Here is a 61,484-nt window from a genome sequence, read left to right as displayed (position 1 = left end):
TTCATGGTGCACACACAGTTCATTCAACTTTTTAAAGAACATTTCTTGAAATTATGTGAGGTCTCAGCTTGGATTAACAGGTCTTTGAATTCAAAGGTAAAGTAAGTGACCATGTGATAGACAGGGACAGAGACAGCTAGATGTCATGGAGTAATCTAATCATAGGTAATGTCTCAATCTCATTCTCATAATGAGTTTATTCATTGATTAGCACCAACTGTATCAATGGTCGGATGGGTGTAAGGAGAAACTTCCTTGTGACTTAGGCCGTGTTTATGCTTCCACTTTTCAGGCCAGAATCAGCGTTTCCAAACGTGATAGTCCAAAACATGGTTGCATCCATGCTTACTTTCATTTAAACGCTGTTTCAAAACGCTGATCGTAAACTCACAAAAAGGTGCGTTTGTAAACGTCGTTTGACCAGAATCAGGCTTTCTGGGGAAGTATAAACAGAACCACGATTGTAAACGTGTTTAAATTATGTCATTTGGTACATGCTTCCGGTGAGATGAAAATCCGCTGGCAAATACAGTCGTAATGCTCCATGTTATCTTTACGTAATACCAACAATCAGAAAAAAAACTTTCAAAAAAGGCGCGCCCAATTTGATCTCGCTTTACGATGCGAAGCCAGCTGGAGATCATAATTTGCTCTGAAAAGTTAAGCATAAACAGCACTCCCAGAACCACGTTTACGATCGACGTTTTGAATTGACATTTGAAATCGCTGATACTGTCCTCGCAATGGAAGCATAAACACACCCTTTGAAACATATAGCTCAACATCACACTGAGGTGAGCAAGCATGAGCAGTTTCTAAACTCACAGCAATACCAGTCCAGAATGATTACCCTGAAGTTCCGAGACAAGTGTCCTACAGTGGCTCCTGCATGTATGGATATTTTAAGAGCAAAATATTCAGAATTCTAAAAAGTGATATATCACGACTTTGGCTTATCAAGGTCATCTTTAAGTTTTAAGGTGATCTTTTGGCAATGAACATATAGATGGATTGTTTATTTTTTCTAAATATATATCAGTCATTTTCGATAGAGATGCCCTTGGCCCAAGTCCCCACCCCATAAGGCCATGCTGAAACAGAATTTATGGAGAATATTTTCTATCGCAAAACCGATTCCCTGTTGTCTCCTCCCTGATGTTTTTAAATTCTTAAAGCAATTCACTATCCTGAAAACAGCATTGATTACTTAAATAAAATTGCTTGTCAAGTTCCTTCCTGACATAGCAACAACTCAATCCCTTCTTACAAATGAATACAGGTACCGCAACTGACTCATACACTACCTTTCATTAGCTGCATTACATGATCAAGGAGTGCTTTGGCCTCACTATTTTTCAGAACTAAAAGGGAAAATGATACTATTATTACTAAAGAGTTAACTGTCATGGTCAAGCCTACTTCTCCTTTGACCAGATGACAATGTCCAGTAATTAGCACCGAGTGTCAAACTGATTAAGGGGTAAGGGGAAACTTCCCCATCACATTGACAGTTATAAAAGTGAGGTCATATTCAGTAAGTCTGATTAATGCTCTAAGAAAATCATAAACTGCTATGAACTTATATTGATTTGCCCCTCTATTCTGTCTGTAATTTCTGCAAAGACCCTTAGAAGTTGGAATCATAGAAGTTCCTGGCCTGGAAATTTAGACGATCACCACATACCCCTGGAATGGAAAGCATGGAATCCTAACAATATGAGGAGAAAGGGATTTTAACAGGTCAATTAAAGTTTTGATTCTGATTTAAAATAGGGATGAATTTTAGTTAAGATGAAATTCATTTGTTCAAATTAATTAGTTTCATTTATTCATCATCAAGCTAAAAAGGAACATATTGTTATAAATATACAAAACATTTAATAATTTCTTTTTAGATATCGAATAACATGACTTCAGACTTTATATATAGGCATTGTTATTTGTATGAGCACATTTTCCTAATCCAATCACTTTACTACTCTCTTGTAACATATCAATAAGATTATGGGATTTAATGAGACTTGAAGAAGAATGAGAGGATCATGAAATGTCAATTACACTTTTATGTCCCTTAAGTTGTTTAAAACTTAACTGCGGGCGCGTCATGGTCTAGTGGTTCTGACTCTCGCCTTTCAAACATAGGGTGGTGGGTTCGAATCCTAACCATGGCATGTTTTCCTTCAGCAAGAAATTTATCTGCACTATGCTGCACTCGACCCAGGTGAGGTGAATGGGTACCCGGCAGGATTAATTCCTTGCATGCACTGAGCGCCGGTGATGGTAGCTCGAGCTAAAGCCGGGGTAATAATAGCAGCGCTTTGTATCCTCAGGCAATAGGCGCTTCATAAATATAGCTATTATTATTATCAAAAAACCTGCTGCTCTTATTGACTATTACTTAGTATTTCCAAATATATCAACTTGGGTGGTAGATTACCCCCAGGATAGTGGTACAGGTAGGACCCCTATGGTACAGGTATAGGTATTGGTATACAGGTGCATGGGGTGACTAAACCTTGGTCCTTCTGGTCTCACAGACATCGGTGTTGCCTGTGACTCATAGAAACATTGTCACTCAGGAACCTGTTCTTGGTTCCTCCTCTAAATATTAAAAATAGAAACATCTAGGCACTTTGGAAACATTCTCTAAGACAAGAAAGTCAAATATATTACAATCACAGAAGAATTGAGAGTACAACAAATGGTCAACAAGGATGTGATGAAATGTGAGTAATCATATCAAATTCAATTGAGAACAAATGGGATTCATAAATCAATTTGGCAAGTCATTGTTTGGTGATGATTGTTTTCTTGATTGGTATAGAAAGCATAGGATGCTCCAAGTAAGTAAATAGGACTAATGACCATCAGGACCACAAATAAGTCACTCTGGGTTTTTTTTAATAATTTTACATGTCATCAAAACATATAAGAAGGGGTAGACCCACAATTTCATAAGGGGCAATTGAAAATTGGGAAAAAAAAATCTTTTCAATGTTCAAAAGGGGGCCTAGTCACTTCCACAAGGGGAGTGTTACCAGGGGGTATAATGGGGGAGGGGGGACAAATGGCTTACATTACAGATTAAAAGTACAATGATCAAAGGGATAACCTCTCCTATATCCAAAGATAAATGGTAATCTGTTCAGTGATAAAGGGGCATAAACTAATTACGAAAATAAATTGCAGTGAAACCCTCACTACAAACATAAATTCTATCTTTAATCATTAAGGTATAATAGTTCCCAACAAAGAAAACCATGTCATGAAACACAAGTTTTGAACAATGACTCTTGTGGGAACATAAGGGGATTGTTTGGCTAAGAAAGTTCTTATCATTATGTAAGGTAGGTACATAAATGAATCTCTGTCTGAACAGCAATCAGCCAATCTAGGTAATGGTTATTATCTTGTGTTTTATACTAGGAAGACTAATTGGTTGTGGAATATAATATCTACTAGGACTAAAACTTCAAAAGGAAATGAAAGAAAGAGCAGGCATTTGTTGAGAGTTCAAAAGACAAAGATGTCCTTCAAATACTTCAAATAAATCTTAATCATAAGAAATTCATCTACATAGTTTCCAGTCATTTAACTATCCCTTTTCATGTCTGATTGTTACATCATTCATACCTGAGACAAGTTACAATACAAAAGCAGTTGAAGGAAAACTGATTTCTTTTTAAAGTAGGAAAGCAGAAAGAGTGGGGTTGCTGAAATGGTGAAACCATTGAAATATATGAGGGCAATGTAATTGATCGTGTTGACATTTGGTTTATTCCTGGAGGTGATTGGGTCTTATTTTTCTTCACAAGCAAAAGGATAGACTATCAAAATGATAATGATTCAAATTCAAAACAGATGTAAGAATAGACAGGAATACTGTCTGCTCTGGGTATTCAATTCTAAATTTCTGACTTTCGTTAATAGGAAAGGTTGGAAGTTGAGACCATCAAGGTACATGGAGCTCAGTGGAGAACTGATAGGTACAGAGACTGAAGGCTTTTGTCTAATACTAGTATAAGACATTCCTAAACCTGAATAAATGAATATTTTGTTTTTCTTCAAGACACGATAAATGTCTGTCTTTTCTGACTATACATGTAGGTACCATAGGAAAGAAGAAATCATCAGAGAATGTCGTCTACTTGATGATTCGAAGCTAGAATGTTTATCAGCGGAACTTTTGTGACTAAATTAACCTGAGATGAGTCAAAGTGAGAGCCCTATGGGAAGGACTATGGCCCGGATGATGGTTGAGTAAAGAAGTTTAATCTTCAGATTAGATCTATCAACAGTCTTGAGACAGTCCAATCAGTACACTCACATAGTACAATAAAGGAGAGAAAGTAGTCACCGAAAATAAAAGCCTGGATAAGTTATTTTTGGACTGGGAGGGGGTTCACTTTGCATTATTCTAGTTCACATTTAAACATTAAACATTGAGGTTAGAAAGGGTCAATATCAGTTTCCTAAACAAAAAAAATGGTGATTATCCCTCCAAAAGTCGAAAACCAGCATAAATTATCATTTTGTTTTCTTTGTTGTTTTATTTCCTAGTGTTGGGGTGACGGGGGGGGGGGGGGGGGGTTGACTGAAAGGAATCCACAGTTTTAAACATACATTACTCTATAAAATTTAAGGGCAATTTCCGTTCCAAAATGTTGAGTGTTAGTAGTTTTCTGTACACATAGCAACTGCTCATCTAATCCATTAAAGGATCAGATGATAAAGGATTCCATGGTTGGTTTTCATAAGTTCAAGTGAGTTTATTCAAAGCTTGGTCAGTGTTTTACAGAATAACTCTTGAGGTCAGCTGCAGGATAAACTTGTCACTTGACCATGGTTTTAATTACAACTGATGAGTGATTCCAATATTGCCATGCAGAGTTCATAGGCCCACATTTTCAAATACTCACAATGCATAGCCATACTGAGGTCCTTTTTTTAACCTCCATGGTATAACTTGTAAAGTTTGTTTTTCTTTCTAAAATTGCTACACTTTGAAAACAAACTAGTTTATTTTACTAGATTGATAGAAACAAGCAGATAGTGATATAGGTCTTGCCATATGTTTAGCCAGAAATGACTGTGTTCTAGTCAAATTTGAAAACATAACTGAAATATCAGCTGACCCTTTCATTTTCAATATGATCAAGAAATCTTATGAAAGAAACTATGATGCAAACTCTGTACACAGATTGTAATGATTTTTAGATGGTGTAATATAAGTTCGAAATTTTCATTTCAATCAAAAATAATATGAAAAATCATGACTTTTTTTACAGTTGTTGAGAAGAAAGACCTTGAGTCACAAGAGATACTAAGAATCTGATCAACTTGTCAACGTGATTGTTTTAGCAACTCCCAACTCATTGTTTCTCAAGCGGGGGAGGGGTTACATATAAAAGGGATTTGGAAAATGTCCGCCCAAAATGTCATTCAAAAACAGATTGCTGACAGCTAGGCCTAATGACTTGGCAGTTATTAAGCATTGTCTAAATTGTTTCAATAGTTAGTTCACAATGGATTAGCAAAGAAAAGATGAGCAAATGCATAGGATTTTTTATTGTACATAGCTTTCTTTCTGTAAGACATTTACATGCATATCTGTTAGTTAACCAGTAGAAGATATTGCTTATCCATTCACACAGCATGAAGTACATTTAATCCTTCTTTTGGTTCTTGAAAAACTCCACAATTATGGGAAAGAAACACATGATCCTATCAGATCAGGGCTCTGTAACACAAGGCTTAGCAATTGATCATAAAACAAATTTCGACTATTAATTGAATAAATCACAACGTACAGTCATGTATATCAACTGCACTATCAGTCGCTATTAAGTTTTGTGATAAGGACCCATGCCTGCCTAAATAAATGATCCATCAAATGGAAGGAATCCCTACAAGTGATAACATTATCCCATGCAGTCTTTCTTTTTTCTGTCTCTTCTCATCACAATCTTTGTCCTTGCAACTGCATCTTTTCTATCTTACCCCCAATAAGCAAAAGGGATGTTGGTATAATTCCTCTTCATAATTTCTCTTTGTTAAACATGTAGATCCTATCACAATAAGCTCGCACAGTTATCCATTCTTCTGCATGGCTTGAGAGAAAATTAAAAAGGTGAAAATGTATAGGATTGTAAAAATAGAGGTTCTAAACGGTTTTAGCTCAACTTTAAATGCAACGTTACAACCTGTTACTATGGCCAATGTACTCTAATGTTGAATGACACTTGGTTTCATACCATCATATACATTAGGCTACTTTACTCTTTATTAAAAAAACAGAACATTAAAATTGTACAAAGTAAAAATGCATAGATCTGAAAAGGGTCTGTATCTCTTAGAAGTAACCTAAAAAGTCTCTGACCCAGATAATATCAAATGTTTGACTATGTTTTATAATTCATATGTTTATGAAAAATATCTACACTGATATAATACCCTTTTCATAAACCTATCCTCCAATTAGCCGCCTAAGAGTAATGCGGATAATTCAATAAAAATTGCGTTCATAAACTCCGAAAATAAGCCGCATTATTTTTATGAGCGCCCGTCCTGATAAAGGCGGATAATCGCCATGACAACTGGACATGCCCCCTCCGATGCGGTTGTGTTGGAAAAGGGTGACCTTGTGACCGCACCATGGCAATTATCCGCATTATTTGGAAATGCGTTCATAAACTCAAAATCTTATCCCGATGCCGCTATTATGCGGATAACAGCAGCATCAGAGTAATGCGGATAACTCTTGTCCTCCTCCAATTTTACGACCAAATTATGCTGCTATTAGCCGCCTAATTCATTTTAATTGGGTTTATGAAAGGGGTATAAGATCCCAAAAGTGTAATAACTGCATCCAAAAGGGCACTGACTGAAATATTTACATCATGTTGGATATCAATTTCGGCCAAATGAAATTATGCACAGCTAGCATTTTCATTCATACTGATTCTGAAATTCTCCATCACATAAGAATTCATGAGGTTTAAATATACGAGTCTCTTGCCAAGATTTCCTAAATCAGAGCCTTCTCAAATATCTCAGAAAGTTGGACCAGCCCTGTCACGGTTCTCGGGTGATCTAATCAAAGTCTTAAGAAACTTTTTCCTTTCTCAATTTCCTTTTTGAGGTACCATCATTACCCTTCCATAATTTCATTGAGATAGATACTCTAGAATTTATCAAATAAACCTTTCCTATAGGAAAGATATTGACATTGAACTGCCTTCAACATTAATTCAATTACATGACCCTATCATTTGATGCTGATTTTGAGAATTCATGTTATCAAGAATGAGCTATATCAATATTATCTGCAATTTATTTTTCTAAGCATGTACGCAACCAAAGACCCACAAACACAAACATTTATTTCAAATTGAGCATTTCATCATCAAAACTACTGAAAGACAAATATATGAAAATAAAATTTGAGAAGAGAAAAATTATTCTTCTTTTCTCTTCCTCCTCCTTTTTCTCCTTCTTCTTTTCTTCTTCTCCTCTTTCTCCTTCTTAATCTCCTCCTTTTGTTCTCACTCCCTCTCTCCATTCATTATGTTTGAAATGTATCATAACAGTTAGGTTTATGAAACACAAATGTCTAGCATAACACAATAACACATTTATCTATGATTGTTTGATCCATCCTATGTACTTCAATTTTCAAGGATTAAGAGAAATCCCAGCAGGAAATTACAGATTATGGATAAAAACGATTGTAACTAATAGAAACAGAACATTATTTCGTATCTAGCACAGAAATGCCAGACGGATCAACATGTTCATCTAAATCCCTGAAGTCAAAGTTAGTCTCAAAATCCAGACAAAAACTGTTTTCATGATTATTTAATGCTTCCAATAAATTCAAAGGTAAAATTTAAATATTCCACAACAAATACTCAAGACTCTTACAATATAGTGTCTCCAGCAAATGAGTTTGGGAAGTCGAGCTGCAAGCTGCCCAGGAAGTGGAGAGAGTGCATACATTGTATACAGTAGTGTAATAATAAGCCAAAAAATGTTGATGTTATACAACATGGCATATGGGTCAAAATTTCAAAAAATCTTCAAGAGAGAAAGCATTTTGACAGTTTTCTAATTAAAAGAGATCCCAATTTATGATAGCTTCAGTAAACTATTATATTCCACCCCTTTTCCTTCCTATTTTTCTTCTTTTTTTCTTGGTCACATAATTATTTGGTGTTAAATGCCCCCCCCCCATCTCCATATACAGGCCAATAATTGTGTGTTTCACATAAAATTTGAGATCTCTTACACCACACAATTTCAGAAAACAAATCAACAGATTCAAGATTTCTCTCACATAGATAGTTTGTTCCACTTCTTGAGAGTTATCATACAACTATTTGGTTGTTCTGAGCCTCACTCCTGATGCACAAACAGGAAAGGTCTACTAGAAAGTCACATAAACAGTATGAAGAACACACCTTGAACAAGCCAAAGCCTCTGACAAATACCATATCCAGGACCATTTATTATTCCAGCATATATTTATGAAAATAAAGTGAGTGATAAGGTGTATCTCTTAAGAGTTGTCAGGGCATGAAGGTCAGTCGCTGGAATAAAGGGATGCATTGTCCAGTTGAAGCTGTGTTCACATCGGTCAGCTAGAACTAAACATGGCACTGTTCGGTCTAATGGAATGCCACAAGTATTTATTATTTAGTATGAAAAAACAATCTCTGGGATGTGTAATGTCACATAATTATACCTTGAAGAACATCAGGTCCTCACCCCCCCCCCCCCCCCCCCCCGAAAAAAAATGTCTTTCTTTCCACTCATCCAATCTAATCAAAGAGCTATAGCTCTACATATATTTGTAAATTTTTCCTTGCAGTATATATTAAGTTGTAAATATTTCATAATCTGATGATTTTTTCCCAAAAATGGATTTTCATATACTTTGTAATGTATTCTAATTCTCTCTCAGTCAATCTCAGAACCAAGAGAATAATGAATCATGGATATTTACATGAATAATCATTTCAAGTAGGCCCTTTAATTGGCCCTATAAATCTATGTCTTTAGTATTACTTTGGTCAAGCCCATGGTCATACACAAAAAACTCAATGATATCCATAAATGCAGCAGAGCATATAATAGTAGCTCACTTTAACTTGTATAGCTGTAATCTAAGATACTGTGAGCAGAATTCATGCTGTGTTTGTGTGGTTCGATTTACAGAACACAGAATAATAACGTAAGACTTTAATTGGCCTGCTACAACAATTCTAAACCCTGGGAAAAAAATTGGCATTTAAAAATCTCAGAGCCATGGCTATCAAGAAGTGAGAAAAGGAACATGGAGCTACCATAAGGAGAACTTACACTATCTATACATGCACAATTTTGAGAGGAGGGAGAGAAATATATGGAGAAATACAATTTTAAAGGGGGAAATAAAAACTATAAGAAATAGTAATGACACCACCACCACCCTCCCTCCCTCCTCTCCCCCTCCCAGCCCCCCCCCCCCCTCGCAAAGCATGGACCTACTACAACACATCCTCACACATCAGCTTGGCAGAGTTCAAATTAATTTAGATTTTCTGATTGCTGGTAAGTGTAATTGTTTAGTTTTTTTTTAACAAAGTAACAAACTATCTATCCCTGTCCACCCCTGTCAGGATAAATTCAATGTCATTATTTTTCTGCCTTTAATGTCCAAGGAGGCCTAATAGACTTCTTATTTAAGAAAACTATCCAAAATGAAGTATACTTTGAGCTCCATGTTTACTTTCTTTCCTACTAACACTACAATATCTCATAAAATAAGGCTACAAAAATATTGGGGTTTAATTAAGAATAAAGAAATAATGCCCACTAAATGATGATGTAAATTTTGTAATGCATGTTTACAATCTTGTGTTCTCTGTAATGCCTTTTTAGCTATCATCACTTATTCACTTGCATACCAATTTCTTCTCCACAAGACAGATATTATGTACACAGTGAGTCAATGTATATATGAAGAATTTGGCAAAATACCTAGACAGATGTGAAACCTGCTTTTCAACTGTAAGCCCTGAGGTAAATATCCAATTTAGTAACAAACAGTATGTTCATAAATTTGTTCCTTTTATAAAACATGCCCCACAGCAAGACCTATTTCATACAATTGCAATCAAATTAATATGGGCTTCGAGCAAATGGTGAAGAATTTTCAATTTGAGGTTAGAGTCGTTTTTCAAAGAAAACAGATTCAATTCATAGAAATTGCACAAGCATGCCATGAAGTTACTCTCATGATTATTTTTGTAAATGAGTAGGGCTAAACTCTTCATGAAGTTCATGAACAAAATAAGATGAAGAACCATGTTACGGTACATAGCAAAATAATCAATGATCAGCATGGAAATTTAAAGAGATGTGTTGAGATGAGTAATAGAAAGATATATGCCTAATGAAGAGACGGAAAAGTAAATATTATAGATGGATAGATGGATGGAAAGATAGATGGATAGATAGATAGATAGATGTAGATAGATAGATAGACAAACTGACAGACAGTCAGTCAGACAGACAGACATAAAGATAGATAGATAGATAGATGGTGCCTAGATATACAGAGAAAGATATTTCATTTGTCAAGCTTATGACTCAAAATTGATAAAACAAAGATTCTGTGAAAATAAATGAAATACATTTTTGCCTAAGGCATTTTTTATAATTGATCTTTTATTTATTTTTTAGAGAGAAAGAGAGAGAGAGAGAGAAAGAGGCAGGCGGGCAGACAGTCTGAATTTAGATACATGGATGACAAATGAATTATCTGGCCAAGTAAAACCTGGGCCCCTGTAAAACAAAGCTTACCAATGATCTCAGAACATTTTTCTAGGATTGATTGCATTGACTACAATGTACGATCAATCGTGAAAATCAAGCGTACGATCAATCGCTAACCTTTGTGTTACAGGACCCTGGTCAGGCTTTGAAGACTTCATAATAATGTTACATAATGTATACACAACCAGACTAATGAATAATCAGCTGCCTTTCAATTAGCCTGAATGTGATTAGAGTACACTCTTGTCTTGATGAAAGTCAATATACAGAGTAATCAGTGAACACACTATTACAGGCTACTGTGTAAACAACAGAAAGCCAAAGCAAAGGCAAGAGCGTGTGACTGAATACTTATGGACATTCAAACGTGATGTAGCATAAAGAGAATGAGATGTTTCTATTCTTTTTTCTTGAGTATTATAGCCCTATACAAGAAAACAATTATTCTAGACAATGGTAATGGTGATGGTGGTGATGGTGATGATGGTGGTGATAATGATGATGATGGTTGTGGTGATGATGAAGAAGATGATGATGATGGTGGTGGTGATAATGATGATGATAATGGTGATGATGGTGGTGATAATGATTGTGGTGGTAATTATGATGATGTTGACGATGATGACAGGTGAGCAGGTGATGATGATGATGAAAAGGTGATGATGATGGTGGTGGTGGTAGTGATGATAATGAGGATTGTGGTGATGATGATGATATGATGATGATGGTGGTGGTGATGTGATGATGATATGATGATGATGATGATATGAACATGATGATAATGAACATGATGATGATGATCATGATGGTGATGATGATGATGGTGGTGATGATGTAATAAGATAATCGTAACAAAAATTAGAAAGAAATTGTGGCATTGTCTAAAAAATCAAATTAATTATCAAGATTTATCTTGGATCTACACATTCATCTCTGAAATAAATGAACTGTCTTGGTGATGCAATTGAACTTATACTCTATGGAAGATTAATAAAGGAAGTTCTTATGATTTTTGTGATTAATGTTAATTCATTTGATGTTATCCCATATCTATCCCCCCCCCCCCCCCCCCCTCTTAGTTTTATAACCCAAACCTCCCCCATCTTTCATAAAACCAGTTGTTCCATATCCCTCATAAAACCATAAAGAAAGTTCACTCTCATGTATTGGAACGTGGCGAATGCACATGATTCTGTCAAAACAATAGGTCCATTGTATCGAATGGAGAACAAGCCTCGGCAAGAATCCACCAAGGAGCTTCTCAGCTCCTTGATTTTACGAAGAATGCATGCACAAGATTTGAGGAAACAAATCTATAATATACTTACCCGTATTAGAGAAATTCTGTGCTGTGATTACAATTTGCAAAGAAGAAAACACGATGTATATTAATGATACCATGAAATATCCTCTTCTTGTCTTACAAAATATTCCCATAGCTGAATAATCCATATCGAAGTCTCGAAAGAACGAAGCTTCCTAGCAGAATCGTTGAGCGGAGAGCTACTCAATTTCTTGTAATCTCTCCACACAGTCGAGTCGAGTCTTGTAAATGAAGACGACGGTGCCGATTTCCCTCTCACATGTTCTATGTTGTTATGGTGACGTCACTATCGATTCGTTTATGAATATTCATGATGTGGGCGGGTTTAATCTCTCTTGGAATGTACGAGGGATTACCCCTCCAATATGTTTCTTGTATTGTGGCTGATTACTCTCTCTTCTACTTCTTTTTTTTTGTTCATTCTAAGCATGAGTCAGTCGAATGCTCTAATAACTGAGCATGGATATAACAGGGAAGTTATTTCCAAAACGCAACCCTTTTTATCTTATGCACAGTGCATGAAAATTCAGTGAAAAACTGTAATAAGCACAGACAATAGTGGGAATTCGTGCAAGACGTCTTCAATTAAAACATTTGGAAGGAATAAAAGCGAAAATAAAAGAAGGAAACGGAGGAGAAGGAGGGATGGTTATTGATTGGGTTATTTCTATACCTGCATACGAGTTTAAAAGGTAATGCCAAATATCATACGAGTGAAAAGGGACTTCCCTGGAATAAGTCAACAAATTGGCATATCTTTGAACAACGAACGAAATTAACAAAGTTTTTTTTACGATTTCAGGTCTGAATACACAAAAAGAAAGGTACACAGGCTGCCAGGCATATTAAATTCGTAAATATGTTAAAATCATAATAAAGGAATAAACAAAATATATATTTTAAGGGCTGGATATTTTGTTTTAAACATAAAGATTAGCCTCACAGATGTACGTAAGGAGACCACCGTCCACCCCCTTTTTTAGAAGTGAAAAAAGGGGAAGAGGATCAAGAGAGGGGGGAAATGGCAGGAAGACTAGATAAAGGAAAGGCAGTATTGAAAGGAGGAAATATCTGCTGTAATTCAATTGATGACGTCACAGTCAGGTCGCCCCCCCCCTTCCTTATCAAAATATCTTCGCACCAACCCTTTAAAAGGCTGGTCCAGGCTGAAAATATTTATATCTCAATAAATAGAGTAAAATTCACAGGGCAAAATACTGAAAATTTGATCCAAATTGGATTACGGAGTTATTAAATTTTAAAGATTTGCATTATTCCGGTGAAACCTTTCTAGGCACGACTTCATGAATATTCATCAAGTGGGCTTAACTCCGTTCATAAAATATCATTGCTAAATTTTAAACTTCAATAACTTCGTTATTTGTCATCCGATTTTGATGAAATGTTTAGCATTTTGCTTAGTAAATTTTACTCTATTTATTTATATATAAATATTTTCAGCCCGGACTATCCCTTTAAAGATAATTTTCAGGGGCCGCGGAAATGGGGGGGTGGGCTGGAGGGCATCAGCCCATTTTTTTCACAAACCGTGTACAAATACGTAAGAACTACCAGTTGATTGTGATTTCTTTTTGTTCTGCATGGTCAGCTCCCCCCCCCCCCCCACTTTCAAAACAGTTACGCGGCCCTGTTAATTCTTAATAAATTCTGGGTTATTAGGCCGCTTGCGAGCAGCTTTCTTGTTGTACCTGTCAATATCAATTTCACAAACTGGAGGGTTCTATACGATTGCTCCAGCCTATACATTTTGTTTTTCATACAGCAGAAGGTCTTCAAGCTCGTCAGGGGGGGGGGGCAGGGATACGTCCCTTGCATGGGTTGTGACTCGTCAAGGGGGGACAGACTGCCCCCCTGCCCCGTAGGTACGCTAGTATATACGCTTAATGTCATATCAAGATGACTTATGAAAATGCGAGCGCTCTTCGTACGTCAAGGAAAAGATAAATCCACTGTTGGATGGGGAAAAAAAGAAACTTGTGAGAGTTGAGCATAGAGATATGTACTAATAACGCTTTGGAGTTGAGGTACTCACTGATCGTTAGTGTGATAGCGCCACCTCTCGACTTGTAACGTTGTAGTCATAGGAGTCGTGGAAGTTGTCAGTTGCCCATATTTTTGTTGAAGGGTAGTTCTGTCAATACAGTGAGTGGTAGCTCCCTTTTACCAACCCATCATTATCAAAATCATAATTCCAAATTTTATTATCCATTAATCATTATATTCCTTCAGACAAATCACATGTAAAAAAGAAAATAGCGAATGAATTTGAATAGCCATTTGAACTCTTCACTTGCATTTCTTACTAACTTTATTACAGAATTGGGTGTTGCTATATTTTTTTTTAAATAACGCATCGTGTCTCTCCAGCCAACTTAACTTTGTTCTAAAGGTCTGCTATCGCAATTCTAAATTAATGGTGTAATAAACATAATTTTATTATTGGGAGCGTGAGAGAGAGCAATTAACGTGTAACGGCATTCGGGGAATCTCAAAGATCAATGGCAACGCTGTTGTGATCATGGGTGCACTAGCGCCACCTATATCTGTCAGCAAGTGCAACTGATCAAAACGATTCTGATGTAGAATGGTTCTCCTCTCACCGATGGCGGAGGGCAGGTGCCTCCTTCCTCTGTATAAAGAAAGAAGATAAAATGATGATCATTTTGATTATTGTCTTACCAAATGACGTGACTTCCTCATTACACCAACAATCGGATTGTTCTTTCTGTTTATTGTAACAAGTGTATTAATATCTAATATCTGTTATTTTGATCGTATTCAACACCGTGTTTACCTTTGATCCTTCTAAGAGATGTAAAGAAATAAATATACATGCACAGCATTCAGTGACACCATCTTGACAAAGTTATCATTTTCGTTTTAGAATAATAGAACAAACTCACACATACTGTGACATAGGGTCTTCAGTTTCGCTTGCAATTTAATAATGACATTTTTATTGTGATTTATACGATTAAAACGAGGAATAAATATACATGCACATCATTCAGTGACACCATCTTGACAAAGTTGTTATCATGAATAATAGAGCAAACCCACATACTGTGACATAGGGTCTCCAGTTTCGCTTGCAATTTAATATTAACATTTTATTGTGATTTATACGATGAACACTTAAGAAGATAAGCTTGCCAAGAAAAAAACGAAGGTCTTAACAGCCTAATCGAGGTCATTTTGTTCCGGGGAAAAAATGACAACCAAAAAATTGAGGTCATTTTGTGGCAAGAAAAAATTGACAAACAAGCGAAAAAAAGGGGGCCTCACCAACGTATGTATGGTACAGTCCCCTATAATATTGTTTGTACCTCTGAAAAGAGGGGGGACGGACCGGATGTGCCCCTACGGCCTACCTGAATCCGCCAGTGAATATTAACAGCCTAAAATTGTTAAAAGCATGTCCTGTTTGAGTAAAGGATAAAATTGTTCTGCTTTTTAAGTTGAATGGCAACTCTATTTTCATTTACTTCTTAATTTTCTCATACGGCGCCCCTCCCCTCATGATTTGAACCACACGCTACCCGGAAGCTGACATCAAAATAAAATTCCAAACTGAGTTTCCTCGTTAAAATATGTTTTGGTTCGTGCGGTTTGTATTTTATATCAAAATGTTCTTCCTAGTTTCATAAGGATATCACATTGCTCTATAAATTGGTAAACATTAAGAATCGATTTAGCAAATCTTCTGACGTGATTATTGGTCCTATACTCATCATCATGGTCATCACCGAGATCAATGAACACGACAATGTGTCGACTACTACCCCATATAATCCATACAGGGGTCTGCGGATCGACCACCAACCGACGTCATTGGTGGCCATCGTCGAGGGTCTGACGATGATCATCATCTTTCTCGGGTCGTTGATCGTCAACCTCATCGCTTTGGTGGCCATCCTCCGTGATAAGAAACTGAGGAGGAATGTTCACAACTGGCTAATCATCAACCTGATCATCAACGATCTCGGTATCACGATCACCAGTATGTCTTTCTCCATCATATCCGTCTTCGATCACGGGTATTTTCTGGTTCATAGTGATATCATGTGTTTAGTGAGTATACCTTAATCTTTGTTTATAACTATGATACAGGTAGGCTTTAAGACCCGTTTGGCATAATCTGTCCAATTCAAGACTAAAAAAAATATACATTTATTTTCATCCATTTTCACAAAATATATTTTTAAACCTAAATTATGCAGAATCATTTGTCATAAAAGAATAAAGATGTATAATAGATTTGTAAACGAAAGAAGGCATAATTCCGTAAAAGCTTAAGCTTGCGGCAGGATATGCGACTGTGACCATGGACCTATTAAAGGATACAAACGCAAAAAACTACATGAACACTAAAAGCAACAAAAAGATACTCAATTCAATACTCGAAATATATTGCGGAACTAAATTTGTACTGTAGATCGCCTACATCAGGTTCATTATGGAAAACAAACGATGTCATTTAAGTCTTTATGTAAGGAGATAGTGGATATAATATTGCAGAACAGTGAATGATGTAGAAAATTATGAGATTCAGATAATGACCTTTTGGGTCAGAATTATGTTTCTTAAGCGTCAAAAACACTTATTTTTAGGTTCATGATTATTACCCGACATTGGTCTGTGAAAACTTTGTCTCTGCAGATAAACGGGGCTGGTGGAACTGGTTTCTCGTTCGGTAACTTCGCCACTATCCTGGCCATATCTTTAGATCGTTTTCTGTCCGTAGTCTTGCCGAACCGCTTCCCTCCATCGAAGACCCGCATCATCATCTATATCGTTTTCTGCTGGATGGTTCCCATCGCCAATATCATCCCACCTTCCTTCGAGTTAATTTCTGACTTCAAATACCATCCTTTCACCCATCATTGTTCCCCAATCTGGCAAGCCTGTCTCTATTACATCATCTGCATCATCATCCTGTTCGGCATCACCGTTCCCGTCATGGTCTTCTGCTACATCGGTGTCTTCTGGACCTTGAGGCGTCAGCAGCAGGTCCTTCGATCTTACGCCAAGGGCCGCGCCGACGACGACTCCCTCGATGACGTCGGGGAAGCCGATGACAGCTTGCAGGTGACCAATCCAACAACCAATACAGGTTTGTCTTTGGACGACCTGCCAAGCCGCGAAGGCAAGGTTTCTGAGACCGTGGAAGAATCCTCAACCTCCAACCTTGATGGTCATGGTGTCTGCAAGTTTGATGAAGTCAAGTCGAATCAAGAGAAGATTGACAAGAAGATGATTAAGCAGAGGAGCAAGCGAAGATCCTTGCAGAAGAAACTCACCACTGACAAAAGAATTGCTATGACAGGTACGTCACATCTGCAGTGCATGCCACACCTATATTTCCATACATTCTCTATAATTCCCATTTTTTGTACATGCGTCAGTGTAAACCTGGATAATAATCATTAATATTTCTCAAATCGATCATCAAAGTAACAATCATTCTTTAGATCAGATATTTAGAATTGTTTTACCTTATCCAAAACCTTATTATTCTGTATATTTCTGTTTAAATCTGCATTGTACCTGACCAATCGCGTTTTTACATCTTCCGGCTTCAAAAATAGAGTAAATTTTACTCTATTTAAGGATAAAGATTTTCAGCCTGGAGCATCCCTTTAACTATATGACTTACTCGTTGCCGGTACTGATGTAAGTTGTAAATGTGGAGACGCTTTTTCGAAGAATTAAATGAAAATTATTTTTTTTGTGTCTTCTTCTTCCTCGTTCCATCCAGGCACCCTTTTGGTAATGACTACCGTGGTCTGTTGGGCGCCTTACTGTATCGTCCATTCTTGTTTTATTCCTATCCACGTCACCCATTCATTGGGTGTGTTCACAATGTGGCTCGCTTACACCAACTCCCTCCTCGATCCAATCATTTACTCATTCATGAATAGACGAGTTCGTGCTCGATACCATGCCATGATGTCTAACTTCAGAATGACTGTATGTAAGAAAAATTGAATCGTGTTCACATGGAACCGTCGATGGTTAAAATTGTTTAGTGTTAAATGTAATTTCGCACAAAATTAAAGAGAGTAACAATTTCTTGGCTGCAATGTAAAAATCACCATTCTACCTAATCTTTTAATCATAATTTCAAACTTTTAGGTCAGACAGGAATCACTTTAGTCTTACAGACCCAGTGGTCTAATATCAAGATATTCCGATAGGAAACTCATGTCTCAATAGCGTATGACCCCATCATTATTGATTCATCATCCAGTAGACATAGTTTTTTAATTAGCTATACCATAATCACATTCAAACACTGAACATTTTTAAGTAGGGTACTAAATGAATAATAAAAAAGAAGATTACCCGTGCGTATGAACCTGGAATAGGACATTAACCAGTTGGTTTTAATTATCCGCAACTTGTACATGTATATACAGTTTATATAACAATTTGTATTATGTAAGTTATATGATTGAAACATTAACCATGAAATTGATATTTTTTGTACATTTATGTCATTTTTGGACCTCTGTATTTAATATCTTTACACGGCCTCCGTCATGCAGTAGGCCGTTGTATAACTGCTTACGGGGTTATCATAATGCGATTTAAGAATGACAAGTATGAGTGTAAGCCTTTGAGGAGAAGAAGTCTTTATTTTGCAGAAAGGGGGGAAATCCATATCCTGTAAAAAAACCGGAACAATAATGACATTTACAAGTACAATGAACGATGATAGAGACTGAAATGGATTCCGGTCAGGAAAAATTTGTGATTGAAGTATCAGTATTGGTTTTCAAATATCATATAGCTGAAATTATATCTTTATAGAAATAATTATCCCGTATAAGACTAAATACTTACAATAGAAGTGGTCTACAAACGGTTTATCAGTTGATGCTAATCAATTCGACTATAATTGTTCGGATAATTACTACCATCATGACCATAGCTACTGCAGACGTAAATACAAAAAGTGAAATAAAGTAGTGAAAAGGGGAGGGTGAAAAGGGGAGGAGAGAATGAGTTAAGAGTATGAAAAGTTACTCTATGATATACCTCTATATGTCACCTTTAGATAGGTTGCCCCCAACAAAATACCCACGCACAGCACCTGGTCAAATTAGAATGACAGAAATCTTCCATTAAGTTGCTTCCACTTCTCATTTCATGGTTTATTTATTTCCAGTAAAACAATCATACACATACTGTATATATATATATATATATATATATATATATATATATATATATATATATATATATATATATATAATATATATATATATATATATATGTATATACAAAGATATAAAAATTGCACATGTAGCATAAAACAATTATATAATAATGATAAAACTAATGGTACATTAAGAAAAATCAAGTATACAAAATGGAATTATGATGAAAATATGCACTTCACGAGATATTTCATAAAATACGGTATTGCACTGTGTTTAAAAGGGGAAGTCCTGCATTTGTATTGCATATGCTTTTGTTTATTGCGTAAAGTCATACCAACAACGTTCCTTTCCGTTAACCAGCTTTTACAATGTGGATATTTGCTCACAGATACTGCAAATTCACGTCTATCAATCTCTAAATAAATCTTTATAAACAGGATAAATAAGGACTCTTCTTAATATCGTTTATGATGCTTTTCAAAACAAACTGTAGGCCTATCATTTTCATCGTCGATGATTTTCGATATACTATTGTTGTCATGTGGTCATCCCCTCCCCATTGATGTTAATAATAAAGGACAAAGAGAGAAATCACCATCACATTGTTGAACTGTATACGGATCACATCTTCATCCCCCCCCCCTTCTCCCCGGATCTGCCACTGCTAAAAACCAACCAATGCCTTGATATTTTTCAAAGAGGAGAGAAACAAACACAAAAGAAAAGAGAAGAACAAAATTTGAGATATTCTTTTTTGAAATCCCCCCTATCCATATTCTTATCATTTTGTACACTAAAAGATAAGTCTCTTTTATTGATGTGAGCATGGTGAGTCTGGTTTCCTTTGTCATTTCATTTTGGGGCCTCCATCAATTCCAAGCTCTAAGCTTAAGATGGCGGTCTCCTACATTTCAAAATGTATCATGTCATCATATATTATCTGCTCAATTTAGCTCAAACATGTTTCAATGCATGACAAAGTAAATTTTCAAGTATGATTATATCTTATGTGTAATAATATTATGTATGTATAAGTTAATCATTGTGTTGTTTGTCTGTAATGTTGAAAAAATTATTACTTTTGTTATTGGAATGTGGAAATCAACTGCAAATGCCCAGAATATCACGTGACATGTACGTTCTATTAGTTCAAGGACCAGGCGCGTACGCAGGATTTTTGAAAGGGGGGGGGTTTCGAGCTGATTTTTTTTAATCTCCCGCCCAGTCTCTAAAAAATGAGAAGCGGGGGGGGGGGGAATCCGCCCTCTTTTTGTCCTTACAATTTCTTGCGTCATACATTATTATGTAGGGGTACCGTGCGTCTACCAGACCGACCTCTGGGGAGACAAGCAAAAAAAAAAAAAAAAAAAAGGAAACGAAAAGGGGGGGTGGTTTGAACCCCCTAAACCCCCCTTGCGTACGCGCCTGTCAAGGACAACAAACCATCCATCTAGCTAATATTATTTGAAAACTATCTTGATAAAACATCATACCTTACAACCTTATAAATCATTGTTAGCTTTAAATGTTTATTATTATTATTATTATATGATTTAGTTTAGGGTATTGAATGCAATTTTCTTTTGTTTTGACAATCTAATGAATATGTGTGGTTACATTATAGGCCTAAATTACATATGATTTTTCCCAACTCTTAATCCCATATCCTTTCGTTAAGAGTTTAGTTTCGCTTACGATTCTTGCAATTAATAATGTACACTGTTAGAACATTTCTACTTAAAAAAAATTCCTGCAGCAGAGTCTCGAGAACATCTGTAATCTTACTGTACTGTGTAATCTTACATGCATTTTTGTAAAATAACAGAAAATAGATATTTGGTGTACGTAACCTTACAAATTTATTGTAATAAAACTGTTTTCCCCCTTTTTAAAACAGACCGGTTATGTAAAAATTCTATAAAAATGCATAAAATCTTTCCTGTTTTAACAATTTACAGAATGATTTGGTAACTTCTTTTTGTAAAATCTTTTTTTTTTCTTCTGTAAAATCTGGGTTTTTTTTTATTATCTATGCACGTGTGTAATTGAATAATTTTTAAGTGTCTCCATTAGGAGAGGGGTCATATAATAAGGACGTGGGGAAAGAAAGGTATATGAGAACCTGTTAAAGTTAATCGACTGTCTTAATGAATGTAAAGATATATGTTCATTTATGATAACTTTAAAGGGCAAGTAAACCCCAGAGAAAATTTGATGTTAGTCAATGGAGATAACTCCAACAAGAATAACACTGAAAATTTCATCAAAATCGGATGTAAGATAAGAAAGTTATGACATTTAAAAGTTTCACATATTTTTTTACAAAACAGTTATGCACAACATTACTCGGTGATATGCGAATGAGAGAACTGATGATGTCACTCACTCACTATTTCTTTTGTTTGAATTATACAATATTTCCGTTTTTACAGATTTGACGGTAAGGTTCCTTTTGGTTGAACCACAAAATGTCCAAACAATGCATGGTACTTCTACATCAAAGGCGTCGATCCTGGGGGGCAGGGGGGGGGGCGATCGCCCCACCAATGAAAATATGGGGGGCAAACATATTATTTTGCCCCCCCCCCCAATAATGCCGGATGTGCATAAAAAACAAGATTGTAATGTTCAGCAAGCGAGATCGAGATACACAACTCGTTCTTTATTTAAAATCGTGCTTAAAATGTCCACTTTTCAGATTGGAATATAAAAATTTTCAGCTCGCGCTCGCATCATTTCTGTAGCAAAAACCCATACTTTTCATGATTAAATAGGTGAATGTAAATGTCCCGTTTTCATGTCTAAGCCTCAAAAGAACTCCTGCTTTGATTTGCAATCATCTTTTCTTGGATATATATCTTGTTCTTTATCAAAAACGTCCATTAAACTGTCGTTTTTTTCAGATCGAAATATCAAAAATTTCAGCTTGCGCGATACAAATCTTAATCATTGGTACCGAAAATGCTTAGAATATCAAGTTTTCAGGTCAGAATATAAAGAAATTTCAGCTCACTCTCAGCACTCGTACTATCTGTGTAGTGAGATATGTATCCTCATGAGTTACTACAAACAGTCCTAAACATGCACGCTTTTTTACAATCGAGCATCTTTGGAACGTTAATGACTTTGCCCCCCCCCCCCCATCTGAAAAATGGATCGACGCCCCTGTTCCACATGTTCAAGGATCAATAAAACCTTGTTTCTCATGACAATAAGGAGAAAATAGAAAATTTCATATTTCATATCATAAAATACAAAAGAAATAGTATGCGGGTGATGTCACCATTCCCCTCATTTGCATACCGACCAGGATGTGCATATAATTGTTTTGTGAAATTAAGCGAAACTTAAAAATGTCATAGCTTTCTTATTTTACATCTGATTTTGATGAAATTCTCAGTGTTATGGTTGTTTGATTTTCTCCTTTTATGAAAATCAACTTTTTGTTGGAGTGGACTTGTCCTTTATTAACATTATTGGTCGTTATGGCATGCGCCTGTAGTCCAAGCCACATTGAAGACAAGATGTAGAGCCCTGGTCACGTCTTTCGGATGGTGACGTAAAATGTCGGTCCTAGACGCAAATACCGGGTAATCATATCTGATTGATACACGTCTGCTCAAAATTAGACGCACTCACATGCATGTGCACCGCTACACCCACACGCACACCCACACTCATTCACAATAGGGAATTCAAAATTTGATCAATTCGATCAACGGCCCCCCCCCCAACAAAAAAAAAAGAACTGGGCTCGAGCCATACACCCGATACACCATTCGTGTCCCTCTTGCCATCGGGAAGTTAATTTTTAAAGTAATGCTTCCTAATTTGCTTCATTTAATGCTCAATAACTCATTTTTCCATGTGAAATAAATATTTGTTTGGTTGTCATTGTGTGATGTGTTTGGGGTTAATGTAAAATTATTTTCTTGATTCGAATCACATTCATTTATAACCTGGTAAACATCACCTAGTCTCATCGATTTCGGCTTCATTTCAAACATCAGTGTCGACACTGCGATCGACCACGGTATGATGTCCAGCACGAATTCCTCTACAACCCCATACAGCGGTCTGCAGATCGACCACCAACCGACATCAGTGGTGGCCATCGTCGAGGGATTGACGATGATCATCATCTTTCTCGGGTCGTTGATAGTTAATCTCGTCGCCTTGGTGATCATCCTCCGTGATAAGACACTGAGGAGAAATGTTCATAATTGGCTAATCATCAACCTGATCATCAACGATCTCGGGATTACGATCACCAGTATGTCATTCTCTATTATATCTGTCTTTGACAACGGTTATTTTCTGATTCACAGTGAAGTCATGTGTTTGGTGAGTGTATTTTTATTTGATTATCCCCCCCCCCAAAGAAAAAATATAAAGTAAGTCGAGCCGAAGATAAGCCTAAAGTAAATTGACATGCTTGCATGTGCCCAAGGCCATACGCAGAATATTTTTACTGGGGGGGACGCGTAAACTTTTTCGAAAAAAAAATCGAAAGCGAGGGAGCGCTTTTTGCATTTGGTAATGTGAAATTGAATTTCATGCATACCTTGGGTGAATTTTGTGAAAACTTTCAGTAAAAAATGTAAGTTCTCAAAATTTCGAGGGGGGGACAACTGCCATGCATGTACAAATGAAGAATCAGTGAAACTTAATACAATCACAAAATTTAGGAACAAGTACAACGACTGTGAATAATTGACCTATAAATTGAATTGTTATAGTTCTTGACAGATTAAACAACAATTAGAAGGTCAGAAATTGTATTTCACAAATCGTTTGAGAATTGCAAGGCATAGATTTCAATGGGGATTTAATGTTCTTATCATTTTGTACACTAAAAGATAATTCTCTTTTATTGATGTGAGCATGGTGAGTCTGGTTTCCTTTGTCATTTCATTTTGAGGCCTCCATCAATTCCAAGCTCTAAGCTTAAGATGGCGGTCTCCTACATTTCAAAATGTATCATGTCATCATATATTATCTGCTCAATTTAGCTCAAACGTGTTTCAATGCATAACAAAGTAAATTTTCAAGTATGATTATATCTTATGTGTAATAATATTATGTATGTATAAGTTAATCATTGTGTTGTTTGTCTGTAATGTTGAAAAAAATATTACTTTTGTTATTGGAATGTGGAAATCAACTGCAAATGCCCAGAATATCACGTGACATGTACGTTCTATTAGTTCAAGGACAACAAACCATCCATCTAGCTAATATTATTTGAAAACTATCTTGATAAAACATCATACCTTACAACCTTATAAATCATTGTTAGCTTTAGATGTTTATTATTATTATTATTATATGATTTAGTTTAGGGTATTGAATGCAATTTTCTTTTGTTTTGACAATCTAATGAATATGTGTGGTTACATTTTAGGCCTAAATTACATATGATTTTTCCCAACTCTTAATCCCATATCCTTTCGTTAAGAGTTTAGTTTCGCTTACGATTCTTGCAATTAATAATGTACACTGTTAGAACATTTCTACTTAAAAAATCTTACTGTACTGTAATCTTACTGTACTGTGTAATCTTACATGCATTTGTGTAAAATAACAGAAAATAGATATTTGGTGTACGTAACCTTACAAATTTATTGTAATAAAACTGTTTTTCCCCTTTTTAAAACAGACCGGTTATGTAAAAATTCTATAAAAATGCATAAAATCTTTCCTGTTTTAACAATTTACAGAATGATTTGGTAACTTCTTTTTGTAAAATCTTTTATTTTCTTCTGTAAAATCTGGGTTTTTTTTAATTATATATGCACGTGTGTAATTGAATAACTTTTAAGTGTCTCCATTAGGAGAGGGGTCATATAATAAGGACACGGGGAAAGAAAGGTATATGAGAACCTGTTAAATTCAATCGACTGTCTTAATGAATGTAAAGATATATGTTCATATTATGATAACTTTAAAGGGCAAGTCAACCCCAGAGGAAATTTGATTTTAGTCAATGGAGATAACTCCAACAACACTGTTAAAAATACCCTGATTTTACAGAAAAAAAGAAAGACTAATTTGCAAAGAGCAATCACAGAATCATTCTGTAAATTCATAAAACAGGAATTTTTTTCTGCAATTTAACAGATCAGGTCTGTTTAAAAAGGGGAAAAGGGTGTTTTATTAAAGGAAATTTGTAAGGTTCCATACACCCAATACCAATTTCCTGTAAGATTACGCAATTTGGTAAGATTACAGGTGTTCTCGAGACTCTGCTGCAGGAACTTCTTTTATTTTAAGGACAAATTTTCTAACAGTGAAGAATAACACTGAAAATTTCATCAAAATCGGATGTAAGATAAGAAAGTTATGACATTTAAAAGTTTCACATATTTTTTTACAAAACAGTTATGCACAACATTACTCGGTGATATGCGAATGAGAGAACTGATGATGTCACTCACTCACTATTTCTTTTGTTTGAATTATACAATATTTCAGTTTTTACAGATTTGACGGTAAGGTTCCTTTTGGTTGAACCACAAAATGTCCAAACAATGGTACTTCTACATCAAAGGCGTCGATCCTGGGGGGCAGGGGGGCGATCGCCCCACCAATGAAAATATGGGGGGGGCAAACACATCATTTCCCCCCCCCCAATAATTCCGGATGTGCATTAAAAAAACCAAGATTGTAATGTTCAGCAAGCGAGATCGAGATACACAACTCGTTCTTTATTTAAAATCGTGCTCAAAATGTCCACTTTTCAGATTGGAATATAAAAATTTACAGCTCGCGCTCGCATCATTTCTGTAGCAAAAACCCATAGTTTTCATGATTAAATAGGTGAATGTAAATGTCCCGTTTTCATGTCTAAGCCTCAAAAGAACTCCTGCTTTGATTTGTAAACATCTTTTCTGGATATATATCTTGTTCTTTATCAAAAACGTCCATTAAAGAGAAATTCCAGTAGTTGCAGTTAACACTGATTTCATGAGAAAGTCTGTAAAACATGGCTTAATTGCCAGTATATCATCGAGGATCTAGATCTGGTACAGTTACATTAACTGGACTTTGTGAAATCTTGAAATCTACGCTGAAAAATGTTCACACCGAAAATCCCCAACACAGATAAGCGCCATGGGACAATGTATAATTATTGCGACGCCCTACCCGAATCCCGTGCTTATTTGCTGTTTCTTAGCAAATACACAATTTCTTCCAGAATCCTTTGGCACATGCGTTTTATTTATACAAACAGACACTTTAGTGGTCATTTCATTGGATTCTGTACGAACTCATTTTGATATCGTTACCAAAACTAGCATTTACCTTTAAACTGTCGTTTTTTTCAGATCGAAATATCAAAAATTTCAGCTTGCGCGATACAAATCTTAATCATTGGTACCGAAAATGCTTAGAATATCAAGTTTTCAGGTCAGAATATAAAGAAATTTCAGCTCACTCTCAGCACTCGTACTATCTGTGTAGTGAGATATGTATCCTCATGAGTTACTACAAACAGTCCTAAACAGGCACGCTTTTCTACAATCGAGCACCTTTGGAACGTTAATGATTTTGCCCCCCCCCCCCATCTGAAAAATGGATCGACGCCCCTGTTCCACATGTTCAAGGATCAATAAAACCTTGTTTCTCATGACAATAAGGAGAAAATAGAAAATTTCATATTTCATATCATAAAATACAAAAGAAATAGTATGCGGGTGATGTCACCATTCCCCTCATTTGCATACCGACCAGGATGTGCATATAATTGTTTTGTGAAATTAAGCGAAACTTAAAAATGTCATAGCTTTCTTATTTTACATCTGATTTTGATGAAATTCTCAGTGTTATGGTTGTTTGATTTTCTCCTTTTATGAAAATCAACTTTTTGTTGGAGTGGACTTGTCCTTTATTAACATTATTGGTCGTTATGGCATGCGCCTGTAGTCCAAGCCACATTGAAGACAAGATGTAGAGCCCTGGTCACGTCTTTCGGATGGTGACGTAAAATGTCGGTCCTAGACGCAAATACCGGGTAATCATATCTGATTGATACACGTCTGCTCAAAATTAGACGCACTCACATGCATGTGCACCGCTACACCCACACGCACACCCACACTCATTCACAATAGGGAATTCAAAATTTGATCAATTCGATCAACGGCCCCGCCCCCCCCCCAACAAAAAAAAAGAACTGGGCTCGAGCCATACACCCGATACACCATTCGTGTCCCTCTTGCCATCGGGAAGTTAATTTTTAAAGTAATGCTTCCTGATTTGCCCCATTTAATGCTCAATAACTCATTTTTCCATGTGAAATAAATATTTGTTTGGTTGTCATTGTGTGATGTGGTTGGGGTTAATGTAAAATTATTTTCTTGATTCGAATCACATTCATTTATAACCTGGTAAAAATCACCTAGTCTCATCGATTTCGGCTTCATTTCAAACATCAGTGTCGACACTGCGATCGACCACGGTATGATGTCCAGCACGAATTCCTCTACAACCCCATACAGCGGTCTGCAGATCGACCACCAACCGACATCAGTGGTGGCCATCGTCGAGGGATTGACGATGATCATCATCTTTCTCGGGTCGTTGATAGTTAATCTCGTCGCCTTGGTGATCATCCTCCGTGATAAGACACTGAGGAGAAATGTTCATAATTGGCTAATCATCAACCTGATCATCAACGATCTCGGGATTACGATCACCAGTATGTCATTCTCTATTATATCTGTCTTTGACAACGGTTATTTTCTGATTCACAGTGAAGTCATGTGTTTGGTGAGTGTATTTTTATTTGATTATCCCCCCCCCCAAAGAAAAAAATATAAAGTAAGTCGAGCCGAAGATAAGCCTAAAGTAAATTGACATGCTTGCATGTGCCCAAGGCCATACGCAGAATATTTTTACGGGGGGGGGGACGTGTAAACTTTTTCGAAAAAAAATCGAAAGCGAGGGAGCGCTTTTTGCATTTGGTAATGTGAAATTGAATTTCATGCATACCTTGGGTGAATTTTGTGAAAACTTTCAGTAAAAAATGTAAGTTCTCAAAATTTCGAAGGGGGGGGGGGCAACTGCCATGCATGTACAAATGAAGAATCAGTGAAACTTAATACAATCACAAAATTTAGGAACAAGTACAACGACTGTGAATAATTGACTTATAAATTGAATTGTTATATTTCTTGACAGATTAAACAACAATTAGAAGGTCAGAAATTGTATTTCACAAATCGTTTGAGAATTGCAAGGCATAGATTTCAATGGGGATTTAATGCAGTTTAATGAAAATATTTCGTCCAACCCAGAAGCACATGTACATTTGAAGAAAAGTAATTCTCATAGCATTGATTCCCCCCATCAAAATATATTTTTATTAATTTGATATATTTATTCAAGAGAACACAAGATCAGTATAAAAACAGCGTTTTACATCAATGTCCTGAAAAGGTTAAGAATTTACATAAAAATCAAAACGGGTAAATGAATGCGACCAGCTGCATGTGATATAATATAAAGAAGAATGACACTGGGCTGACAAATCATTATTTACGCAAATTATTAAAAACTATTTTTTACAATTTTTTAAGAGGTATACCTGAAACCATCTGCAAGATTCGTCACTCATTAGAGGAGCAATCACTACGCATCCATCCATTCACCAAAAACACCTTCACCTACAATTAATCATCTCAAACAACCCACCACACATATATACTGCCATAGTGTCATTATTGTGGAAGAAACCACAAAGAAATAATATCATTGAACCGAATCAGTTGGAAGTTAATTACAATTGTTGATTAAGGACCATAAATATATATCCGGGAGAAGTTGACAAAATTGTTGAAAATTTGTCATAATAAATTACAATCACGTGACCATTCAGATCAAGACTGCAATGAATCAATGTTATCGTAACATGACTTCCCCTTCATTGCTTTCTTTAATAAGTGTATATTATTATTATTATTATTTGTTTGGCGTCACCTGTGAACTGAATCACTATGACCCGCAGTCTCTCCTCCCAATATAACTGATTGGGGGAGTGCAGGTGGACCACTACACCGGGGCAGTGGCGTACCGAGGATTTTCCACAGGGGGGGGCAAAACCGTCCGCCAAAAAATTGACAAGCAAAAAGAAAAGGTCTTCAATCACAAATGGAGGATTTCGTACCCGAAAAAAAAGACAAGCAAAAAAAAAGGGTTCAAACTCGTCAGGGGGGGGGAGGTCTTCAAGCTCGTCAGGGGGGGGGGGCAGACTGCCCCCTCCCCCCCGTAGGTACGCTAGTGCACCGGGGTTTCCCCTACTCTTATACGAATAGTGCAGTGGGTTCTTAGCGTGCAAAGGTGGTGACTCTCCTCTACACGGGGCCTCCATTTAATGTCCTATCCGAGGGACGGAGTGTTTTTCACTCTAGCCTGCATCTATGTAACATTGGAGAGACGTTTACACACTGCAGGCTTCGGTCATCCGCCCGGTGTGGACTCGAACCCACGACCTTTGGTTCGACAGGCACACGCTTTAAGAGTCACATGAATTGCATAGATCATGAATTAAAATGATTGTCATTAAAGCATGTCTTATGCTTTACTTTAATTCAATTATTCTGAGTCTTATTTTTATGTTTTGTCAATAATTCCTAGTTAATTCCAATTGAGTAGTTTTACATTCTTATAAATCTATTGAATAAAATACATACATGTATATATACAGTGCGAGTCAGTAAAAATGTTACACTTTTTAGATTAAGCATTTTTTAAAGAAAATGTGGGATTCAGAGAAAATTTCTAGCTTAAATGGATAGAGTAAATATTCTTTTGTCACTTGGTAAAATTTGTTCCAGTGCTGTTGTTTGGTTGAGTGCACAACAGCCATTGTTTGAAAGAGTATGAAAACCCATTTGCGCCAAGTCAGAGACAAAATCATTCACACAAACAATGAGCGTAAATTGTATGCGTATGTAAATAAACAGGAGAACCAGTAAATCAATTATCTTCACTGAAAAGTTCTTTTTCATGGTCATTTTGGCCACAACTTGGACAAAGTTTCCCGCCTTTAATTGTCCACATGTTGCTCTGATCATCCAGATGGGGTGGGGTGCACTTGACTTCAGGTAACCCAGACGAAAACAGGCAGACACTTCGCAGGACCATAGCAGCAATGCTCCATTGATCTCAGAAGTGCATCGAGAGAAATTGACAACATGTGGAAAATTGAAAGCTTGAGAAAAGCTTGGGAAAAGTGTGGAGAAACAAGTATTACATGAAAAATGAAATGTAAACCCACTTTAAATGATAAAAACTTAGTGAAAAAATTCTGGATATGTCAGATATAAACTTTTGTTCAGATTCAGTTATGTCCTCATATCCAGCTGGCACAAAAAGGGTAAAGGTTGTGCTTACTAAGTGTTGAAATTTCAATTTGGGTGGCAAAATTGTTACAAAATTTTCGAATGTATCCATTTTATTTCAATTGACTAAAATTGCAAGGGAAATGTATGAGAACTGTTTCGCAGGGTAAGATTGATTTCGCCCTTCAACCTTGATACAGCGTGAAAACGAGCATTTCTTCGCAAACAGATTTCTGCGAGCTTTACAAAAATGGGCTGTGCTCACTCAAGTTTAACATTCTGTCATAACTTTTACTTTCATTGGATAGATGAGACCCAAACCCAAGAATATATGTGAAAAAAATACCCATATGTTGTATATTTTTTTAATTCCCAGGGCTGTTTTAAAGTGTTAACTTTTTTGATACGCACATGTGTATACATACATTTTTGTGTTGCGCTTCAAACTGTTTGAAAATGACTCAACTCGACCATCAATTTAATTCGAATAAAAAAAATATACTTCGCATTAAGTAATTCATTTAGATTATACTTATAACAAATCCAAAGTCATTGCAATATAGGCTACAACATTTGCACAATTCCCTGGATAAGTTAAAAACACCTCAAACTACTATTTGTTTATCTTCACAGATCAACGGGATTGGTGGGACAAGTTTTTCCTTCGGAAACTTTGCCACCATTGTGGCCATATCTGTAGACCGCTATCTGACCGTCGTTTGGTCGAGTCGCTTTCCTCCAACAAAGACTCGTATCATCATCTTCATCATTCTCTGTTGGGCATTTTCCGTGTTCAACATCATCCCGCCTTCCTTTGAGTTAATCTCTGATTACAAATATCACCCTTTCACCCATCATTGTTCCCCAATCTGGCAAGTATGCCTCTATTACTTCATCTGCTTCGTCATCCTGTTCGGCATCACTATTCCCGCCATGGTCTTCTGCTACATTGGTGTCTTCTGGACCTTGAGGCGTCAGCAGCAGGTCCTTCGATCTCACGCCAACGGTCGAAAACCGGACGACGCTCCTGCAGACGTTATTGCAAGCGACAGCGAGAAAGTCGATGATGAAAGCCTTCACGCATCCAATCCGACGACCAACTCGGGCTTGAGTTTGGAAGATCTTCCTGGTCGGTATGGAAATGTTTCTGAGACAACAGAAGAATCATCATCTCCCAACCTTGACCAGCCTGTGGGTAGTGGTATCCAGGAAGCGGCTGCGCATCCGAAGAAGAAGATGAACGAGAAAAGGAAGAGGGCCTTGCAGAAGAAACTCACGACTGACAAAAGAATCGCTCTGACAGGTATCTACTTCCTTCCCATCACTATCTCAGTATAGTCTAGAGATCATCCCCATGATCAACACGAAATAAAGTGGGAGGGGTGTCCAGGATAAACCATTATAGATCACGTAGAGGAATCCTGTTTTGCACCAGTGTGAGAATATTTGCATAGTTTGCTGCAAAAACCTGTTGTTGAGAGATTTATATTGTACAAAATTATGTGCGTATACTTTTTGGAACGAACGGAGCAAACGAGTGATTTTTTTCTAGCGAAATACCGAGAACCAGCTTTCGTTTGCCAGCATCATTGGGTTATTTTTGTTTCTTATTTTCTCATAAAATTTTATCTGACTTTGGTCATCCGGTCCCTTCACTCAACTAATAGAAAGAGAAGATGACACCATTTTTTTTTCAATATGAACAAGTCTAGTAAAATCAAATTTGATATTTTTGTCCTCTCACGTCCCTGCTACAACCTATGCGAACTAAACAGATGCGATATGGTGCAGATGACTATAGCGAGTTTCTATTTACAATTAAAAACGTGAAGTGCAAGTAAACACCATGCTCCCGTGGCTAATAACATACTGAAACTTTTAGGAGGTTCTATCCCTCTTTTTAGGCAACTCATTATGAAAGTCTATTATAACTTTGTTATTATTTCTATCCTCTGTAGGCGTACTATTGGTGATGACTACACTGATCTGCTGGACACCATATTCCATTGTGCATTCATGTTCCATCGATATCAGTGTAACTCATTCATTGGGTGTGTTCACAATGTGGCTCGCTTACATCAACTCACTCCTCGATCCAATCATTTACTCATTCATGAATAGACGAGTTCGTGCTCGATACCATGCCATGATGTCTAGCTTCAGAATGACTGTATGTAAGAAATAGTGTATGAATCTTCTCACTTGAGCATCACTTGCATATTAATGTCAATGCTGCAAAATCTGCATTCATGAAACAAGTTCACACGAGAAACTGATGGTTTTAAACCTCTGATTTACAAACCTGTTAAACAAATCCAAAGTCATAATTTATTGACTATCTCTTTATCAAAAGTTAACATGATGTCGAAAAACTAATCAAGGTGTCATTTCTGTAACAGAAAACCCGATAATCACAATTCTTGTAGAATGATTTTAATGATCCCTTGCAAAGTCTCCTCAATCATGACTGTAAATGGTAAATATATTATAGATATGAATCGACTTATCAGTTTATAAATACTGAATATTTAAAATTATTGAATTGGCTCTTTTATTTCATTTCATTTCGTCTATTTCCATTTTCAACAATAACAGTTTGTTTTGTACATTTTGACATACAAATAAAAAACATATTTCAAGTATCCCTGTACAAAAATTATATTCAAGATTATTACATATCGTGTTGAAAATGGAGGAGGATTCTAAAAAGTGGAGCTTGTAGAGTGCAGCCTCCTAATAAATATTCTTGTGGTTACATACTTTACAGAGCATATAAAAATCAAAGTAACAATTTTTAATAAGGGCATATCTCTTGTGTGATGCATGTTTTTAGTATTTTCTTCATTTTTATTGTCCTGTATCATGTTCGTTTAGAAATCGTGATCTGGGCTTATTGTTTGTTTCCCTTTTGATCAATAAAAAATGTGATTTATATGGAAAAAATGGAATGAGGAAGATCCATTGTAATAAAAACCGAAACAACAATACTGAGAAAAACAATCATCCACAAAAACTGTATCAAATGATCCATATTAGATAAAAACACGCAATTAATGGTGAATGCTAGAATCGTCATTACCTCCTGTATTAATTTGATCAGTTTAAACATGATAGTCATAACAATTATTGTTGTAGTGTTATTGTACTTTATGATGTAGGTGGAAATCGGTGTTTAGTGTGTAATTACTGATGTATGTTGTATAGCTTGTGAAATCAATCAAATAGTTTATAATTTTGTTTTAATGAATATAACTAATTGGCTACTTTCTAGTTTTTTTTTATATTTCGGTCGTAATAATATAGGTAAGAATAAAATGTAAAATATATGCAGTACAAGTATATAAAAAAATATGCCCAAACTTGAAAGTAACTCTAGAAAATATTCGCTACTGTTGCTGAGCATAATCCTTTCTAATCATTTAATTTTTATCTTTTTAGACTGTATTCAAAATATATTATAATGCTTCAGTATCAAATATTATGTTAATGAATAATGCGAAATACGAAAAATGCGTAATATATTTAATTGTTCATGTTTCTCCTCTTCTAAAATATTGGGTAAAAGTGCTCCATGGGGTAACTACATTGAGCATTTCTTTTGGGCATTTTATTTATCCAGTGTGATGAAAATTTTGCCCATTCTAAAGTAATTGCTGCTTATTTTTTTAACCTTACTGGACAATATACTTCTCGCATTGGGTAAAATACTGCGCCAAATTGGTTGGACAAATAATTACCCTTGTGGTGGTAAAATTTTTACCCAATATTCCTTACAGTGTATATACTATAAACATCAACTCTCTTTCTTTCTTTTCTTCACTGTTTGTTGTATGGCATTAAATTGAGGTGGTTATCTTATGATCAGGGTGATATTTTTTTGTGAATGGATATATATCATTTTGTGTGACATGGGGAGCGTTTCATAAAAGGACTTGTTACCATAGGAATGAAGCATCTCAGCCAATCAAAATCAAGGAAAGATATCAGATATGACAACTTGTCAGACAACAAGTGTTGATGAAACGTTGATGAAACATCCTCCTATATATCCCCTCCTGCAAAAAAGTTAAACGGCAAGTCCACCCCGATAAACAGTTGATTTGAATAAAAAGAGAAACATCTAACAAGCATAACACTGAAATTTTCATCATAATCGGATGGAAAATAAGGAAATTATGGCATTTTTAATATTTCGTTTGATTAAAAAAACAGTTGTATGAACATCCTTCACTTTAAAAAAAAAAGAAATGTTAAATCAACAATTGGAAAGTTGGAGGAGTGACATTTTCTAAATGTTACATTTACCACTTCGACCCAACAGTTAAATTTTGGTATAAATCTTTATACAAGATTGGATATTGCATTTGGGAAAAGTTTCCACTCTTCCAAAAATTTAATTGTTGATGTATCATTCAAATAAGGGGATAGATGACATCACTCGCTCACCATTTCTTTTGTATTTCATTATATGATATATGAAATAATCCAATTTTATCACCATTGTCATGTGAAACAAAGATTTATTCCTCCCTGAATATGTGAAATTAACATTGTTTTACATTTTCTAGCTCAGACAAGTTGGTCCTTATTGTCAGATTTGTGAAAATTTAAATATTCTACAATTCAAACAATAAAAAAAGAGATAGTGAGGGACGTTGATCGCCTCTCTCATTTGAATATAACTGAGTTGTGCATATAAGTGTTTTAAGAAAAATAAGCGAAACTTTAAATGTCTCAACTTTTTTAAAAATTTTACATCCGATTTTGATGAAATTTTCAGAGTTGCGTTTGTTTGATTTTACTCCAAGATTTAAATCATCATTATCTGGGGGTATAATTGACCTTGTAACTTTGCGATCAATAATTAGCGCGTCCATTGATAACTACACTCTTAAAAAGTACTGGTAAGTAGACGAAATGGTAGTAGACGATCAAAGTATAACCATGGACTGGTAGGTCCATGGTATAACCAATTTGTTGATGAATGTGACTTTTGTCCGACCGATAAATATGGGCAATATCAACCAAAATTCTGGTAAATTTTCATCAAGAAATTTTTGATTTTGACCATTTTTGTAGGTCGTATAATTCACCAACACATTTGGTTGTTTTAACCACTAAAGTGTACCGTATAATATTCAAAAGCCAATCAAAATCAATGATTCCTAGGTAGTTGACATTGGTGGCAAAATTATAATGAACTTTTATACAACAGGGCCTGATACCTTGGTCACATTTGCTCTACGGCGGCCGTACGGCGAGTCAAAAAACAGCCGTTTTATTAATTTTAATTCAAACCACCTAAATGTAGTTGGTACAAAAAATGTTAAAACGGCTGTTATCGACTCGCCGTACGGCCGCCGTAGAGCAAATGTGACCAAGGTATAAGAGTCCACTGCATGGTCATAAGTCCTAAAGAACGATTTTATTCGTGGTTCTAATCGACTGAATATCAAAATGTGCCGATTTCATGAGCTGTCGTCTACCCTTGACTTCTTAACTAAAGTTCTCTTTTTAGCTATTTTATGACATCACTACTCTGAGCAAGCGTCTATGGTCTGTTATGGGGGTCTATTCAATTCGATTTATTGCATTAAAGACAAAGTAAAACAGTCTGGAAACTTACACATAAAACGTTTACAAAATATAAAGCAAATTACATGAAATGTATATATTGAGAATAATAAAATATAATCAAATACGAACTATCAAACTTATGAAGGTTACATAATAGTACGATTAAATATTGCACTGCAGCTTTATGTACATCATTAAAGCGAAAATCAAATTTTGGGTTACAAAACATACAAAGTGAGAACAGAATGATAAAAAGCTGCGGTTTGCAGTGACATCAGAAAACAAAAGATACAAAAAAATCAGGTATATTAATTGATTCCATTGTAATAACAAAATAAGTAATTCGAAATACATGCAATGAAAACGGTCAAGATTAAACCAAAGGTGATTAGAAATATATAGCCTATGTGAAAAAGCGATTGTAATGGGGTTTAAGTTGAAAAAATATTTCAAAATTAGTCTGTACACTTTGTAAAATAAAAACCCTTTTGTTGATCAAAACGGTTAAACACTCAATCTGCTCTTAGATTCTATCGCCGCAGCGTCAAGTCACAAGAGCTGGGTCCAACATGGTTTCTGCTATGACAATGTTTACAAGGTCTCCCTTTGTAATACCATTACAAATCAATCCGTCGCCCGGGGTCAATCTCTTGAGCCCACTCAAAAAAGTGATATTGATGAACTCCCGATATACTGTATAGACCAGGGGCCCGTCTTACAAAGAGTTACGATTGATCCAATCAATCGTAACTCTGTGGAAATCCATCAGTGTCATAATTTTTTCTATAGGAAACTTGCAAAATATCCTCTGTAAACAAAACAAAGGAGAACACACCAAAATATCAAGAAATCAATGAATTTATGAATATACATTCATATATATATTTTCTGTTGAACAAACATGCATAATAAATGTTGACTTTGCTGGCCTTCCATAGTTGCGATTGATTGGATCAATCACAATCTTTTGCTAGACGGGTCCCAGGATCCTCACAGCAACCCGACGCCCGCAATACTTCTGAAGAAGCAGCACTATTGAATACCTTTTCGGCTTGTGGGCTTTTTTGATTGGGGAATCGCTCAACTGTGGCGGATAGAATGGCGCGTTTAGTTTGGGACCATCAGGTATTGTGTGGGATCCTCAGTCAGTTCTATTCATTGATGTGTACAATCGCCTTAACAACGAGTATCAAGCGAATCGTTACACGACAATATACCAATGCCCCATGTGCATAAGATCATGTAAGGCCTACAGGAAAGTAAATTGCAGAATATCTTGGATTAATCTTGCAGAAACGGTTTCAGATTCAAAGAATACAGTGGAAAACATAGCTAGTTCATCCTCGAGAGAAAGTGTCGGCCCTGCATGCATTAAGACACACTTCTAAGTTGTGAAGATCCGGTCCAGAAGATTGACTTGTAGAAGTTCAGTCAGAAGACGTCATTTCCATCATCATGTGGTTTTTCGTAGTAAAGTGACGTCACGAAAAGGCTAGGCCGACTTGACTTTCATGTTATTGTTTACCATTATTCATTAATAAGGAGTTGTCCACGATCAATTGTTTCCACTCCTCCCAACTACATCAACAAGATTGGAATATATGCGCACTTCGACAAGATGAAATCTTATCAAGACTTTACTTCTTGACATTTTACTTAGAAAATACTTTTTGTGGATTATCAATCCATAATCAAATTAATTTTTTTGAAAGTGTTATTTCTATTCGTCAATCTTAGCCAACATGGGGTCCGGAGCATCTAAGAAGAAACCAGATGTTCAGAAAAAGTTGAGGTAAGAATATATTTTGTGGGGATAATATCAACTGTGGTGTGAAATTATATTCTATTTTGGAGTTACTTGGAAAGAATAATTCGCCGTTGAAATGAAATGTAAATATGAATCATAAAGGTTATATGCCTTACACTTTTTTATGGTTTATACCACTACTACTTCTTCATCCTCGTTTATTTCTTTGAGGGCTTTTTGTAAAATCATATATCATAGTTATATATAACATTTTCTCAATTGTTTTTATCATTAATAAACATATGTCTGCGTGTGTGTGTTCTCTTGTTATAAGCAATGATTGCTGTCCATCATTTTCTATTTTTGCCGTGACATGAATAATCCGATGTATTATAATTTTGTAAATTTATTCAGTAAAATGTTGTAAATGACCCAAGTTTATCACCTTAGTTTTTCATTTTCTCATATTTATTTTCTAGTACCGTGGCAGCTTTCAGCGACGCAGGTAAACGAGCCAAGGAAAAGAGAGAACATAAAGAAAGAGAAACGGGTATGTTAAAACAACTGATCTTTCTATGCACCCTAAATAAGACACTGGTACAGACCTTATGGGGTGCTTAATCTTGCTCCCTAAGTGGAAAAAATAAATGTTCTTTTGCACCCTAAAAGGTTCAAATTTAAACATTCATTACATAGGTCATCTACACTGCAAAAACTCCGGTGTTGATTTAACACTAGCCCGGAATTAATATATGTCCACACCAGAGAAGTGTTTACACCAGTTTCGTTTTGGTCTAACACCAGATATGTGTTTATACAACACCAATTATTATCAAAACACCATTGGTTTGATTTCAAACTGGTGTTGTTTCAATACTTCTCTGGTATGTAAATCAACACCGGAGTTTTTGCAGTGTATGTACCGTATAGGGTGCTTAATTATAACTAACAGCACCCTTAAAGGTGCAAAAATGAGCATAACTACACTTTAGCACTCCTTGTGGTGTTGTGGCGTGCGCCTGTAATCCAAGCTATGAGGGGGAAGTTACAAATTGATGCAGAGGTTCGAGGTTCGAGCCTGGTCACGTCTTTCGGATGGTGACGTTAAAGGTCGTCCAGACGTAAATAATCATATCTGACTGCAACACATTTGACAAAAACTCAAATACACACACACACTTTGTAGTGCTGATATTGTACCAACCCCTCGAGTACAAAAAAACTCAAATTTTAAGTTATTCATTTTCAGTGTTAGAGATATCTATGAACTATTTTTCGACAGAACAAAATTGAATTACTAGGTGAACTCAATAGCAAAATACACTTTTAATATACGCATGCATCTAAGTTCTGTACAACATAAATCTGTTCGAGAAGATCTAAAATAAAAGGTCGAAAATTAGATATTCAGAACGATTACTTTTATTTGATTTCTTTAAATTTCATAACAAAAAGAACTTATATGCACTCTAAAAATTATTTTTCAAGAAAACTTGATAAACAACTTTTAGCGGTTGATAGAATGATAGACTTACAATTGCTACCCATAATATGATATAATTTATCATTACAATTGACAACAGATTTACAAAGCATAATAGTTCCCGCCTTCCATCTAATCACAATTTGTGATCATGGTGAAAGTATTTTTAATAATAATACTAACAATAATAATAATGGCTGGGTTTATAAAGAGCCTTTCGCCTTAGGATACAAAGTACTGTTACCCCGGCTTTAGCTGCGCTGCCAAGCAGTCGAGAAATTTCTTCTTACCGGATACCCATTCACCTCACCTGAGTTGAGTGCAGTACAATGTGGGTAAATTTTTTGCTGAAGGAGACCACATCAAAACTGGGAATTGAACCCATGTTCAACAGATTGAGAGACGAGAGCCATAACCACTCGACCACGACACCCCTACATGTATAATATTTAATACATTGCGATTATGGCTAAGCGGGATGCTTAGTCACATTGGTGAAAGGGACTCCAGACCGATCAAAGCTATTACATGATTACCAATGACATGATCAGTCGGTTGTGTGTGTGTGTATTTGAGTTTTTTCAGACGTGTATCAATCAGATATGATTATTTACGTCTGGGACCGACCTTTAACGTCACCATCCGAAAGACGTGACCAGGGCTCGAACCTCGAACCTCTGCATCAATTTGTAACTTCCCCACAGCTTGGATTACAGGCGCACGCCACAACGCCCAGTTTAAAGTCAGTTTAAAGTCAGTTTCGTTTATGTGACTGTATTACAGTCTAGAATTACTATGGATTCTGTTTTTCGATTGTCCAAATAACGAAGCTCCGTCGTTTTCATCATGTGATCTTTCCTTTCTTCGATCTCTAATTCTGCTTCTCTCTTTCCATTTCTCGTCCCCTCTCTCTATTCTCTGTATATTTTAGTGAATAGCGACATTGAATAACTTGAGGAGATTAATGTCAAATCATGCATTCAGGAAAAACTAATCTTGGTCAACAAAATAACTCTTCTTTTATCTTCAAGCTTACCATACTTTCTTTTATAAAAGAATATAAGCTAGATGATGACTGACAAAACACAAAATGGTGACATAGAATAAAAGACAAAGAAGAGAAACCCCACCCAAAGAAGGAACATATTATTACCCCCAAATTTATATATATCATTTTAGTTGTCACCAGTGTTACAAACATAGAATGTAAAATATACATGGATGCAAAGTTGATTTTTTTAGTAGATATCAAAAAGACACATTCAAAATACAACTTACGTCGCAATTTTCATTCTCACATCGAAATCAAATGAGTAAACTAATCAAAGTGGATTATTGTGATTTTTGCATCTGTGTAGCGAAATATATTTTTTGTACGAGAACTTATTGATAAGCCCAAAGTTTCTATTATTCTATCCTTATTCATGCGTGATATTGAAATCATTGTTTAAATATTCGAAGTAAACATACAATTACAAACCTTATATGGCTATCGATTCGGCATTGTGTAACATTGATTATCCATAATATCGATTTCATGTCAGTCTATTTATTGCTGTCACATCTAAGTCAATTGTTTTCCCTTTCATTGATTTTTTAATCAATGGAAGCTGTATAAATGGAACCTTCATGTAAACTGATTCATTGTTGAAGATCGATAATAAACCGGGAATTTTTTTTCTTACTACATTCGTGGTGACAAAAATTATAGATTGTCAACAACTTTTTAATTGTAAAAATGATTTCCATATTCACACGTGCTATGATTGACATGATGTTTCCAAGGGGAAGAGTTGATAGATTAAACTCTATATAAGTAACAAATTTCACTGTAACATTAAACAAAAAAGCACTAACATTTTTCTTGCGCACATACACTCTAAAAACACTGAGTTAAATTTTACCCAAATTGGGTAGAAAGGGAACATGCATGTTTGCTGGGTATTTTGTTTTACCCAAAATTGGGCTATTTCAACGCAACATTGCGTAAAATTTACAACATATTTGGTATCTTTCTACCCAACCAACATGCATGTTATTGGGTAAACCTTTTTTTTAGAGTGTGAATAAATTAAATTAATAAAGCAGCTTCCAGTCTATGAGGACTCATTATGTTCTTTACCTTCATTATTAATCCCTGAACCTTTCTCTATTATGTTTAGAATTAAAACGCCATTTTTAAAGATCTGGATGCACCCTAATATCCAGATGTCATGTATTTACATGTTTTAAAATAAAAAAAAATAAAAATAGCAACTTTCATGGAACGATGATCATAAGCGCATTGCATTTAAATCAATATTTGTATTATTGCATGTGATTATGATTATCGTGTTGTTTTTAAGTATCACTATTGTCTGGATCATCATCATTATTATGTAAATTTAAAAGTTGTACAGGGGATACATTAATCGGAGTAAAATGTGAATGATTATGTTAGCTTCTTTGGAGCATATACCCCTCACTTCTTTAACCCATTTATAATCGTTCAATGGGAAATTGTTTTAGACATAATTATAACAACCGCCACCACGTAGATATGTTTCAAGCAAGGAAATATGTCCTCCAATATTTCATTGAAACACTTAGTTTGATTTTTCTCATATTGATTGCCATTACACGCAGAAAGCCCCCCCCCCCCCGAGAAAGCCATCATTATCCTGATTCATGATTAGAGACCATTTCGATAATTCAATTTCTAATTGTTGTGCATCTTGGTCTACAATTCACTTTTCATTTTTGTTCTAAATGTTATGCAAATGAAAGGAACACTCACAATAACATTATTAACCCGGCAGTCTGCCACCGTTCCTGCACCCAACCCCGTAATTACAATACAATCTTCAAAGACAAAACGAAAATCTAAAAATAACCGCGAGATCTATATGTTCCTAGTCTCCTAATGAAGATGAATTTCATCTGAAAGGTTGCAAGTATCGATCGAAATATATCTCGTTTAGAAGAACGTGTAATTTATGAACTCTTTGCTTCTAAATTGACCTAATAATCCATAGCAGCTACTGTGAAAATCAATATTTCCCGCGATCTGTCAAACGTAAGTGATAAACTTATTGAAAGAAAGAGGCTATAATAAGGGGTGGAGACGGACATTAATTACCCCCCCCCCCCCGCTCCCCGTGTTGATCCCAGCCGTCGATCCAGTTGAAAATCTGCTTAAACGTCGCCTTCGATACAATCTACATTATTGTCTAGCAGTGTTTTCCATTTTCCAAAACAACTTTTGTCCCAATTTAGGCATGAAATCTTATAATGAATTGGAAGTATATCCGAGGCTCTAAATGTAGACTTGTTATTGGGTATTTTTCTTTTCTTAAAATACGATACATTGGTATTGGTATTGGTATTTATTTTCCATATCACAATGTTAAAAAAAAAACAATACAATGTAAATGTATGTACATAATAAAAATCGAAAGTGAGATGGCTGGATTAACCCACTCAGCTTTGTTAATGTAACAAAGCTGTTCTTCCTTGGGGTCCAGAAAATATGTAACAACAGTTACATGTAGAGAAGAATATCTTTTTTTTACCCCATTAATGTCGATGCACATTCTAAATGCTTTTACTGACCATAGCCATGATGGTGACGTAATAATAAGCACAACTTCATACACCTTTCATGACGCATTTTCTGAGAACTATTAGCTTAATTGAAAGTGATGTAAATGATTACTTACACCGAAGACTAGCCAACAAACTTTGTAACTCATCTCATTCTCTCTTATATTTACCCCCCTTATACTCACAACAAACACCGTTCTATTTACCAAACCTCTTTACATCCAACAGATATCTGCAAATGAGACGTGTGGACATAGTTCTTGAAAGTCATAGAAATACTTTCTATTCATACCTTGGCTCATTTGATTTCACGCAGTTTATAGTCTGCACCCGTCAAACAGAATTATTTGCTTATCCAACATGGGCACTTGTCACCAAGGGTGTTTATCCCAGCTTCTCCAAATGTGACACATGAGAAGTTTATTCAACCCGGTTTGATAACTTTAATAATAATCCAATCCAATCCAATCCAAAAGTCATTTGATATAGCGCCTTTTCCTTTCGGTTACAAAGCGCTGCACACACACTACTCCATATTTGCTTTGGCCACTAAAACAACTGTTCTACACCTCGGAATGATCAATAGCACTAAAGATATGTAGTTTTTGTTTCATTATGCCGTATATTTAATTTTGAGGTTTTAGTTCATTTTGATGAATTAGATGTGAAGTCAGATTACCATATTTACAAGACCACCACTCCACCATTCTCTCGTGTTTCTATTAGTCCAAAAGACGATGTGCTTCTATAATCCCATTTCTCCAAATTTCCCTATCAATTACGACTTTGGATACATTGGATAGACGCCCTCAATAGCGAAATAAAATTATGGATTGCTGAATATACCGTTGATAAGAATTGTTGGTTATGTTCAAGACATCATGCTTTCTACGAAATTTGTTGCAATTAAAAAAAATCTATATGAATGAATATGTTCCAGTTATCAAATCATTTCAGACGGTTATACTTTGGATTACACCCTTTTGAAGGCTAGTAAACTCACCTAAAGTCACCAAGCTATTGGATAGTAAATATATAGTCGCTGTGTCGTCAGTGTTTGTGCTGATTTTTAATTACTCGTCAATATGTGGGAAATTTCGCTATTAATTATTTCACAAGATATTCCAGAAGAACACTGGTGGATCGGGGGGGGGGGCAAATCGGGCCCGTGCCCTCCTTTCAGAGGCACAATTCAAATTTCTAATGTAAAAAATGCCGTTAAAACAAAATTGTGCCCCCCCCCCCGTTTTGAAAGTGAAGACCTTTTTTGTGCTTGTCAAACTGTTCCGTGGACGAAATGTCCCTAATTTTTTTTTGCTTGTCAAATTTCCTTTTGGAAAATCCTGGATCCGCCCCTGCAGGAGAACTATGCAGTTTGTAATAATTGGCATCTCCAAGCATTCCCCATTGTTTGTCTGATACATTAGAGAGTGTATTATGGTTATACAACATTTGTAAATTTCCACGACAAAGAGAACAATAATTATTCACTTGTTCCATTCTTTCGTTCTCAGAATCTACAGAAACGAATGGAAATGATCCAGAGAAGGGCACATTTATTACACAACCAGACCACGAGAAAGAGAATAGAGGACCAGTTACCAATGACAACAACAAGGTCGAATCATCAATTCAAAATGGCGTCACCACCACAGAACCAGAAGAAGAGGATGAAGTTTTCGACAAGGTCACCAAAATACAAAGGTAATTACTAATTTTTCCTTATAGAATTTTAGGGTAAATCTCTTCCGACTAACATGTAACACTTATCGTGGGTTATTTTAGTCGGAATAGAGTTATCCTAAAATCAAAATAAAAAGGAAGTAAAGTCGTGCATAAGATATTATGGTAAGATAGAAAACAAAAAAGAATTGGGCATTAAAGGAGAAACAAAACGCGAAAAGAAAATGAATGATATCGAAAGACATCGTTTGCAATTGATGCGGAGCAGAATGATCACACATGCATGTTAATTTTTTTTCTCTCTTCAAAGAACGATACCCATATCATTATCCCATTGATTCAGTTTAGATATCTCTATTATTCACTAAATTATATCCACAAAATAAAATTATTATCATAAATCAGTAAAGACCTTTAAGAATAGTTGATTGAATGGCTTTCAACCGTGCACTGAAAATGAGAGAATAGTAATTTATAATTGTTTGATCTCGATCGATAATTTGGCTCGATTCAAGCGCCGTTATTAATCGTTTCAATGTTTATCTTAAACTCATGTTATGCTATGATGAATCTGTTGTTAAGCAAATTATTCAAGGTTCAACTATCTACAGTATACGCACTAATTCAAAATTGAAATCGCTTATAGTGTCGAAGCGGAAGCAGGATTGCATCTAATGGGATAGGAGGGGTACAGAAAGTTTGTCGACTGCTTCAGAAATTTCTGACAAGAAAAATAAAGATATTTCTTAGCATCTGCCAAAAAGACAAATCCTTTATATAAAAATTAACCCTAAAAATTGTGTTTTTTGAGCGGTACGTTTGGTGAACGATATTCATTTATTATGCTTCTTATTGTTGGCAAAGTGATAGGGGATTGGTGCTAGTTCTATGAAGTCTGTGCCCCCCCCCCCTTAATCTGTTCGTTTGTTTGTTAGAAATGAAACTACTTCTTTTTATATTTCATCATCTGTCAAAATAACTATTTGATTGAATACTTTGCGTTTTCATTTAAAGAATCAATACAGTAAGATTCAATTGAATGTTAGAATTCCCATGATTTTATCGTGCTATTGTGATGTGTTGCTCAGAAATAAATTTATGGTTCAACAACAAGGCACGTACACGATGCAAACTTTGTCATATTAAATCGAAATAGCCAATAACTTCTCTCTCTCATATAGATTGACATTCAGTTTTCATAGATGGAAAGATTGAATTGTATGCTCTTAATATCACAATAGATGCGATTGGACGACATTGTCATTTTAATTGTTTTAAGCTATCTAATCCCTATGTCATGAAGTGCTCAGATGATAAAGTGCAATCCATCCAGACTACCTGATGCCTTAACGTGGTTTTATTAAAGGAAACACCTACACTCAGAATTTTGTTTGAATATAAGATAACCGTTAAATCGAAGAATAAAGGACAGTGAACATGAATAAATGAATCTTTATTTCGTTTCAATTCCGATAACAACATAAACAGTAAATCATTGCAATACAAGTAAATAACAAAGAAAAAAAGTATCTAATTACAGGATGATATAATACATGGACTACATTATTATGGAACATAGCAACATCCATGAGACAAGATGGAAAAGAAACGTGGTGACCTACTAAGAAGCTTAGCTTGTGGGCCATAGGCCACCAGAATGTTATAAACTTACATTATCAATCATTTAAAACCTATGAGAACAAACAAAGATATATATGAAACAATGTGGAATAAATAACCAAAGTACTAATATACATATTTACAAAAGAGACACTAAAATGTAAAAAAATAAAGTGAAATGCAGAATGCAAGAAAATTCTATAAGAATTTGAAATTCAAAGAGAAAGAAAAAGGGAAAAAATATAAATATATGAAAATAAGTAGAGTTATTTTTGCCTAGATTATGGGAAAAATACAATTTGTACGGTTAGACAGGATGTAACCAGCAGGCATTCGTTTACTGATCTAAATATTTCTTCAGGAAATCTGTCTTCAAAACTGGAAAGAATGCTGACTGAAAATTCGTATTTTATTTTGAGAAGGTGTAATCAATTATTTTCAAATTTGGTGACATGAAGTAGGCTAATTCGAAGACGTAATTTTGCAAAGTAATCTTCCATCACGGAGCTGCCAATTTGCGTATTTGAACACTACTACTACCTTGTTTCAGAGAGATATAACATTCTCATATATAATAATAATGATAATAATAATATAAATTTACTAATTATATCATTAACTTATTGTCAATTTCTTATTTTATTTCGATGAAAACAAGCTTGTTTTCAGGGTTGGGTTGCCCTTTAAAGATGTCAATTTATATATTAGAATAAATGAATGTGGTATCACTCTGTCCTAAAAGTGATTGAGTAATTGGCTCCAGTTGATTGGGTTGAGGGGAGTTTGTCTATAGCTTGTCAATTAGATTAATGACTATATGGACATGATCAATCCTTATACAGACTGAAGATAGTACACGAAAAAGACATTCATCTCTATGATCATTAAAGTGTCATTAGATTTACTCTTTTCGGAATTACCTGGGTATAATGTGAAATAAAGATATGAGCTCTTTCGGGTTTGGGATATTTTTAATACCCCGATCCATAACCAGACACACTAGAATGAAAACCTTCAGACAAGCAATTAATCAGCATGCAGCATCCGATGAATTTATTCTTGTTTCCATGTAAACGGCGCTCAGTTATAGATTTGACTCGGTTGTAACTTGAACGTTGGCTCGATGAGCTTAGAATATTAAGCGATAACTCTTGGAATATAATCTCATTTCTCAGCAGTCAGTCATTGCATTAGGATACAGGATTATAATCCAAACTTATTTTTCAATTTCATTGTTGCTTAGCGCCAGAGCTCATTGTTTTCATTATTTTTTCAAGGCTTATTTTGCACAATGTTGGAGTTTACTTCAACGATGTCTCGCCGTCTAGCGGATTCGTGAAATATAACAAAAGTGCATAATTGTTGAACATCATTAAGTCAAGATTCAATCACTGAGGAATAGTTCGCTTTTGTATATGAAATTAATAAAACTGTGAATTATTCATCTGGAGAAACTGATATTTATTTTGAAGATGTCTCGTCGATCAAAGTGGACAAATTTTGAAATTTATCTTTACAGTGTTTTCCGTGGATACCAGGACAGGAAATCATTACAAAAACAGAATGAAATGGCCATCAAAATACAGAGGTAAGTCAACGAATCAGAAGTCCTCTGTTTATTTTGAGTTTTGTTTTCCAAGCGCACTGAAATACCTATAATTATAATTTTTTTTTGAATTAGGCAATCACTTACTTCGTTTTTGAAGCAAATTGATTCTAAGGAATTTACGAAAATATATCCTTCGTCCATATAGACCCTTGTAGAAGTTCATAAATGATTATATATTTTTCTGAAGCTATGTACGACAGCGGGTTTAATCTTAACCCCCCTTGATATAATATACATAACAGTATTATCTTTATATATTTGTTGATTGAAGTTTTGTTTATTACTTTTACCTGTTTAGAGTATGCATGACCTTCCCATGCAGACGATCCTGAAAAACATAAGAATTATGATTTCAAAATTATTTTGTTTTGATCTTCTTCTGATCAGGCGATTTCGTCGTCATCGTTCCTCGATATTGAGTGATACCAGCGAAATCCCAGATTCAACCCCTTCGTCACCACAACCAGCTCCACCCGTACCAGAATATGAGAAACCAACAGTAAAAAAACTCACCAAAGAAGAACAAATGAAGGGTAAGTTTACTTTTCTTTCTTCAGTGTATTCTTCCGCCCCAAGTTTCTTCTGAAAAGAATTGTTTTATCTCTATTTCCAATTATCCTTTCTTCCGATAGACCTCAGTTGTACTTGTCTTTCTTATCCTCTCTTGATAAAGTCATTTTTATTCTTTTCTTTTCTGTTGAATTTCCTTGCCTAATCCACATCCATCCCCTTTCTCTCTGTAATTTCGCCTTTCGCTTTATATATTTAAGTCTGCATTTTATTTCCTTCTGTGTACATTAATCTATTCGTCTATTCCTCATTTACCATTTCTTGTCTGCACTTCCCTTTCCCCCTCATCTCTTTTGTATCATTACATTTTTCTTCCCTTTATTGGTCTCCTCTTCTCTCTCTCTCTCCCTCTTACCACCCGCTCACTCTACATCTCTCCCTCATCCTATTTCTTTCATTTTATCTTCTTCTCTCGATCTGTCTTTTGTAATAATTCGACTCTGATTGAACCAATTTTAGTTGTTTTGTTTCTTTTACTGATATTTCTTTCATTTGTTTTACACACGCAATTTTTTTTTCTCTGTAGTCCGAGCTGAAGAAATGAAAGAATTCCACAGAGGTAACCGAATGTGTATTTAGTGCAACGTACATGAATTAATCCAACAAATGAAAAACCCAACCATCTCATTTCCACTGTACATGTATATACGAATTCATGTAACTTCATAACGCACATTCTTTATGTTCTTTTGTGGATGTGTGGCACCCGTCTAATTACTATATAGAGTTGATATATATATATATTTATTTTTCAGTGTTGCTTTCATCGTAAAAGTGTAATTGTATAATTATGTAGTGTTTTCATCATAATACATTAGAGAAAACCTACACCATAATTACAAAGGGGACACTCGGCCACGTGTCCCCAAAGCGGCTGGCGAATACGAAAAAGTGGGAAAAGAAAGAAAAGGTGGAAAGAGGGAATCAAATTTCCATAAGGCAAATAATACAATTTATGTGTCAATTGATAGCTGTTTTTCTTTTAATTATCTTGGTATCTCTCAATTATTTTCCATTTGTTCCTCTTCTTATACTGTTCATTCTTCAGTCCTTAATAAATAAAAGGATATATTTCTTGCATGCGAATAATTTCATTGGGCGAATCTGGATACATTGAGACGAGTTCCTTCAATAACCATCTTTCATTCATGTGTTAATGAAAATAGTCTTTGCTTTGATCAATCGGGGTTCTATTGTTACACAGCAAAAACTGTGGTGTTAACCGGTGTACATAGAGGACCACACCAGTTATTTTACACCGGTGTTAAATTGGTGGTGTTAGTTTTACACCTATAGGCGTTATTACAACACCTATGGTTGTTATATTTACACTCTTTGGTGTTATGTTAAATCTCTAGGGTGTTATTTTAACACCTCAGGGTGTGGTCCTCTATTAACACCAATTGGTGTCAGTTTTAGCACCACAGTTTTACAGTGTACATTACTACATATTTTATTCAATTCATAATTCCACATTCGCGTCCTTTATATTCAACAGCAATAAAGTTATTTTCATTGTTGATTTCGGTGCATTGTACATTGTTATCTGTGCCAGACTCGATCCATCAACTTCATTCATAGATATAATCATGTGTTCTGTTGACTTTTATCATAAATGTCAGCCAAAGAAGTTATGAAAATAGTGGTTACGACTTATTTGGGTGGTGTTTATATTCAGAAGTTTCGAATACTCCGAAAATGAACTTAATCGTATTGCTCATTATTAGTGAGAAAATAATTAATTAATAAGCAATTGTGTACTATACTTCATTTTCGGACTATCGAACCGTCCGAATAACGAACCTTATTTCGTTTTGGATCCTCGGATTAAAAGAAAAAACCTTTCTAACTAATGAACCTTCGGAAAACTCGAATATTCGGAATAATTCTCACTGAAAAAAACACATTTTCTCCTATCTTGTACCTGTTCACAGTTTTAGCGGAACGGAAAGAGCAGCGGAGACAGAGAGCTCGTGCATGGCGTGATAAAGGTCCAGACACAGCAGACAAGGAATTCAAGGTTGAAATCGGTAAGAAATTTTATCAAATTTGAATTCACATTGCTAAATGCTTGCTGGATGAAAATTAATGTTTCACGCTCGATCACCATTTAAAGATGATAATACTTGCGATCATTAAGAATTAAAGAAAAAATCCTTGATGTTCTGTTTCAAGCATTTGTTGTCATTCGGTATAGGCCCCAAAACTGAACCCTACAGTGGTCCATCATCTTTGAAATTGATAGTAAAATTACTGAACAATTCTGACCATAATCGAAGTGATAAGCAACTACTCTAAGTAGTATGATTATTGAAACAGCGGAAAATAAATTTCATTAAAGCATGACCTACGACCACAAACCTAAACCTGTATAGACCGACCTGTCGACAATGCAAGTTAAAATTAAGTACATAAATATGTTTAAAAGACATTACTACAATGAAAACTGTAATCATAGTTCAGATTTTGATGACCATGACGTCATGATCAATGCAATGAATGGATATCGTAAAATATTGCATTGAAAATATAAGACTTTGTGGACAGTATTTTTCAAAGTGCGTATTAGATTTGGTATAGCTATATTCTTTTCAGTCATTGAACATTGTATGAAAAAGTTTGTATTTCATTCAATACTTTATGTATATCATGAATTTTACTGTAATATTCTTGGACATAATTTCACAAGCCCTGGAACATTATGTTTAAGAACGAATTATACATATAAAAAAAATGTTTGATATTGACATATGCGTATTGATATGCGAAGTTGTTTGTCGAGGTCAAATCCATTGGAGTATATATGTATTGCCTTATACACTTGATAAATTAGGTTAGAAAATATTTATGATGGGTCAATAACATTATCACTAAGGGACTCGTAGTTGGATTAACGCACAAAATTTATTTGAAAAACAAATGTTTGAAATTGAAATATAGATATTGGAGAAATTGAAATATAGATATTGGTAGCACAGATCTTTAAAAAAAGACTTTTTGATATATACCAATTTTAAGCCGGGAAATCGAACTATTTTCTATTTATCGCAATGGCAATCGCATCAATAAACAGTCCATTGTTATCTCCGTACAATATGGACTGGCCAACGTCGCAATTGATTTCAATGGTAGATTGGATTCAATCAATAATTTGTGATGTCATAATAAAAGTCGCAATTGCTTCTGTCCTTTGGGAAATAGGCCTATTCTTCTATTTGATGGTGTTCTGCATGGTACAGGGTCGTGAATACTGTATAGCGTTTTCAGTGTCGTTAATTTATCAGTAGTTTTGAATTCACTAATACAAAGAAAAGTTTATTGTTCCTATCAAATTTTACAGGCTTGTCACAATAATAGTGAACTCCAACCGCTTTTTTTGGAGGGGGCGGTAAATGCACGCGAAGCGTGCCAACACTTACAGAGCGCGCGAAGCGCGCTCCCTAGGGGGTGGGTGCAGGGAGGGGGAGTTTCCCCCTCCCGCGCGAAGCACGAAGCTTTTAGTTTTTCATAAATTAAAATGAAAAGGAGCCGTTTCTCTCGTCTCTAGTACCTCCAATTCGGTTGACTATATTTCGATTTTGAACCTTGTTTTCAAAAGTGATTGTGAACGCACCAAAGAGGTATACAATGGAGGAAATTAAAATGATAATAACTCCCCGCGAAGCGCGGAAGCTAAGGCGTTTTATCAATTTTTGTCTCACCTGCGAAGCAAAGTGAGACTATAGGCGCCGCTTTTTCGACGGCGGCGGCGGCGTCAACATCAAATCTTAACCTGAGGTTAAGTTTTTGATATGACATCATAACTTAGAAAGTATATGGACCTAGTTCATGAAACTTGGCCATAAGGTTGATCAAGTATTACTGAACATCCTATTAGAGTTTCATGTCACATGACCAAGGTCAAAGGTCATTTAGGGTCAATGAACTTAGACCATGTTGGAGGAATCAACATCGAAATCTTAACCTGAGGTTAAGTTTTTGAAATGTCATCATAACTTAGAAAATATATGGACCTAGTTCATGAAACTTGGACATAAGGTTAATCAAGTATCACTGAACATTCTGCATGAGTTTCACGTCACATGACCAAGGTCAAAGGTCATTTAGGGTCAATGAACTTTGGCCGAATTGGGGATATCTGTTGAATTCCCATCATAACTTTGAAAGTTTATGGATCTGATTCATGAAACTTGGACATAATAGTAATCAAGCATCACTGAACATTTTGTGCAAGTTTCAGGTCTCATGATTAAGGTCAAAGGTCATTTAGGGTCAATGAACTTTGGCCGAATCGGAGGTATCTGTTGAATTACCATCATAACTTTGAAAGTTTATTGGTCTAGTTCATTAAACTTGGACATTAGAGTAATCAAGTATCACTGAACATCCTGTGCGCGTTTCAGGTCACATACCAAGGTCAAAGGTCAATGAACTTTGGCCGAATTGGGTGTATCTGTTGAATTACCATCCTAACTTTGAAAGTTTATGGATCTGATTCATGAAACTTGTACATAAGAGTAATCAAGTATCACTGAACATCCTGTTCGAGTTTCAGGTCACATGATCAAGGTCAAAGGTCATGTAAGGTCAATGAACTTTGGCCATGTTGGGGTTTTTTGTTGAATAACCATCATATCACTGTAAGTTTATTGGTCTAGTTCATAAAAAGTGGACATAAGAGTAACCATGTATCACTGAACATCTTGTGCGAGTTAGAGTAGTATTCAAAGTCAGCACTGCTGCTATATTGAACCGCGTGATGCAGGTGAGACGGCCAGAGGCATTCCACTTGTCTTGCCATAAAAAGGGTCCAGAGAAAAGGGTATTCTCAAAGATATATTGAATACTTTCTTTGGAAAGATCAGATTTGATTACAAACAATTGAGCAACAGTGCATATTTTTAACTCGCAAAACAGAGAAGATTGGTAGAGGAAGATATTCCTCCCCGCGCAGAGCAATGAAACTCTGAAATTTCAAAGGGCGGACGTTTCATCAAATGTAGATAATTATCTCTAATACCCAATCAGCTCTAATTTAATTGATTTTCTAAGATTATTGAACTTCATTACAAGGAAATTAGTGAGCAAAAAGTTGAAACTTCTGTGATATATTGAAATTATCTATCTATATAAAAAAGGATGCCTAATTTTTTTGACTTATCCTGAAGCGCTTCATTTTGAATATAAAGAAACTTAAGTGTCATTCAAAATTTCAAACTGAGGGCGCAAAACAGGACAGGAGATGAATGTATACAGGGAAATGACATGAAGATTAATACAATTTGAGTAAAAAGTATTGTACTTTTTTTATTTAATACGACACGAATTTCATACCTTCCTCTTTTTAAATTAGGAACCTGTTTGCCCCAAAATTATGGTTGTTTAATAATGAGCTGAAAAGCGGGAGAAGTTGACTTTATGGAGGTGACGGCAGAAACTGATATTAAGATTTTACCCGCTCGGAGCCGACCAGACCAGAAGTTGCGCGATCAATTGAAAAAAAGATAACTTCATATATTTACTTCGGCCTAACCTTATATACCCAAATTCATGCCCTAATGTATACAATTTTAACTTTAACTGGCAAGAAGCACATAGCTGAGGTGGAAAAACAGGGTTAGAGAAAAGGTGGGGGAAACAATGGAGAACTTCAATATTGTCATTTAACCGCGCGCAGCGCGGAAGCAAAATTCATATATAAATTTAGAGCAAGAAGAGTGAAGGAGTTTCTCTTTTGAGAAAAAAATTAAGAATCAAAAGAAACTAAAAAAAACACAAAGCTACCTTTCTTTCCTTTCCTCCCTTCCCTTTTCCTTTTCTCCTCTCTTTTTTTTCCCCTTCTTTTTTTCTTTTTGGGGACGTTTTTTTTTGGGGGGCGACCACCCCCACCGCCCCCCTGGCTACGCGCCTGGTGAACTCTGCTTCATAATACGAAATTATGTAGGTCTATATCGTAGTAATTTAAAACAATGTGATAATTATATCTGTATTTTGTTCTGAGTTTTCATTTATATAAGGTAGGCCTATATGGTCGTTATTATTTAGCTGTGAATGTAGTATTTGTATTTATAACACCCGTCTTTAATAACTATATATTCCACGCAGGATTACATGATTGAAATATTATGTCATAGTATAAAAATAACCCCGAATACATTATATAAATAGGTAGGTAGATGATAATAGATTAATAAATAAAGAATGAACAAAGAAATATTCCAGCAAATATCAACTTGATATAAGCTTTTAATGTTGGATCATTCTAATCAACTAAAGCTTATGACAAAAATGATACCTCTTGTTCAGGGATACGACACTCGCTGGAGAACGGTGAAAATAAATAGATAGTAAATGAATAATACTTAGGATATATATAGCGTCTTTCCATTTTGAAAATGAAAAGAACAAAAAATTATTTCAAGAAATGAAAAGACTAAACCTCAATCGAAATTATTCAGTATACATGTACTACTATTATACTTGTTGTCAATGATTCACTTATTTCCATTCAAATACTTGTTCATGTTTTTTTGTTCACGCCTTTTAGGTGAAAAGACGAAGCAAGAATTTGGTAATTTCCAAGACGAGATCACTGAACTCAAATGGTATGCAGAGCAACAATTAGAAATGACGTTATGCGGAGGAAAAGATTACGTCCCTCCGAGAATACTGGTAGGTTATTTATTTTTATTTATTAATGGTTATTCATTTCAGATATTTCGTATTACTAACGTACCCCTTGACAAAATGTGCAATCTGAAAAATTATCAGAGACATTGAAAGTGACAATGAACCCTTTGTTTGCTAATCAATAATTCTGTATCCACTATGATGAGGCTTTTCAGGTATTAAACTCTCTACAAGCTATCTACGAAAAAAAGAGAAGTACATAAATGTTCCATGTAAAGTAATTATTTTGGGGGAAAATGGAGATGAATATTGGCAACTGGTTTACAAAATGTTTTGATTAGATTGCCGAAAGTTTATGGAATAATGATCATGGTTTAACGGTAAATATTTAGAGGATGTTCGGGTTTTTTCTTCAAAGTTTACATCTTTTGTAATATTTTGAGCATTAATATTATTTAGGTGATCTCCATCAATTTAAACAAAAAAGAGAAATATAACAACCACTATACGTTTAAAGAATATCATTGAGGTTCGCGGGCCAGTATTATTGGAAAGTTTATCAATCGGAGTACAACTGAAGATTTAATTTTCAAAGTTACCTATGCAATGTCTTAAGTTTTATTTTATTAAAAATCTAATTTCAGCTCATATCTTCCAAAGTACCGAAGGCAGAGGTATTAGAAGAAACGAGAAGAGATAAGGGTGTTCTTGTTTTCCGTTACGTAAGTATCGATCAATAATGTGTCTTGCGTTATTACGCTAATGAAAATGGTGCTGATGATAATGATGACGGTGATGATGATGATGAAAATAATATTATCTGTGTCATCAAAATAGGGATGTAGGTTTCTCAAAAGTCTAAGATAAATTCATATTGTGGATATCTTTTCTTCGTATTCTATATTTGACATCTGTACTTTACCCGTTCTTTTCTATTTTATTTTCCAACACATTGGCATTTATAGAGAAATACTAGTTAATAAAATGTTTAAGAAAGTTGTTTAATATGAAAATTATTTATGTATAGGGGAAGGCGGGGTAAGTTGTGACAGTTTTTGCTTTTTGCATTTTAGAATTGATATGATTAATAATCTTGTCAAAATAAGTACCTTGCCTTGAAATTTAATTCTTCTGAAATATTTTCCACCTATATATAACTTTCTATCCCCACACTAAAAGTCATCGTGACTTTTGAAAAAAACGATGTCAAATGGCTCAACTTGCCCCATACATGGGGTAAGTTTGAGCCACCTTCTGGGGTAAGTTGAGCCACAAAAACTATGTACAAATTGTATGGGGGAAGAACCAGCATGTCAATTTTTGTTTAAAGACTTTTCACTTGCTAATTCTCTATAAATACTAACATCCTGTAAAAGGAAAAGAGCAGTCATGTAAATTTTTCTCCTTTCAGCCTGCATTCCAATCGATTTTTATGGTTTGTTTGTTTTTTAATATACATTACCATAGGAATTACAATGGCTCAACTTGCCCCATGCTGTTTGGCTCAACTTACCCCAGTCCGAACTTAGTGCGATAATTTTGTATCCACACATTTATTATGCATCCATCATATAAAAGACTATGACAAGAATGAAGATCCATACCTGGACTAATAATGTTGTTATCATGTCTTTATTATATTTAAAGACGTGTGTGTTTATGAAGCACTTATCTATTTCACACTCTTTTTTACTTTTTTGGCTGAAATTCATATTTTTCCCTCTAAAAAACTACTTTTTGTTTCAAAGTTGGAAACAATGTGGTGGGGTTAGGGGTTATGCTATGGATCATCAATACATGACACCACCACAATGTCTGACTCATTCATTATTGGCCTGGGGCTGGTGGCTCAACTTGCCCCTATGCTCAACTTACCCCGCCTTCCCCTACATGGCAAATATCTGCAGATTTTCAAAAAGATATGTATCCTGATATAACATTACAAAAGACTGTGATTGCTATACATATAATGATATATTATGATAATAACTGTGAAGAGTTGTTTCAAGAATAACGATTCTGGAATTGTCATAAACTTTGGAGCAAAGTAACAAATTTTCTTTTATTCTAATTGTTTTCTTATTTCAGGACTTTAATAACGACACATTTGAATCAATTATAGGTAAGTAAGATTGATTGACTCATGAGAGTAATTCTTTATTTAAAATTATAAGTCTTTATAAAAGTCTGCTCGAATTTAAAGTAGGATAATTGTCATTATCTTTATGGTATCTTCTGATTTCTTACTGATTGCTTCATCTGCTACTACAAGCAAAAATTAAAAAAAATGTTTTATTTCTTGTAGAAAATATGATTGTATATGAGCAGATAAATCTAATTCATAATGATATATTCTATAACGTACTAAACAGTGCAAAACGAAGATCTATTCTCTCGAGTTTTTTTTTGTTGGTAATTTCAAATTAGCATTTGTGGAAATGATACAAAAATAGCAATAAATTCAGAAGCTGATGCCTTCTTGTTTATTCAATGTCTATTAAAATTCTAATACTAGTTTCATGTATCACTCAATAAAAGGACTAAAGGACATTATGCATGGTAACATTTAAATTTAATAATGAGCATATTATTTGTTTGGCGTCACCTGTGCCTGGGAGGCGAAGCGAACTGAATCACTTTGAACCGCAGGTCTCTCCTCCCGATTAGCCAAGTTTTTTTTTTCATTTCTGATCCATTTGGTTTTATCTTTTGTTTTATCGTTTGTTTTATTTATCTATTCATCTTTTTATGTATTCATCTATCTATTTATGTATTTTTATATCTCTTTATCTGTTTATCTATTAATCTATTTATTTATTAATTTATTTTTTGTTTTATCATTTGTTTTATTTTAGATGCTATTCGGATAAATTTACAAGATTATAAACCAGGATGCATGGCTCAGTCTCTATGTCTATACGCTCAAGTAAGTTTATGTTGATTTGAATGAGGTCGAGTTAAAATGTTATTCAAATTCAATGGTAAATTGATAGAGATTGTCATTTTTATGTCAACCGGTGTTTCACAAAGCTGTTCTTAAGATATGAATAACTTTACGCACAACTGGTGATCCTTTCTTGTGCTATGTGATATCCCTATGTAATTGAGTTTAATGACCTAAGAACATGTTCCAGTCGTGCGTAAAGTTGTTCGGTTCGTAACTTTACAAACAGCTTTATGAAACACCCAACTTTTTTGTTAATATCTAAAGAAAGTTTTAAAATCTGACAGCTTATTGGGCGACAAAGTGTTGATAAAGCTCCTCTTGACCAAATCCATCAGTAAGTTGAGACAACTGTTCTTGTTTTCTTGAGGGCCCTTAACGTGATATCTGTGAGGATGGTATATTTTCAACATGACTTATCGTTTCAATAACTATTTTTTGGTTGTTGTTTATTTATATTTGTTTATCCTTGTTTTATTTGATTGTTTTGCCAGGGTGGGCCTGGTTACGTCTACATGTTGAAGAAGAAGGTTCTAACGACAGCTAAGCTGAAGAAAGAAAGCGAAGCAGACCAAGTCAGGTAAATATACAAAGGGGAAATTTTATCAAATGGAATTGAAAGTTAGTATATGGAATGGCAACAGGGGCGGATCCACGACTTTCAAAAAGGGGGAAGGGCATTTTTTACAGAATAATGTTGGCAAGAACAAAATAAAAAAAAGATTTTACTACCAAACTGAAGTAATTTTGTTCGAGACAAAATTTGACAAGCAAAAAAAAAGGGGGGTGCTTCACTTCTAAATCGAGGACATTTTGTTTCAGGAAAGATGTGACCGTGAGCAAAAAAAAGGTCCTATTGCACTTGCGTGTGACATACTCCCCTAAAAACAAATGTTTTTGGTGCCACTCAAAAATGAGGGGGGGGGGGTTCAGCCGGGAAATCGGAATGTGATTAGTTGAAGATGAGGTGTGAAGTAATGGGATGGGGTAGAAACTAATGTGGGGAAGGGTGCATGGAGGGGTGGGAAATAATGCCCTCCTCTTGATTCTGACGGTAACCTTTTTTTAAATACCATTCAGACAATTTGCATATCATACATTTTCCTAATGGAAGTGGCTACCCTAGGTAAATGTGCCATTATTATTATGCATTATGCAGACTATACATGTAGTGATATGAAAGTTTGATTACCATTATTAATATGTTTTTTTTTTCAATTTCTTTCTAAATAAAATCCCCTATAGGTTTTGGAAAGAGATTGGTAAGATGATGAGCCGGATACATCCTGAGGACACAGTCATTCATGTTATGGGATGCAATCTCCTTGGGAGTGAAAGCGGTTTACAGGTAAGAAAATCAAGCATTTTCCAAAAAAAAAAATTCACGAGCCAAGCATCCCAAATATGAGCTTCATTTACTTTCCCGAATCTAAGCGATTACAAGAATAAAGAATTCAAAAGAATGCTTATTATTCCATAATTTCTTTTGTTTTCATGTGTATTAGGCGGTGTTTTCTCCTGGGTCATTACTGTGCTGTGTTTATATCAATGAATTATATATTGATGATACTTAAATGACTTATTTAAAATCATGAATTCAATGTTTGTATTCTTACAGTTGTTTGATGATCTGGAAGACTTAATGCAACCAAACATCGTGCGATTTGAAGCACCACTCGAACTTAGCCAAGAAGGTAAGAGAAGATCATCGGTAATCTAATTTGTGAAATCGCTCTGAAAATATCCCATTTAACAAGTGCCATTTACGACACACATATTTTTATCAATTAGTGAATTCATTTACTCTTTATATTGTAAACTTGAATTTATTTTTGCGCTATTCATGAATTCATACGTATTATTGATTTTTTTGTGGGGATATCAGGCTAAATTTGTAACTATGTTATTAGTTTAACTGAATTGGTTGGATGAAAACATTTACGCTAACATCAGGAGAGTGCTACACTTTTGAGAAACAGTATGAAAAAACTGATTGTAATGTGAACCATTAAAATGATTTATAATGAGTGTCTCCATCGTCTTATTTCTCATTCTCCAGGTAATGAGATGATAAAATATTATTTCAATCCCGCCAAGTACAAGCTGTGGAAGTCAACCAAGTACTCTAGATCTGAACTCAAACTTCCTCCACCAATGAAATGATGATCACTTTAACTATTATGTGTTTGGATTACAATTACGGATGAATCCACAATAAGATTAATCAACTTAATGAGTGTCTCACTGAGCGATGAATGCTTGCGAACCCATCGAGTTTGGATTTTGCTATTCTTAAAATGTATCAAACTATTCGCAAAAAGGTGGCAACAAATGTCTTAGACAATTAAATCATGGCAAAATAAGTTTGTTTTGTTTTTGTTTCTTTGTCGCAGAGAATTTTGAACTCGTTCCAAAAATTTCTGCAAACGGTTGCTAGCATTTGCAAAACATTCATGGCAAGACATTGCCTCTGTATAGGGTTGCAAGACGATGTCGATGAAGTTCTTTTATCATTCACCAATGCTAGCGACCGCATGACTGTTGGACGTTTGCAAACACAAACTTGTTTGTGTCAAAACAGTTCGCAATTAGATTTTGAATAAAAAAAAAATCGTGTTTGCAACACTCGTCGGAAAAGATGGTATATCCAAGCATCGCTAGAGTTGCAAGCATTGGCTTTCTAGTGGACAATCTCATTAGGATAAATCATTTGTATTCTGGATCTTTCATACATTAAAATTTAGCTTGATTTCAAACCTACAAAATTTGAAATGTGCCAAACGCATTACATTGGCATTTTTCTTGCAATGACACTATGCTAAGATATTGGAATATGCTTTTTCAAACCTAGGTGTGTCACTGTTTAGTAAATAACTGCATTGAGTCTTTAAAAACTTGATTTACATTTGAAAAACCTATATGGGAGGTTCTTATACTTCAGAATGCCTTTAAGATTAAGACAATTTTTTCTGATTTCATTGTATGTTATAGATTGCCATACATTCCCTTTTGCATTTTCAGGACATACTGTTAAAGGGGAAGTTCACCCTGACAAAAAGTTTATCGTAAAAATAGCAGAAAAAATAATGAAAAATATTGCCGAAGGTTTGAGAAAAATTCATCAAATAATTAAAAAGTTATTAGAATTTCAATGATTTGATTTGTGACGTCATATGCGAGCAGCATTCCTACATAGTGAATGGTTAAAAATCAATGAAATGTCATTTTCTCAGAAAACTGATAATGGTTTTGACTGTACCTTTTGTATATCAATAGACAAATCATTTCACATCCGATCATGAATAGAAAACAAAATTAAGTCATCAGGAACCATACAAAATTTGAAATTCATGCATTTTATATTA

At 35.2% G+C, this 61,484-nt stretch overlaps 3 protein-coding genes across 4 annotated transcripts; all 3 read left to right on the top strand.

Annotated features, from left to right (window-relative positions):
- Positions 1 to 15,816: 15,816 nt before the first annotated feature.
- Positions 15,817 to 18,440, top strand: LOC121428873 (5-hydroxytryptamine receptor 1-like). The gene is made up of 3 exons (XM_041625745.1): positions 15,817 to 16,234; positions 16,823 to 17,489; positions 17,922 to 18,440. Exons 1-3 carry the CDS (start codon positions 15,899 to 15,901, stop codon positions 18,149 to 18,151), a joined length of 1,233 nt encoding a protein of 410 aa, XP_041481679.1. The 5' UTR covers positions 15,817 to 15,898; the 3' UTR covers positions 18,152 to 18,440.
- A 9,355-nt stretch (positions 18,441 to 27,795) lies between these two features.
- Positions 27,796 to 33,258, top strand: LOC121428434 (5-hydroxytryptamine receptor 1-like). The gene is made up of 3 exons (XM_041625036.1): positions 27,796 to 28,101; positions 31,308 to 31,977; positions 32,633 to 33,258. Exons 1-3 carry the CDS (start codon positions 27,796 to 27,798, stop codon positions 32,857 to 32,859), a joined length of 1,203 nt encoding a protein of 400 aa, XP_041480970.1. The 3' UTR covers positions 32,860 to 33,258.
- A 4,088-nt stretch (positions 33,259 to 37,346) lies between these two features.
- LOC121428781 (NMDA receptor synaptonuclear signaling and neuronal migration factor-like) lies at positions 37,347 to 61,212 on the top strand. Of its 2 annotated transcripts, XM_041625602.1 has the most exons (15): positions 37,347 to 38,043; positions 38,478 to 38,548; positions 44,578 to 44,767; positions 47,886 to 47,954; positions 48,363 to 48,508; positions 49,072 to 49,104; positions 50,480 to 50,575; positions 55,093 to 55,217; positions 55,820 to 55,897; positions 57,264 to 57,297; positions 58,031 to 58,101; positions 58,614 to 58,699; positions 59,365 to 59,467; positions 59,738 to 59,813; positions 60,179 to 61,212. In XM_041625602.1, exons 1-15 carry the CDS (start codon positions 37,994 to 37,996, stop codon positions 60,280 to 60,282), a joined length of 1,332 nt encoding a protein of 443 aa, XP_041481536.1. In that variant the 5' UTR covers positions 37,347 to 37,993; the 3' UTR covers positions 60,283 to 61,212. The 2 variants fall into 2 exon arrangements, with proteins under 2 accessions (XP_041481536.1, XP_041481537.1); XM_041625603.1 differs by lacking the exon at positions 49,072 to 49,104 and having other exon boundaries at positions 37,348 to 38,043.
- Positions 61,213 to 61,484: the final 272 nt, after the last annotated feature.

This window comes from Lytechinus variegatus, chromosome 15, assembly GCF_018143015.1.
Source record: "Lytechinus variegatus isolate NC3 chromosome 15, Lvar_3.0, whole genome shotgun sequence".
Classification (NCBI taxonomy): Eukaryota; Metazoa; Echinodermata; class Echinoidea; order Temnopleuroida; family Toxopneustidae; genus Lytechinus; species Lytechinus variegatus.
This window is presented reverse-complemented; position numbering and strand designations above follow the sequence as displayed.

Coding starts and splice junctions, on each gene's coding strand:
- LOC121428873 (XM_041625745.1), top strand. CDS start 15,899: ATGGTCATCACCGAGATCAATGAACACGACAATGTGTCGACTACTACC. Junction 16,235..16,822: donor ATAGTGATATCATGTGTTTA/GTGAGTATACCT, acceptor TTGTCTCTGCAG/ATAAACGGGGCTGGTGGAAC. Junction 17,490..17,921: donor CAAAAGAATTGCTATGACAG/GTACGTCACATC, acceptor CGTTCCATCCAG/GCACCCTTTTGGTAATGACT.
- LOC121428434 (XM_041625036.1), top strand. CDS start 27,796: ATGTCCAGCACGAATTCCTCTACAACCCCATACAGCGGTCTGCAGATC. Junction 28,102..31,307: donor ACAGTGAAGTCATGTGTTTG/GTGAGTGTATTT, acceptor TTATCTTCACAG/ATCAACGGGATTGGTGGGAC. Junction 31,978..32,632: donor CAAAAGAATCGCTCTGACAG/GTATCTACTTCC, acceptor TATCCTCTGTAG/GCGTACTATTGGTGATGACT.
- LOC121428781 (XM_041625602.1), top strand. CDS start 37,994: ATGGGGTCCGGAGCATCTAAGAAGAAACCAGATGTTCAGAAAAAGTTG. Junction 55,898..57,263: donor GTGTTCTTGTTTTCCGTTAC/GTAAGTATCGAT, acceptor TTCTTATTTCAG/GACTTTAATAACGACACATT. Junction 59,468..59,737: donor GGAGTGAAAGCGGTTTACAG/GTAAGAAAATCA, acceptor GTATTCTTACAG/TTGTTTGATGATCTGGAAGA.